Consider the following 72,089-nt stretch of genomic DNA (forward strand, 5'->3'; position numbering starts at 1 on the left):
AGAAAATAATGCTCAATTTTTTCTTGTATTGATTGAGGTTACTCCTGGAATAAGATGTCGGTGAACACATCCTCGATTGTTGGATGCTAGATGCTGGTGGAATCTCTTGGAATAGGACGTTGTAGAGAATAGAAAAAGAAGGTTAACCAATGGAGTACAGAGAGAATAAGATGCCGATGAACACATCGCCTGTTGCCTATGAAGTTTCTTGGAATAGTACGCTGCAAAGAATGAATGGAGAGAACGTAACACTATTGGGGTTGTTGGGAAAGGGAAAGTAATTTTTTAGGTAAAAATATTAGTTGGGTTAATGGGTGAAATCTGAGTTCTGACGGCATCCTCTTTACTTCACATGCAATTCTGCACATGTGAAGAAGAGGCACATATTGGATATGTGTCCAAAATTGGTGACATGGGCAGAGATGTGGATAGGAAGCTGTGGACAGAAGATCCGGACTCCCAACAATATACCCACCGCAGAGAAGAAATGGGACCAGATCTTCCAGGAAAGATCGCAATGAAGGCATAGGTGGTTCATGGATTCCTCGACCAGACCACAGTTTCCACAACTTAGGTCCTCTAAATCGAATCCCCTCTTAGCCAAATTACTTCTTGTTAGGCATTTCCCAAGTGCAAAGGTCCAGACCAGGAAGTTAATTTTGGAAGGGGAAGAGAGGGAATCCACACTTGCTTACAAGGGAAGTCTGCAATCCTTCCCCCAATCAGACCATCAGCAAAGGTCCAGACCAGGAAGTTATCAACTTGTTATGTTACTTTGACTGCCATATTACTTCAATAATATATGGACTGTTACCAACTTATTATGTTATTTTGACTACATATAATTTTTTCAATATGGGTTCCTTTGCTTCATAGTCAGAATCGGAATCGAAATCCTTCAAAATCGGAATCAGAATGGTCCATTCCCATAGTCTGTTTGGTTCAGAAAGGAATGGGAATATGAATTAAAATCAGCAAGAATGGGATTTCATTCCCAAAGGAGGGGCAGGGAATGACCATTCCCTCAAATGAGGAAATGCCATTCCAGCAAGAATGAGACTGAGATTCCGATTCTACCCAACCAAACAATAGGAATCGGAATAGCCCATTCTAATTCCAATTCCAGAGCTCTAATCCTGCAAACCAAATGGGGCCTAATACATGGATTGCAATTCAACATTTTGTTCTTCATATAGCCAAGCCTACGTAAATGCAAGGCCCAACCAGTCTTTTATTGGTTTAGATTTTTTTTTTCTGATAATTGAAATATCATTAACTGCTCAAAAAGATCATGAACGAATTATTTGAATCCGGATTTCCTCCTCACATCATCACACCTCAGCAGCACTTGCAGTCTTGTTTTGATATTTGAGAACATTTCCCATGTCCCCATGATAAAAATGTACAAATACAGGAGATGTTCTTAATGTACGGCTGCAATGTGCAATAAGGTGCGCATGAGGAGGATTTTGTGAGGAAATCTCAGCCAAACAGGTGGATGGTCCCACCAATAACACATGTCATCTATGATCTATCCATTTAGCTTTCTGGGCCAACATATGAGCGCCTTTAGTGTTCACATTGTTAAGGTTTTAACTACTGACATAATTTTACTGTTACCTAACCAACTGCAGAAAGACCAAGAAATTGCAGATGGTCTTTACTGGTTGAAGCAGCCAGCAAATTAGGAGCCTACCGACCACAAAGACCAAGGCTGTCAACTTAAGGGCTCTATGTAGATGTAGGGGTACAACTGGCGTTGGCCTGGCCCAAATTAGCATTTGACACTACTTGACCCTTCAGGCTAGGTCCATCCAAATTTTAACAAAAACCCAACACGAACCTGCCCAGTGCCCATTGCATCCCTAGTTCTATGAGTTCAGCTTATATAACTTTGATCTGAGCCTCTTGTCTGTTGGGCCAGACTTATCTGCGTCCGTTGCCTGTAAAGGTGAACTTTGACAAGTAAAACTAAAATGAAACAATTCCATTTGGTTTGGCTACCAAACAGGTTATTACTGAAGTATCTGTTGGAGCAACGGAACTGTGGTGGTAAAAATCAAAGAAAGAACAAAAAAAAGAAAAAATCTGAAGAAGAGAAGAGGAATATGAAATGAAGAGAAAAGAAGATGAAAAGAAAGCTCACGTAGAGTCCTGGGTTTACTTGTTCTTAGCTTTTTGAGCTGTCTTACAAAATATTTTAGATTACAAGAAATATAAGTAGTTTTACTTTTACACTCAGCTACCAACTCCCAAGACAACTACCAACTCCTAAGACAACCCACTTGATACAAAAGACAAAACATAAAAAAAAAATTATAAATTACCACTCTAACTTTTCAACAGCATCCTTCTTCAGTTTTCCAAGCTCAGGGTCTCTGGCCTCTGATTATAGGTGTTTTTATTGCGTCTTCTAAAGTGCAGAAACTTTTAAACCGTTAAACGTGCATGTTATTACCCCTTTATATATAGTATCCCACATAAGCTCCTTCATGATCATCCGATTGTTGAAGTACTTAATTCATTTGTCAAATGAAAGGTGAAACAAGATCAGTTTAAAATCAGTATTCCAAATGAGCACTTTCATGTCAAGGAAAGTGTAGGAAAGATTGCGTATATACTCTGGAATGTTTGGAAATGTCGACATAGTTGGATACTTGGATCTTTGAGGGAGAATAAATCCAACACCGCCGAGATGTGAAGGATTTCCTTGAAACTTTTGACCCAGAAATCATCACTCCTAAGAGGAAGGGCATCCCTTCTCATTCACCGGAAGCCTCGCTCCCCATCTTCATCAATTAAAAATACATTTTGATGCTTGAGTAACGATTGAAGGAAAAGATTCCATTGCATATATGGGTTAGCAGGGTAGCTTTGGTAGTATCATCAATATTTTTCTATACTCATAGGTCGAAACTCCATCACAGTAGCATAAGCTTGGGCAGCAAAAGAAGCAATTTGTTGGGTGGTGGGGTCTCAGTACAATGAAATATATCATCGTCGAGGGAGACTCTTCTGACGATTTGATGCATAAACAGCCTTGAAGAATCCCCTTGGACGTCAATGAATACCATCAGGACAACACAAATATTCATGGCCTGATGAGAGGCAGCGGTAAAAGGGTCATCTTCTTTCATGTTTACAGAGAGGCAAAAATGCTTGCGGACCTAGTAGTCAAACTTGGGCAAGCTCAGTCTGATCCTGTTGGTGTAAGAATGATTCAGATTGTGGCCCTCAATAGTGGCCATAATCTAGGTCATTACCATTTAAGGATCCCAACATTAGCTTGTTGGGAATGAGATGGAAACTTTCAATCATCCCATAATTGTAGGGGTGTGTTTAAATTTGATTTTTAATTGCAAATTTAATTGAATGGTGGAGAAAATTTAGGAGAGGTGATGGGATTTGGAGAGATTTTTTCTCAACTAAATTGGAAAGCTCATTTATAGGATGAACTAATTAAGAGGTGGGAAAAAAATGGAAGGAAAGTTTTCTCCTTGAGTCTATCTATTGAGCTTATTCATAAAGGAACGTTTAAGAAGGCCCCCTATCATTTTTCTTGAACGTGAAAGCTCTAGAGGGGTTAGACTTGAGAGGAGAAAGACAAAAGAAAAAACTCCATACTAGTGCATGTACCAGAGATCTGTTCTTTGTTGATCAAGAACGTGGATACAGGATCACTGATTTGGTTGGATCTCTCATCAAACAAGAAATCAATTTCATGGTTATGGCTACTGATTCATGGCTTTAATTCAAATGCCGTATTTTGAGGCACCATTGATGTAACATGCCATGAGTATGGGCCAGTTAAATCCACCATTAACATAGTTATATTTCAGTTGAATTCCTTCTGTAAATTGTTGCCTTGTGACTGTGAATCCATTCTTTTAGCCTTGACTGGTTACCATATTTGAACATGTGTAGAGTGCCGTAGTGTTTTTCCATAGTGATTTCAACACAATCAGCCAACAGCCCATGTGGGCTGATAGTGAATGGCCGAACCTGGAATGTCATATTAGGGCTCATGGAAGTTCCAATAGATCTTCGATTTGGTCTGAATTGACCAACCAGATCTGTTACTCATTATCTTACCGAATACATCTCTGGTTTGTGCATTCAAAAGCACTAGACTGAAAAGATAATAATATTAATATGGTTATTAAGGAATCTTTCAGATCAAACTGAATCAGTTATTGCAATTTTTCTTGTGCTGAAATTAGTATTGGGGAAAAACACTATAAACTTTTACTTGTGATGTGGGTGCAGCCATGATGTGACCTTTTAAATTAGTTTTATTACTTTATTTAATTTGTTTGGTCCTGTTGAAACTGCTATCTTGATTGAATATGTATCAATCCAACTAATTAGTTAGTGTTATGGTTTTGAGCCCTTGTGGTTGTTGGATTTGATGCATAGAAACCTGGTGGGCCTTGATTAAAATTGGGCACTTATGACTAATGTTGTAATATGCACTGGTTTACACCAGTAGTGGGTCCGGTTCAGTAATGGACCGCACTAGTCATTCAAGGACAACCTTGACCTCATGAGAATGTTAAAGGGGCCGGATTCTAATCACCCTATCATGGTACAAGATATGCAGATTTCTTCTAACCTAGGTGTAGCCAAAGCAACCTAGGTGATTCACTACTATGACAAGCATGCCAATTAAAGGTGTTTAATAATTAGACATTGTTTGTGTGGGCCCAAAGGCAAACAAACTTAATCTAATTGTGGAATGCCTCATTGTGTCATAGCGAATTGTTTGGATATGAATAGTTCCAAATGCCTAAAGGTACGAGACAATTCACATCCAAACAACATTTCTTTTCTTTAGCAATTGGTTGAATGCCCAAAGGTAAAAATCTAATTACGTTTTGTTGGTAACATATGTAATCCTGATTGTGACTTCTAATATGTTACAGCTCCTATTGATATGCTTGATTTGAACTCCATTCCCCTTTTAGAGGGAGACGATTTCCCATAATGGAAGTTGACTTTTCTCATAAATCTAGGTTGGAGAGACCTAGATCTCGCATTGCGGGTAAAAGATAAGCCCGTTGTCACTGATGAGTCATCTCCAGCTGAGTGACTCTCCTAACAAACTGGGAAAAGTCCAACCGTATCTGCAAGATGATCATGAAAGCCCGCATAAGTAGAAATATAAGAGGTGCTGTTCCTGACAAAGAAACAGTTTTCCAATACCTTGTGGCTATAGAAGAACAGTTTGTGGCATCCGAGAAAATATTATCACAAACTCTCTTGAATAAGTTGGTGAACATGAAGTTCAACCAGTCCAAATCAATCAGGGAACACATCCTTGAGATGAAAGACGTGAGCGACAAATTAAACAACCTAGGAGTAACCGTCACTGACTCTTTTCTTATCACTTTCATCATGAACTCTCTTCCAATCGAGTATGGGCCATTCAAAGTGTCTTATAACACACAAAAGGAAACATGGAGTTTTAACCAACTCCTCATGTGTACAAGAAGAAGAGAGGCTGAAACAGGAAAGGCGGGAAACCGTCAATCTTGTAACAAAAGGTGATAAGAATAAGAAGGGTCCTGCAACAAAAGGAAAGGGCCATAAATTGACTAAAGGCAAGGGTAAAACTGAGCCCACTTGTTTCTTTTGTAAGAAGAAGGGCCACTTCAGAAGTGACTACTCGATTCAAAGGTTGGTTAGAAAAGAAGAAAGCTCAGAAAGGGAAAGATGACACAGGTACTAATTTTTCCCTTGTGTGTGAATCAAATTTTGTTAAAACTCTCTTTGACTCTTGGTGGATTGACTCGGGTGCATCAACCCATATTGTGAACACCTTGCAAGGTCTTCAAAGGGCAAGGAAACCTAGTCTGAATGAGCGGTTCATCTATCTTGGAAATGGAAATAAATTGTTGTTCAGGCTGTAGGAGACATAGAGTTATCTCTTTCTACTAGTTTAAATTTACTTTTGAATAATGTTGTGTTTGTTCCTGGTTTCTCCAAAAACTTGATTTCTGTTTCCAGACTTGCACTTAGTGGTTTTAAATTGGTTTTTAATGGTTTTAAATTTGAAATTCACAAATCAAAGAAGTTAATTGGTTTTGGTTGCTTACAAGATTATCTATATAGACTAGACTGCTCATCAGACCTAGAAAATCTAGTTTCTTATACGGTAGGTGTTAATAGAAATTCCATTGAAGAGAGCTCATTGTTTCTATGGCATAGGAGATTGGGTCATATTTCAATTGACCGCCTCAAAAGGTTGGTAAGTGCTGGGATTTTACAGGCCATGAACTTTGAGGACTTCCCCACTTGTATAGATTGCATAAAGGGAAATCAAACTATTAAGAGGGGAAAGAATGCCACTAGAAGCAACACAAAGATAGAGTTGATTCACACAAATATATGTGGACCATTACCTACCCCTTGTATGAGTGGTCAAAGGTATTTTATTACCTTTACTAATGATCATTCAAGGTATATGTACCTAAATCTACTTCATGAAAAATATGAAGCCTTACAAGCATTTAAGATTTTTAAGAATGAAGTAGAAAAATAGACCGGATATCAAATTAATGTTGTACGGTTTGACCGAGGGGGTGAGTACTATGGAAAGTACACAGAGGTGGGTTAAAACCCTAGACCCTTTGCATTGTTCCTAAGAGAGCAAGGCATCACCGCTCAATACACCATGCCCGATTCTCCAAACCAAAATGGAGTTGCAGAAAGGAGAAACCAAACACTCATGGAAATGGTGAGAAGTATGATGAGCAACTCCATCTTGCCCACAAGTCTATGGGGAGAAGCACTAAAAACCGTCGTGTACATTTTAAATAGGGTGTGCACTAAGGCAGTCTCTAAGACTCCTTTTGAGTTATGGGTTGGAAAGAAGCCCAGTTTAAACCATGTACATGTATGGGGTTGTAATGCAAAGGTGAGGGTGTATAATTCTCATTTAGGAAAATTGGACCCTAGAACTCTAAGTGACCACTTTGTGGGGTACACTGAGAGATCAAAAGGATACAAGTTCTATTGTCCAAACAATACCCCAAGGATTGTGGAGGCAAGAAATGCAAGGTTCTTAGAGGATAACTTGGCAAGTGGGAGTGGAACTCCAAGAAACCTTGAGTTCAAAGAAATCAATACAATGGTTAGGAACTCTTGTACTGTTTTTCCTACAAACTCTACTGAAATACAAGAAGAACAACAACCTATAATAGAACAACCTATTGTGGTTGAATCGCCTATCATTGCCCCTAAACAGCCTGATCTTGAAAATCAGGATGAAGTGCAGGAGGTCCCATTTGTGCCAAGGTGATCCACTAGGATTAGACAAAGCACCACATCCTCAGACTGTTTACCTCTAGGAATCAAATTTTGGTGTAGATCTCTTAGAAGATCCACTAATGTTCAAAGATGCCATGGATAGCCCTAACTCCGCCTTTTGGTTAGATGCCATGAAGAGTGAGATTGACTCTATGGCTACTAATGGTGTTTGGGATCTTGTGCCGCAACCAGTGGATGTTAAAATTGTTCCATGCAAATGGATATTCAAAACAAAGAGAACACTTAATGGTGAAGTTGAGAGGTATAAGGCCAAACTGGTAGCAAAAGGGTACGTACGATACTCAAAAGGGAGTAGACTATAATGAGACTTTCTCACCTGTCTCTAAGAAAGATTCATTTAGAATCATAATGGCATTGGTGGCTCATTATGATATGGAGTTGCACCAGATGGATGTTAAGACTGCATTCCTAAATGGGGAACTTGAGGAAGAAATCTACATGGCGCAACCAGAAGGATTCGCTGTAGAGGGTAGAGAACACTTGGTATGTAGGTTAAATAAGTCTATATATGGCTTGAAACAAGCATCCCACCAATGGTATTACAAGTTTCACAGTGAAATTACCTCATTTGGTTATAAGGAGAATGTTGTGGATCAATGTATATACCTCAAGGTTAGTGGGAGCAATTTTGTCCTACTAATTTTGTATGTTGATGACATTCTGATTTCCAACAGAGAAATGGGCTTACTATACCAAACTAAGGAATTTATTACATAGAAATTTGACATGAAGGACATGGGAGAAGCATTCTATGTTCTAGGAATTGAGACCCAATGAGATAGAGCCCATAAAGTGTTGGGTTTATCCCAAACGGCATATATTCAAAGGGTCTTGGAAAGGTTTGGTATGGGACACTTTGCACCAAGTGTAGTACCAATTAATAAAGGGAATAAGTTTAGCATCGAGAGTAGTCCTCAAACAGAATATGAAAAGGAGGACGTGAACAAAATTCCCTATGCATCAGCTATAGGAAGTTTGATGTATGCACAAGTTTGCATAAGACCAGGCATTGCATTTGCAGTGGGAGTATTAGGTAGGTTCCAAAGTAACCTAGGAAGGGAACACTAGAAGGCTGCTAAGAAGGTGTTTAGATATCTACAGGGAACAAAAGAATTTGTTCTCACATATAGAAGAGGGGACAATTTGGAACTGTTGGGATATACTGATTTCGACTATGGTGGATGCCCCCGGCACTAGAAAGTCAATGTCAGAAAATGTATTTCTGATAGCAGGGGAGCTATGTCTTGGAGAAGATCAAAACAGAAACTAAGAGCATCCTCCACTATGGAAGCATAATTTATAGGGTGCTTTGGTGCTTTGGTGCTGAAGAACTTCATTACTGGTTTGGGAGCTTTGGTGCTCGATTGCGTTAATAGACCAATACGACTATTTTGTGACAATGCTGCAACTGTGTTCTTCTCAAAGAACAATAAAAGTAGTAGTCAAAGCAAGTACGACTATTGAACATATTGGAACTGGTAGAATGATTGTTGACCCCATGACTAAGGGGTTGTCCCCAAAAGAATTTTTGAACCATGTAAAAGACATGGGAGTAGTCAGTTCAATTCTTAATGTAATCTGATATAATGACATGTGTCTTTGTTCAATTTAATTTGCTCTATCTCCTTGTATCTTGAATCTATCAATTGTGCACAATTTTGTTGTGGACAGATGTATAAGAGAGGACACACTATGAATATTTAACACTGAGGGTTGTGATGTATGATGCCATGATACATGGAAGGAAGCCTTACCTGTAAGGGGACCACCATGATCTATGTCATACTTAACAATTACCTAAGTGATGTAACCATAATCCAAATCTGTACCTCTGATCAAGCTTGCATCTCGTTCCATGTCCACTATTCAGGCCAAGTGGGAGATTGTAAGAATGACTCAGATTGTGGCCCTCAATAGTGGCCATAATCTAGGTCATTACCATTTTAAGGATCCTAACGTTAGCTTGTTGGGAATGAATTGGAAACCTTCCACAATCATCCATAATTGTAGGGGTGTGTTTAAATTTGATTTTTAATTTCAAATTTAATTGAATGGTGGAGAAAATTTAGGAGAGGTGATGGGATTTGGAGAGATTTTTTCTCAACTAAATTGAAAGCTCATTGATAGATGAACTAATTAAGAGGTGGGAAAAAAATGAAAGGAAAGTTTTCTCCTTGAGTCTATCTATTGAGCTTATTCATAAAGGAATGTTTAAGAAGGCCCCCTATCATTTTTCTTGAACGTGAAATCTCTAGAGGGGTTAGACTTGAGAGGAGAAAGACAAAAGAAAAAACTCCATACTTGTGCATAGAGGTTGTACCAGAGATCTGTTCTTTGTTGATCAAGAACGTGGATGCAGGATCACTGATTTGGTTGGATCTCTCATCAAACAAGAAATCAATTTCGTGGTTATGTCTACTGGAGGAGGTAAGATAATTTTCTGTATTTGTATGCTTATTCTGAACAATAGAAACAGAGTTATATGTATGGCACTGGTTCTCATTTGAACCATATCCGATCATCCTTCGTACTTTTGAGATCTGGACAATTAGGTTCAGATCCTTTTATTACTATTGGTTTTCAGTTGGTACTTCTCAAAAATGGAACTTTGGCTGAGAAAGAGTAGTTGTGGTGATTTGTAGGGCCGCTCTATCCCAAGATGTTGCTGATAGTGCTCTCCTTTGTATACCAAAATAAAAATTTATCAGTTTAAAAATCTAAAAAATAGTATTAGATATACCATTTCACTGTAAAACAGAAATTACAACAATCACAAGCAGAAAAACTGCTTAGAATACAATCTTTCTTGGCCAGAGTAGTCTCAAACAAACAAACAAAGAAATAAATAAATAAACAAAAAAAAACAAAAGACCTCTCCCTCTCTTTTTTTTTTCTTTTAAATCTACAACCCACCAATAATCTTCCTTCATCAAAAACATCCTTCAACAGCACCCCAATCACAGAACCATTGGAAACAATTAAAAGTTTGAAGAAAGGCTTTTAATTTATCACCGCTGTGCAACACATGCAGTTGCCGAAAAGAGAGGACTTGGGCTTCCGCTTCTCTTTGGCTCTAGTTGAAGTGATTATTACTTTACTAGGCTTTGAGTTCCATGCATCTTCCTCTGATGTCTTTGCAACAGGAACAGGGACCTCTGTTTTTTGGGCTGATACCTTCACATGACTTTCTCCTTCCTTCAGGAAGTTTTGAAGTGGGGCTCTCAACTTCTCTGAGCCAGTTTTTTCCAATGTAGGATCTTGCTTGTCTATTAACACATTCTGACACTGTACTGGGTCATGATCAGATTCTTCCTTGCAATCTTTAGGTGATGGCAGTTCAGTTTCTGGAACTGGGTTTTCAATGCTAACATCAACCTTTTCTACAGATGTTTCAGATAGATGCTTATTAAGTTCAATCTCAAATACATCTCCTACTTCAGACCTTTGACGCAGTAATGGAGTTCTATCAGATTCAGTCCTCTCTTCAAGGGGAAACTCAAAATCAAAGATAGCAGGTTTACTTACCTCACGGAAGTTAATGTTTTCTGGATTCGATTCAGTACTGAATCTCTGCATGGTTTCTTTAGCTTCAATATCACAACTTGTAGATGCAGAAAATTCACCTTTTGCACTTCTTGTCCGGTTAAGTATTTGGCTCTGCTCAGAACTTTGTTCATGTGACTTCCTGGCTGGAACTTCTACAACTGGACAGGACATATCGATCTTGGTCTTGTGATTCTCTTGATCCAACTCATCAGCAGAGTTCCCACTTTCTACTGGCGTTACAGGACCATATTTGGAATCATGGTCAGATGCATCACATACTGATTCTTGTCTTGGAGAGCAGTTTGAAGCATCAGATGGTCCAGCTACCATTGCAGTCATCTCTGGGCACTTCACATGGTCTTGCACTGATTTTTCCTTTTCCAATTCAGGTGTTGAGACCAATGCTTCCATATTTATGCTTCTTGAATCGTGATGGGAAACTTGATTCATAACAACCTTCTTGCAATTCTGTTGATTTAGTTCTTCACTTGGTCTGGTTCCGTTTTCTGTACCCTTGATTTCCATTGGGTTGTCCTGTTTTGAATCTTCGGAATGAGGTGGAGAAACAGGGCATGTTGGGAGCAGAACCTCCACTGCTTCAATAGGATGAAATTGAGATAAAACTGGCGTCTTTGATTGTTCCTCAACTGTATTCTTTTCCATTAAATCTGAATTTTCTGTTTTCTCCACCATTTCTTTGGCATCTTCATTTTCTATTTTATCCCTCAAAGATGAGGTGAGTGTAGGAAATTCCTCCGCATGCTTGCTATCCATGATAGTAACCATCTCCGTTGGAACTCTGCCATCTGCATCCACTTCCGATTCCTCAGAATCTTTGCATTGTTCCTGAGAAATTGAAGTCAAATTGTGGTCAGGAAAATCAACTTGGTAATCATTCTCACTCAACTCTATATCGTCCATTTGGAAATCTTTCTCAATCTCCAACTTACGCGGTGCACCAAAGTTGCTTCCAATTCTGTTTTCGTCATACTTAGCGCCCATCATTCCGCACTCAAATTTAGAAGTATCCATTTCCTCCACCTTTGATTCTTCTACTAACCCCTCCAAGAGAAGAGATGAGTCAGGAATATATGCTGCGCCCATCACTCCACACTCAGATTTAAAAGTATCCATCTCCTCTACCTTCGATTCTTGTACTAACCCCCCCAAGAGAGGAGACGAGTCAGGATCATATGCTGGGCCCATCACTCCACACTCAGATTTAAAAGTATCCATCTCCTCTACCTTTGATTCTTGTACTAAGCCCCCCAAGAGAGGAGACGAGTCAGGATCATATGCTGGGCCCATCACTCCACACTCAGATTTAAAAGTATCCATCTCCTCTGCCTTTGATTCTTCTACTAACCCCTCCAAGAGAGGAGACGAGTCAGGATCATATGCTGCGCCCATCACTCCACACTCAGATTTAAAAGTATCCATCTCCTCTACCTTTGATTCTTCTACTAACCCCTCCAAGAGAGGAGATGAGTTAGGATCATATGCTGCATCCATCACTCCGCAATCAGATTTAAAAGTTTCCATCTCCTCCACCTTTGATTCTTCTACTAACCCCCCCAAGAGAAGAGATGAGTCAGGATCATATGCTTTGAGTTCAAATCCTGACCCATTCTCCATCTTTCTTGTATCATCAGTTAGAACTATATATTTGTCTTCGGGCTCAGCATCTTCTAGCTGGAATGGTTCTGGTGGTTTTGTAACCAGAACAGCTTCCGATTGTAAATTCATGGCATCATTTCTAACTAAATCCATTTCAACAGGTAATTGTTCTTCATTTCCCTTATTATCAACATCACTCGACAGAACTTGTGGATTTATATGACACACCTTGCTCTGAACTTCCATAGTTTCAAGCTTCTTTCCATTGGTATTGTTCATATGTGGAGCTTTCTCTTCTTGGGATTCCATGCTTTCCATTTTTATGCCATCCCCGTCTTCTGCTGCTTCTGAGTTTCTGTTGGGGGAAATGCTTCCATCGAGATATTGCACTGCTTCATTCTCTAGTGGTCCTTCCTCACCAGTTTCACGGGATTCGTTCAGTCTGAGAACGTCTGCAGTACTAGCCTGCATTTTAGAACCATCTTCTGAATATAGTTCTCCTTCAGCATGAGCTATGGTAAATTCCTGATGGTCATACTTCAGATCTTCAGATATCTTTGGTTCAGGACTGTGTGGTGTAACTTTTGTATCTAAAGATGAATTCCCTTCCAGTTCTCCCTCTGTTGAAAATCTACTAATCATTACATAGAAACTAAGGTACATAGCTACATATTTATGTAAATACATATACCCAATTGCAACCCACCAATAATGCAACATTATACAGCATTGGTTTTGTAAACATACATGGTGCAACATCATAGAGCTCATGTTCAATACTTACAGATTTCATGGTATGAAATACATGTTTCTACCCTATAGAATTTCCATTTTTATTTTGATAAAAACATACATATTTAGGATGGGATGAAAATGGTAGAGATTGTTAGAGAATAAATATTTGGAGACCTCACCTAACAGCTTAAGCTTTTGGTTTGAAAAGGTTACTTAGATGGTATAAGAGCCTGTTTGATCAAGTGATCTAGTGATCTAGTCTCTGAATAGGTACATATTTATTCTCTTACAAAGATGGTTAAGAATATATTATCAAACAGTCTTTTTATTGCTACTCAAATCTTCCTAGCAAAATTAACAGAAAACAATTCTGGTAGTTACATCACCATAAGATTCTTGAACAGAAAAACCAATGAGATACTAACCTTTTGTTATTGATGTTTGATTTTGAGCTTGGTGGTCCTCTCTCTTTGACAGGTTCTCTTCAGTAGATAAACCTGTGTGACCATGAATGTTGCCATTTTCTGATGGTGTTCCACTGGCTATGCCATTTTCATCATTTGAAGCCAATAAAAGAGATACTTTGGGAGCTTGAACTTCAGTTTTCTCTTGTTCTAAATTAACAGAAATCCAAATTTAGACAAATAAATAATCTAGATAAATGGATATAGATAGATAGATAGATAGATAGATAGATAGATAGATAGATAGATAGATAATTTAAAATATGCGAAGTCTTTGTGGAAATGCAATCCTATATTCCATTAATTGATATAAAGCGGATGCTGGAAATCCTAATACACGTTACAAACCTTTTCCACCAGATGTTTCCTTCTCTTCTTGTGGATCACTTATTCCTGATGGATTCTCAGAAGCTAAGCCTGCATGTTTTCGATCAGAGTCCTCTTCCTTTGGTGAACTAATCTGTTCACTTTTACTTTTTACATCTTCTGCACTAACTGAGGCCACTGATGCTTCTAAAGGTTTGTTGGAAGCATCAAAATCAGGGTTTTCTTGCCCTGTATTAATCCAATTACCAAGTTAGAAAAGATGAGTGTTCCTATTTTTTCATGGAAGTAGATCATTGGAGATATCTAGTAACATACCTTCTAGCCCAGACGCATTTACGTTGCCCATCTCATTGCCCATGTCAACTATCCAAAACCTGCAACCTCAGTGAGATAGAAAGACAACTATATCAATCAGTTGTGACAAATATAGTCTGCCTACCAGAATATAAGAAGCTTAGTGTCTCAGAATTCAAATATGGGAGGCCGTGAACTCCATACCATGATGATTGCGTTTCACATTCCAAGAACTATAAGCATTAGTAGACAGCTTCATTTTTAGAGATTGCCAGAGTGTTAGTACTTGATTGAAGCAGCTTGTTCATTTATTGCTTAAAGCAAAAGCCTGAATTGGGTCATTAGTTAGAAATAGTAATGAATCGGAAAAAGAGAAAAGAAAAGTAAGAAAGAAGGATATAGATTACTGGCAGGCTCCTTTTCTTTTGACATGGATGTTCTCTTAGTAGAAACTTTCGAGTATTAGTAAGAAGGCCGCCGACTAGATGCCATTTTTACTCACCAACCACCTGAGGTAATTGATCTTCCTTTACAACCAAGTCTATTTAATTGGAAAAAAAAACGACTTTAGCTAATGACCAATGGAAATGAATGTTTAATTTGATATACTCATTTTTCAGTAAGAAGATGAAAATTTGTGTTCTCATAGAAGGTGTTGTTTATTGTGATTAATACTGTAAATAAATGTTAAAACTATTAAATACAAGGAGAACCAGTGAACAGAAATAATCTGAGATATGCTAAATTCATCCTGCCTGATGTGCCTGACGATATGATTCTGTCTCAACAAATTATTATATATAATTTGGAAAGTGATCAACAATTATGAAATTGCCCCGCTGTCCCATTAGTTGGATTGAGTAAATTGGTCCTTGAGCACAATATCTGCACATCTGTTCCATGGACCCCCCACCACCTAACTGAAAGGATCAACCAAAATCATTGCTGGATCTCAGCATTCCCCCTTTTTTTTTCCTTTAACCGGCTTTTGTTTCAGCACAAAATGGATTGTAACCTTTTCAGGCTGAAACATTTGTGTTACAATTTCACTCGTTTTGTTTTACAATGACAAACTTTGTTTTCCTTTGCTATTTAATAATTTTTTTCTGTAAAAGGGATGAGAATAATGGCTGAAATATTTCAGTCTGAACAAGTTTTACAGACAAATGCAGCCTGAATGTTGAGTTCAAAAGAAAAGCATTCATAATGAAGATGTAGATCTTCAGGTATGAGCCATAATTAAAACCTGGAACCCATATATCCTGTGGATTGGATCTTCATGTTTCTGCATAAAAAGTAAAAAAGAAAAGAAGTGTTTGGACGGATCAGAAGGTTACGGTCCTTATTTGGAAGGGTCGGTTATTAATTTGGTTGCTAAATAGAAAGGGTTGGTTATTGGATCTTCATGTTTCTGCGCAAGATGTGTTGGAAATAATTAGAAAGGGCCGGGTTTGAGGAGCATGATACTGACCTAACTCTTATTATTATTATTATTATTATTATTATTATTATTATTTTCTGTGTAATGGGTTTGGGACTAAGATCGTAAAGTGAGGTGGGTCTGTTGTTGAAGATATCTTGTTGTAAAAGCAATTCTAGATGAATTGAAGTTGCATAAGACAGTATTTATTAATGCTAATCTCATCATCACTCTGCTTTATCTTTAGAATTCTCTACTATTCTATACGCTTGAAAGTAAACCAATTGGTCCCTCTCATGACGTCGGAGGGAGAGAGAGAGAGAAAAAGGGGTGATAATCCATTGTGCCCACCTTGTAGAAAAAATTAGCTGTTTGGAATGATTATATCAACTTGCATTTTCTATCTTCACGTTTTCTCATTTTTATAATCAGAATATACAACCGTTAAGGATGGAAATGAGACGATGAGAATTACTAACTGACTTGCCTTTGTAAAGTAGTACTCATGGCGTTCACCTATAGTTAAAATTTTGGAAGGTTGGGCTTTGTGTTGAGTAGGCCATGCTTTGATAAACTTTACAGCTGAAACCTTCTATATACGGAGCCTACCTGAATGAGAATGATGAGTTGAACAATTTTGGGGGTGTCAGAAGATGAGCTGCACCTGCACGGGATTGCCTTAACATTCAGAAGTTTGTTGGTTATGGATGGTTTAACGTTTAAGCACCCAGGCAAGCTTGATCTTAATTAATTGGGTGCATCCGTGCATGTAACCAACTCACTCGGACTCCTCGTCTACTGATCCACAACCACTAGGCACTGGCCAGAAGACCTTATAACCGCACATCGTGAACAATTCCTCAAACTTTATGTTTAACTTATGTTGTAAATTGTAAGCAGGAGATATTCCCGATGTGCAGCTGTAAATAAAGCCTTCCTGTGCAAAGTGCAGGCCGTCCTGGGCTCTGCCGCCCTCCCCAAAGATAATTTGGGGGTCAGCCCGGCATGGCTCATGGCCCAAGCCCGTGTGGGCTCATGCCGTGCCACCAGTCTGGGTCGGGCGAGCTGCAAGCTGTGTTGGCACAGTTGGGCCATAGACTAGGCCTTAGGAGTGGGCCAAACTAAAATATTTAACTTTTCTTTGCTAAGCAAAACTAAAATATTTAACTTTTCTTTAGGAATTATTTGAAAAAAAAAAGAAATCTAACAAATAAATGAAAAAAATAGTTAACTAAATAACAAATCAAAGAAGCAAAGACTCAAAGTGAATAACAAATTGGAAGAAAATTAGGAATTTTATTTCATTTAAATTTGAACTATACAAAGCATATAATGGTTGGATGAATGAAATATAATAATTGGAAAATGGAATAAATTAATAAAATATAAAAATACAATATAGCTACAAATTGAATTTAAAAAATTATGTTATTAAAAAGTATCAAATAAATTAAATAAAATTAAAACAAAATTTACAATAATTTGGAAAAATGCTATTCAACTATTGAATATACAAAAAATATTGACTTCATATTTTCTCCTATCGTTCTTAACTTTGATTATCTGCTTCAGGTAAAACATCAGGTGTAGTGTCATGCCCTCCTTTGTCTTGTAATCTATCTTCAGCATCCAACCAATTTAAAGCAGATGCACATATCTAGACTTTCATCATTCATAAGCTCCTCTTGTCGTCCAACACCCTAGTACCTAGGGGTGTCAATTGTATTCGAAAATCCGATTTCGAATTCAATATTTGACATAATCGAATTGAATTCGGATAATTCGAATATGTAATGAGTCGAATTCAGTTGTCCTATTCGTACCGAATAGTTAATCGGATTCAAAATTTGAATATGACCTGATTCGATTCGATAAATATCCGAATTTAACTAATTATTTAATTCTTATATATAATATATAAAATGTTTAAATGTTTTATATAATTTATATTTATAATAATTAAATTATAAAATTAATTTATATTTATATACTTATATAAATAAAATATTTATCTTAAATATTTAATTATTTATTAATTACCTAAAGTAATTATTTAATCGAATTCAAATCTAATCAAATATTCAAATATTTAATCGGATTCAAATTCGGATTTTGCCTGATCTGATCTGTTTACACCCCTACTAGTACCTGCACTAAAACAAGACTTCAATGGAATTGTAGATACTAGAGGGGTTAGTAGATAACGTGCCATGGCGGCGAGAACTGGATAGTTTTTTGCATGTTCACTCTACTAGGCTAAAATATCAAAATTATTTGTTTCCTCCGAAGCAAAGGAAGAATCACTTAAAGTAGAAAAATTTGCTTGTAAATAAAAATTAAGTTCAACAAAAGAACTTGTTGTCGAGGTAGTGGATTTCTGCCTCTTATAAAATAAAAAAGTTTTTTTCTTCCACTACTGGACTCAAGTTCATAAGTGGAAGATGTAGTTATACAAGTTTGTAGAATTTTTATTATTCCCTGTTACTTCAGATTCATATAAACTATACATTTCAAACAATAAATAATTAATTTCTTCTTTTTTATTTCCAATTTCAATATCCATATTTTCACAATATGTTTAAAGTAAAATATCTAAACCATCTTTCCTAATCCTAGGATCTAATATTGTAACTAAGCAATAAAGAGGAGAAATGTCCTCCCAATATTTTTAAATTTATTTTCTATTATTTCAAAAACACTTTTAAATTGTGGATTCTTTATATATTTTACAAAATAACCACTAATCACCATTAATTGATAAGCTAAATTACAATTAGTTCGATAATAAATACCTAATAATTCATTAGTTACATCATAAAAGTGTCTTAAAAAATATCTTATACAAATTTCCATTTCCCAGTTTCCCTCAAATGTAATATCAGTAAGCATTTATGCATTATAAAAATCACTAAGAATTTGTTTATGAGAAATAAACTTTCTAACGTAGCATAGGTAGAATTTCATATATGTTTAACATCTAATATAAAATGTTTGTATTTTAAACCATAATTTTGACATAAATATTTAAATTCTTGTTTTCTTGCTCTAGAACTTTTAATATATATAATACAATTTTTAATTTTAGAAATATGAGTAAAAATAATATTTCAAGCATCTTGAATACATAAATTTAAGATGTGACATGCACATCTGAAATGAAATAATTTACCATTTAAGCATAGTTTTAATTGAGATTTTAAAATACTTATTGTTGCAATCATTATTACTAGCATTATCAAACTAATAGAAAATAATTTATTATCAATTCCATAAGCATGTAAAGTATTTAAAATACTTGCAGCAATAGCTGGGCCAGTATGTGGCCATTCAAGCCTAGTAAAACTTAAAACAATTTTATTTAAAAGCCAATTTTTATTAATAAAATGACTGGTAACACAAATATAACTTATGCTAAATTTAGAAATCCAAATATCAGAAGTAATTGCAACTTTAGAATTAAGATTTGATAACATATAAATTAAATTTGGTTTATATGAATAAAAAATTTTTAAAGCATCTGATCTAATATTATACCTAGAAACTTTTTTAAATTGTGGGTTTACAGAATTACATAACCATTTTTCAAGTTTAGTATTTTTAGTTAACAAAAATGGAGTTCAACATGTACAATGTATTTTCCTAATTATTGCCTCATTTTTTCTTAAGAATATTTAAAAGTACCAACCCCCCCCCCCCCCCGCCCAATTTGTGTTTGTGTTGTTTCTCTCCATTCTTCTTCTTCTTTTTCTTCTTCTTTCTCATGGGTGAGCAAAATGTCTATCCAAATGGCTAGTACCACCATTGCTACAATGGTTAAAGTTTTCCTACATTTTTTGCGAGATCATATCAGCCCCCCACAACATCGCACAACACATCTTTGTTGTGTATTGGGAAAATTTCCCGATGATGAAATCATCATTTCTGGTATTATCATCAGGAGATGTTCCCAAGACACAGTGAGGATGTGTTGTGGGACGTTGTGGAGGGATGATTTGAACTCATTTTTGGCAAACAACTCTTTTTCCCTTCCCCTAAACCTCCTCTATTTTAAATATTTTCCAAACCAGGCTAATCAACTTAGTGGCATTCTTTCTCTTTCCCCTAAAATCAGTACTAGGGGTGGAAGTTCTATCAATATCAATAGCATCTATATCGGTGCTAATACTACCATGTTGTGATTGAATATCATCGATATTGAAAATTTGGGGAATTGGTTTCAGGAGGAGCCAACCATTTTTTTAAATTCTAAGAATATAAAAATTAATTTAATTTCAACAATTGAAGCCTTTCAACTCCAAGAGTCCAAACCTCTCAAATTGCCAACTTGAGAGTTGAGATACTTGAGCTGTTGAGCATGCCTTTTTCTTGTTGAAACATCAATAAAGTTGAGAATTGGAGAATTAAAGAATGTATGAGAGATTGAGACAGAAGAGAGTATGAGAACTAAAGAAGAGATTAAGAGAATTGTTGAATTGGTATGTTGAGAATGGTGGAGGATAGGGCTATTTATAGGAATTGAAAATAATTCAATTGCCAAAATACCCTAAAAACTAGCCATTTTTTAGTTGTTGGGAGGGGTATTTTGGCCATTGTAAAGTTATTTATCACTTTAACCAAAATGTCCCCCAAACTAATTGTTATATAGTTGTTGGGGGTCATTTGTGTCATTCTTTCTCCCCCCAAAACCAAAATACATAAATACCCCCTATATAGTTGTTAGGGGTATTTTTGTAAAAAACCCCCAAAAAGCTAAAGCAAGCCATTAGGGCCCCCAACGGCTAGTTCATCAGGTGGGTCAACCACGACCCACTACGGGCTAGGTCGTGCTAGCCTGTGGACCTGGAACCCTAGGCCCAATACAACTCAAACCGTCGTGTCGGGCCTAGCACGAGTCGCGTGTCGTCGCCCCATGCTATGTCGGGCCGTGAGTGGCACAACCTGATCTACACCTCTACTCAGTCTTTATTTTTTGGTAAAACATTCAAAGCCTGGATATGGTTAAGGAGTAATTTGAGTTCAATCTGCCTCAAAATTCCTAATGCCACTGAATGGTCCTGGTCAGTTTAACGGGGAAAGGATTTGCAATTCATGGGCAAATGTTGTTTATAGGGGGTGGCGTTGGGCATAAATAGGGGTGCAACTTGGGTGGGCCCAGCTCGAGCCCGAATCAGCCTAACCCGAAATTTTATATGAGCTGGGCTTGGATTTTTGATCCTTGGGCTGGGCTCGGGCCTAAGAAGTCAGTTTTTTTTATTTTTTGGGCCGGTCTCGAGCCTAGCCCTTAGGTAGCCCGAACCTGACCCAATTATATACATTTATACATATATATGTGTATATATGTAAATGATGCATACATTTTTACACATATATACATACATATTTGTATAGGTATTTTACATACATACATAAATATATGTATATATATTTGCATAAATACATGTATATGTATATATGTATAATTTTAGAATGGGTTCATTGACTAACCCGAGCTCGGCCCCGGCCTGAGCCCAACCCGAGTGCATCAAATTACAGGGCGGGCTGGGCTCGGGTTGGAAAAATTGGGCTTGACCTCGGGCTTGGGCCTTAAGCCCAAAATTTAGGTCCGAGCCTGGATTGACCATAAACCCAGCCCAACCCGCCCGACTTGCACCCCTGGGCATAAATACATATGGGAAACTAATAAAAAATTTTGAGATAGACTGAAATCTAAAAAGGCTTCCGGTATCATGTCTTCCCGGCATCATAGGTTTACCCTTGCCAATAGGAAAACCATTTTTTTTTGTTTTTACTTTAATAATAAAATTAAAGATCTATTCTAACCATTGGTTTTACATGTTTCCAATGTTAAGGGTGTTTTGATGTTAAGATGGCCACCTTATAAATATAATAATCAGCCAAGTATATTATTATTATTATTATTTTGCACAAATGCTTCAATTACTATGTAACAGGTCAGGTGACATTCTCTCACCCCGGGCCTTGCAATACAAGGACTCTCTCTCTCTCTCTCTTTATATATAATTAGACGTGTGATATCAGCACATCTCTCCTTTCAGCAAACCTATTTATATTTATCTTTTTTTTTTCCAATGCTCTTCGCCATTAATATGATTACCCCATACGTCTCTACCAATTTCCATCCGTATGTGTTCAGTTTTTATTAGGAAAATTTTCCGATTAGTAACCTGTACTTTGGGCCTAATGTCACTTTGGTCCCCGAATTTTAAAATGTGACAATTCAGTATCCAAACTTTTAAAACGTGACAATCCAATACTTGTCGTTAAATAACTGTTAACCACCTATTAAGTGGCATTTGAAAAGGATATAAATGCCCTTCAAGTGTTATTTAATTTTCTTTATCAATCATCTAAATGTTGATAAAAAATTAACAATACCAAATCTGTCTTTTCCATTCAAGAAAGTTGGGGTCACTTTTGAGTGGGCATTCTAGTGACCCCAACTTTCTTGAATAAAAGAGGCAAGGATTTGAGACTCATAATTTTTTGTCAATGTTTGGATGATTGATAAAGAAAATTAGATAACACTCAAAGGACATTTGTGTCTTTTTCAAATACCACTTAACGGTTAACAACAGGTATTGGATTATCATGTTTTGAAAGTTCGGGTGCTGAATTGATGCATTTTAAAATTGGGGACCAAAGTGACACTAAGCCCAAAGTACAGGGTACTAATCGAGAATTTTCCCTTTTTATTATTGTTTTCTTCTTTTAAAGCATCTAAGAAGCGCCAAAGAGATGGTTCATAGGTATTCACTTGCTGACCTTTTGTATTTTTAAAGTGTTTGAAACTATTGTAACACACGTCTCAATGGTTCCGGATCTTCTACCAATGCTTTAAAAATCGATCCAGAACTGGAATCGTTCTTGCCATTGATTTCCGAGTTAATGGTTCAACCATCTGGTTTGAATGGATGGCTGGTTCTGACAAAAAAATTAAAATAAAAAATGGTCAAAAACCATTGAACGGGTCGACAATTTGACTGCCCAGGTCAACGGGTCGTTGACCAATTCAATAGTTTTTTACTATGGACGAGGTTTGGAGTAAAACAGAACTGGTTGCCTAGACGGTTTCCTAGCCAAACAGTTTGACCATCTGAGTCAATGACAATTCAAAAACATTGGTGAGTACAATGGGAAGGACATTAACTCATTAAGTCCATCCCATTAATCAGTTAAAAAATATTTTCTCATCTCCATTTGAACATTCAAACAGCGGGAGACCAAAAAACTAATCCACTTCATCCTGTTTTTCCCTTGCCCCAGTCGTTGACTCTCTCCTGGAGTTGTAATCAGATTGGATTTAACAAAATCCGATTGTAATCCGACTATGGAAAGCTTGCATCCAAATTCAATCCAATTTAAAGACTTTAGATTTAAATTCAAATCTTAATGGACCATGCATCAGATTCGGATTTAATTCGATTCCACTTTAATTTTTTTAAAATACAAAAAAATTAAAATCTAATTACTTTTCAACTTTTGAATAATACATTAATGTAAATATACATATGGAATTTATTATATATATATATATATATATTCATAATAATATAATATATAAAAATATACTTTTATAAATTTAAATATAATTATATAAATCTTATGTATTAAAATCAATAAATATTATAACATAATCAAAATCGGATTGGATGTCGGATTAGGCCTCAGATTTTTAGGTATCATTGACAGGCTTGCTCTCTCCCTAGCTCATTTCACTCAATGGAGATATATATTGTGTACTAAAAAGATATTCCCCTCGAGGGTGAATGCCTCATTTTCACATTTCACCAGCAGTGCGCTTCTAGAAAGGGAGAAAGGGAGAGGAACATGACATTGTGGTCTGAGGAAAGGGCACCATCTCACACTGGAGAAAAGCTAGAGAACAATGATCTTTGAACACTTCTATTAGATAGGAGAGGAACAGGTGAAGGAAGAAGAAGATAGGTTGGAGTTCAAGTTAGCATTTTTAGATCTAACAGAGAGAAGAAGAACAAGAACAAGTCTCTTTGGAGTAGTTGCAAGTTTGATTAGTGGTGAAACATGCAAAATGGGCTTATGCTCGCACATGGAAGAGCAGGATGATGTTAAGGGACAGATGCCACTATCCTGTGAAGTGGGGCCAATGTTGGGAGCCCCGAGTGGATGGAAGTCCTGAGCCACTTTCAATTGGGTACTTTTCCATTGTTTTTATTCTTACTATTTTCACTAGCAAAGGGGGCCCTGCATTGCAGGGGCTTGCTCATAAACTATCAGGCTCGAGCTCGATTCGAATTAGAGACTTGAGCTCGAGCTCAAGTCAAAAGCTCAAAAGTTCAAGCTCGGCTACCTTTGGTTGCAGGTCTCTCAAGCAACCGAGTTTCCGAGTCGAGGTTTCCCTCAATTGTCGAGGCCTCCCTTAGTTGCTGAAGTGTTGAGCTGAGGTTTCCCTAGCAAGCGAGGTGTCGAGCTAAGGTCTCCCTTAGTTGACAAGGTGCCAAGCTGAGGCCTCCCTCAGTTGTCGAGATCTCCCTCAGTGACTGAGGTGCCAATCCGAGGTCTCCCTTAGTGGTTGAGGTGTCGCATAGATCAAGCTGGATTCAAATTAGAGACTTAAGCTTGGGCTTAGAAGTTCGAGCTCAACTCAGCTCGAACTCGACTACCTTTGGTTGCAGGTCCCCTATCAGTCGAGATGCCGAGCTGAGGTCTCCCTTAGTCGGAGAGAGAGTGGCATTCTTGTAATTTATAAGGAGAGAGAGATGGCATTCTTGTAATTTATAAGAGAGAGAGAGAGTTGGTATGAGAGAGTGGCATTATTGTAACTTCTATGAAAAAAAGGGAAGGTCTCTTAAGTATCAGGCTCAAGCTCGATTTGAATTAAAGACTTAAGCTCGAGCTTGAACTTGGCTCGAGTCAAAAGCTCGGAAGTTCGAGCTCAGCTACCTTTGATTGCAGGTCTCTTAAGTAGCCGAGGTGCCAAATTGAGGTCTCCCTTAGCTGCTGAAGTGTTGAGCTGAGGTTTCCCTAGCAGGCAAGGTGTCGAGCTAAGGTCTCCCTTAGTTGACAAGGTGCCGAGCTGAGGTCTCTCTTAGTTGTCGAGGTGTTGAGTTGAGATCTCCTACAGTGACCGAGGTGCTGAGCAGAGGTCTCCTTCAGTGGTCGAGGTGTCATGTAGCTCAAACTCGATTTGAATAAGAGACTTAAGCTTTAGCTCAGAAGTTCGAGCTCGGCTCGAACTCGACTACCTTTGATTGTAATTTGAAAGAAAAAAAAGCAAAAGAGAGAGTTGGTAGAGAGTGGCATTCTTGTAAGTTCTATGAAAAAAAGGCAAAAAATACTGTTAGATTCCATTTCCCTCATCCTCAAGCCTTCTTACGTACACATTTTAGCTTAATATATTTATATTGATTCTTCAATTCTCAACCCTTGCAGAGAAGAATTATTGACGTTAAGTTTCAGTTGAGAAGCCAAAGTGATAAGCCTCTACCATTTGGAGAAGGCGCCATGGATTAAGAGAGGAGGTGTGGTGAACCATATAAAGATGTTTTATTGGTTGAAAACAGCCTATGACCATGTACCGATTCAAACAGCTGTTGTTAGAGGTGTTTCACATACATAGTCGGGTTTCAAGAAACTTGTTTTCACATACATAACTGGCTTTTATGTTGTGTTCTATAGAATAGAAAGGGAAGAAGAAAACAGTTGGAGTGGTGGTGATTAAGGGTGGCAATTTTTAACCCAACCCACTGAACCCACCCAACCTACCTAGTATCTAACCCACCCAATCCGCCCATTTAGTTGGCGGGTTGTGTGATCAACCCATCACCCAACCCACCCATTTAATTGGGTTGGGTTGTGGATAACCATTGGGTTAACCATTATAGATATAAGTGTTAATTCCTTAGCCTTCTTTTTAATATTCTTCATTGGAATTAAATAATTTATAATTAATGCATTAATTTTCCATTAATAATTGACTAAATTTAGTTTTGTCTTGAATCATTACACTTCACCTAACATAAATCTAAATCAATTTGACCCGAGTCCGGACTAGTTCAACACGGTCTGACCCGATCCAACATATACTGATACGGGTCGACCTGAATCTGAAATAGACCCCAAGCGGGATGGATCAGTGCCGCTTGCTCTGTCCAATTTGGGTCATCCGGTCCAACCAATATTCACACACTTCGACCCGACCCGGTACAAGTCTATATGGGTCGACCCGAATCCGAAACGTTTTTGGTGGGATGATTCGGCCTCCACGTTCTTTGCCTGATCTGGACCGTCCATCCAACCAAACATGAACTGACCCGAACATGGACTTACCCGATTTAGCTACATTGACCCGGTTCGGGTCAGCCAGTCCGGTCCCAAACCCGTGTACAAACCTGATATGGTGCGGTCCAAGTCAATCCACCATTGACTAAAATCGGTCCGATCCGGTCCGATCGGATTGATCTAGATCTAAATGGTTCAACCACCCTTGAACCTAAGTGGTTTAAGTTGGTCTGACCGGTTTGAACCTAAGTGGTTCAATCAAACCCGGAATCCGAATATAGTCAAATGGCTTCACCGTTTGTGTAAAAATAACATGCATGTAATGTGATTTGAACCTTCACAACTTATGTAAATAATAACTACACTAACCACCAAGCTACAACCAACTTATTTGTTACAAGAGAGAGAGTGTTTTTTAAGTCCATAAATATGAGGTTAATGGGTTTGGGCGGGTTGGATTGGGTTAAAGCGGGTTTGGGTTGAACCCAGCCCATTTAATTTTATATAACTGGGCCATTAATGGATTAGCATATTAGATGAATTAGGTTAAAACTCAACCCAAGCCAAACCCAACCCAACCCGCCCAATTGCCACCCCTAGTGGTGATGCTTGAGAAGCTTTCCAAGAAGAAAAGGCCTTTTGAGAAGATAAATGTGTCGTACTTTTGTAATAGATGAGAGACCATTTCTATTATTTCTTAGCAATTGAAGAGATAGCTGCAACGGTTCATTTTCCAACAACTGGAGGTTTATCTTATTTTATTATTTCATTGCAGTTGTCTGATGAAAGAGGGTGCTTGACCAGTGTAGTTGGTTTGGCCGGTCGAACTCAATTTTGCACTTCCTCTCTATTGCATTCTGCTTTCTTTTTTTATTTATTTGAATGATGTGAATATCTTGGCCTAGAAAGCTATGGAAAGAAAAATAAGTGATAATAGATGTTTTGCTCAATCAAGGGTTTTTTTTTTTTTTTGTAAATGCCCAAAAGAACGAAAAAGGAATAATATTAAGTTGTATTTTTATTTTTAAAGTTTCATTTTTTAGCTTACTAGTGAATGACCCCGTACTAAGTATGGGGAATTGGTAATGTTAAATTTACACTATGAAATCAATACTGTTAAATCTATATTTATTAATATTTTAAATAATTATTAAAATTTAAGAAATATTTATTTCAAAAAATAGTTTTTCAATAATTATTAGAATATGAATAGTTTTCTTTTGTTATGATAAGTAGAGGGTTAATGATTAACTGAGATTGATAGTTTTCTTTTGTTATGATATGTAGACAGAAGTGGTTGTGGATAACCACTTTTGCATTTTCTGCATTATTTTAGGAATGGTTGAAAATGGTGGTAGTGGGTTGTGGGCTTTAGCAGCAACTTCTTAAAAAATGCCACATATCTAGCTTTTTAGAAAAATGAGAAGGCCATGTGTCTGAATGGTGTGGAGCTGTAGCCTGTAGTGGGTTTGTTCTTCATTAGATTTATTAGAAAAATGCCTAGGATATATAATTCATGTGTTGTTTAATGTTGAAATCATATTGATGTTGCGCGATCCGGGCACTCCTAGTTGGCGGTTGACTGGCTCCTAGCTGGCGACGGACCGTACCTGAGAAGAAGACGGTGAAGGATTCCCGTGGGACTTGCCCGGTGGGAATACTCCGATGCTTAAGTTAGAACGCTTCTGAGAGCAGTAAAGAGTGCAAAGAAGACTAAGAGTGCAGATAGCGCTAGATCAATGAGAGTTCAAGGTTTACTCAAGATTAGATCAAGGTATGTTCAAGATACCTTTTCCCCTTCGACCATAAGGCTCTTAAATATGGGTGTTCTTGTCAAATCGAGCGTAACTGCCACTGAACCTCTGTCGTAGCCGTTATTTTCCAGGGCTGCGCAGGTAACCGTTGCAGAGTACTCCCCAATCGGATGATTGACATGTCCCGGAAGGACAGACACGCCACCATCTGTCGAGGGAGACGTGGGAGCAGTCTGTCGGGTTGGCAGGGACTGTGTCGTCAGTCAGGAGACGTGGTGCAGCTTGACAGGTACGGTCTTGTCAGATAGAAGCTTCCTGAAAATGTCGCGTCGCTTAATGGCGAGCTATCCTGTTACGAGCTCTTAGGGGTACTTCAAGGTGATTCCTCTTGAGGTTGCCTTTGGGGTAGTTTTCCTGCCTAAGTATCGGAGTGAGCTGGTTATCCTAGCTCGCGAGCTGGGATAGACTTGTCTTGGAGTATTCCCTTTCAGTACATCGGGGGTCCTCGAGCTCGTGCTGTAGCGAGCTCATCCTGTGGCGAACTGTAACGTAGCGAGCTGTCCTGCGAGCTCATTACTTAGTCGCAGCCAGGCCGTTGTACTGAGCTGTCACTTGTGTTGAGTCATGTTCACATGTCACCTTCTCAAGGGGTCGGGTCAAATCGCCCTCCATCACATATCAACAAAAAATTTTAAATTAATTGGAAAAGGTCCATCCAAGATACATTAAAAAAAATCAAAATAATAAATAATAAAACTTAGCTTTCGTTGATTTGAATTTAAAATATATAAAAATTAATAAATGATAATAAAATTGACAAAAAAAATTAATAAGGAATTGGCAACTCCCACTATGAGGGCCTTACGAGTGACCATTTCCACCCGGCTAGGCCATGACATGCTTGGCTAAGAAAATCTGAGTTTTGGCCCAAGTTTTGTGTTTAGGTTGGGATCGGGCCAACATCAAACCTACAAATTTTAAGGCTGAGTTACTACAACCTAATTTTAAATATTCACTAATATTTAAAAATTTAATATATTTAATCAGTAATAAAATAAAATATTAACAAATAATATAAAAAATAATTATTTTATTAAGTAATTAATGATAATTAATTATTTTCGTTAAAAAATTACTAAAACAACATTGTCTTCTTTCCTCATAATGCCCTAGCTAAAATTTGCACCAAGCCCACACATAATGCACATAGTTGGACTCGAATTTTAGTTGGATCAATTGGGGTTAAATTAAATCCACATATAATTCAATTATTAATTGGATGCAACTTCTAACATCCAAATCTAGTATAATTAGATTAAGAGTTGAATTGGGTATCAGGCTTTTGAAATTCATTGACAATCCTAGTGGGAAAAGCCCAAGCTAACCCCTAAGTTACACACACACAACACTTGTAGTGTGGACCGGTCGGCTTGGACTAGGCAACCTTAAAAGTTGTCAATACACTATCAAAATCAAGTGCAAGATCTTTTATTTCTTTTAATTCATTGGACTACACAATAGGGGTAGCCCATCCCATATAGCTCATTTGACTTGAATATTAATAATTATTATCTAAAAATAGTTAAAACCCCATAAATAATGCATGCATGGGTTGTACTCAATTTGGTCCAGTCTAATTATAAATGTCACATTGCTCTTAGGGATGCAACTTGGGGGGTTGGATAACTCAAAACCTTAAACCTTGAGCTTAGGCTTAAATTAATTTAATTATGACTAAAAAAGTCAATCTATAATTTAATTAATTATGACTACAATCAAATTTATATATTTACTAATATTAAAGTAATATTTACAAAAATTATAACATTTATCCATTAATAATGTAAATACTTTTGGGGTTATGCATTAGATACTACGATATACATTCTAAAGTGGGTTCCAACCAAATCCGTTCCGAAGACTCCCTATGAGTTTTGGACCAGTAAGAAACCAAGTGTGAGACACTTGAAGATTTGGGGTTGTCCGACACATGTTAAAATAACAAGTGTTGACAAATTGGAATATAAAACCAGTCGTTGCTTATTCGTAGATTACCCAAAAGGCTTTGTAGAGTATTTATTCTATGACCCAGGAGAACAGAAGGTGTTCTATAGTCGAAATGCCCATTTCTTGGACGAAGTTTACATCGTGAACAATCATCGTCAGGAAATTGTTATTAATGAAGAGAGCTCAGGGGTAGTGGGAGATGTCCCACAAGCTCTAGTTAATAACCAACCTAGGAGATCTACCCGGGCATCCAAGCCTCTAGTTCGTTATGGCTATGACCAAGAAAGTTACTTGGTGGAAGCCACAACTAGTGAGGAGGATCCCATGACTTATACGGAAGCTATGTTGGACATAGATTTCCTAAAGTGAGTAGATGCCATGAGAGCTGAGATGGACTCAATGAAGACCAATGGAGTCTAGACTCTAGTAGATCCGCCCCCTGGGGTAAAAGCAATTGGTTGCAAATAGATCTATAAGAGGAAGAAGGGCCCCGATGGTAAGGTTGAGACCTACAAGACTCGTCTTGTGGAGAAAGGGTACACTCAGAAAAAAGGAATCGATTATGAGAAAACATTTTCGCCTGTAGCTATGCTTAAATCCATTAGGATCCTGCTAGCTGTAGCAGCATACCATGACTACGAGATTTAGTAAATGGATTCAAAACCGGATTCCTGAATGGACCCATTGACTAAGCCACTAACACAGAAAGTGTTTGAGAAACATGTGGAAAGTATGGAACTCTAGCTTATACCTGATTGGACCTAAGTGCAAGTGGGAGCTGTTAGACAGTGTATGCCCTTAGCTCCAATCAGCATGATGTACATTATGACATTTATTGTAAATGAATAAAGTACATATTTGATTCATGTTATTATAGTGTGTTTTTATGTAATACCCTTAAATTGGACACATATAAGACTCGTGTTAGTTTAGAATCTTCACAGTCATTGGATAGATCTGGGGAGATTTATCCTGCCAAGGCTGAGACTAGACCTGTTCATGGCCCGGCCCGACCCCTGGACGGTTTTGTACATAGTTATTAGCTCGCGGGCTTGACCTCGGGCCTAAAATCCTGAGCCCGACTATTTTATGGGCCGGGCTCGGGATTTGTCACAAAAGCCTGGCCCGAGCCCGGCCCGACCCAACTTTTATATATATATATATAATATATATAGCTTTTAAACCCAAAATTCCTAAACTGAACCCTTCTCATATTTCATTCTTTCTCACTCCCAACTTTAATCGATGCTACCAATGACCAATGATGAAGATGGGTTGTAGTTCCAGTGAATAAAGGAACTCAAAATGGGAAGATCATTGCAAGAACGGAAGACTCTTAGAAAGTGTAACTTGTCCATGATGGCAAAGCAGAGGATGAAAGGAACAGAGAAAGGATAAGTAAGAGAAACAACATCGGTCCTAGTGTAACATTCATCCTTCTGAACCTGTGTAATAGCTAAAGCCGGAAGAATTCAAAGTGTAGGAATTGGGTAAGAGAAAAAGCTAGAAGAATTCAAAGTGTATCCTTAAGCATTAGAGATCGATGAAGCTAAACAACACAAGCACAAGCGGTTGCATTTAATTCAGTCGAGTGTTCTTCCTAAGATCTAACAATATTTGACGTAGCAAATCATTAAACCCTAGTTGCTTCACAGATTAGAGGGATCAAACAATTATAGATCTGATATCTAACCTAGCAATAGATTGCAACGATTAATAAACTAGTAGGCCTCCTAGCAATTAGACAAAACAATCATAAACATGAACATAAAGAACATTCGATATTCAAAGCATAAATCAAACAATAAAAATCAAATTAGATCTCATAGTTTTATTGATTCTGAGGCTTCTGTTTCTTTCGATCAAGTATTAGAATTTAGCCATGCATGGTCATGGTGAAAACTCAAGAAAGAATTGGAGAGGAAGAAGAGAGGGGCGGCAGCCTAGGTCTGATTGTCTCTTTCTTGTTTTTCCTCTTCTTTTCTTTCTTTTCTCTCTACTTTCCATTCCCCAAAAGAAGTCTACAAAATCTCCTAACATTTCTCTCTAGATAACAGTCTCCAAGTCTGTAGCTCAAAATCTCCTAAAATTTCTCCACCACTGGGATCACATGCATAACATGAATCAAAAGGACTTTTCAAAGGTTGTAATGGGGCTTAGGATCAAGGTGGGAAATATTTGGGAATGTAGCTCAAAAGCCATCGAAACTAGTGAAGCAAAATTGAATCATCTAAAGCTCGAATGTACAAGACATGTCAAACCAATAACTCCATTCAGCAACTTCTTCAATTTTTCTTTAATGCATTTAAAGCATGTAAAACTCCTGCATTGGAAAAGAGATCATTCAAATGAACACTTTTTGTTTGCAGCAGGGAACAATCCTTAACAACAGCTTCCACCTTTGTATGTATAAGCAGCCCCTTTTTCTTGGAATTTAAGGAGGGGCATGGATAGTTTGTAACATCAAAAGCAATTTCCTCCATCACTTCCTTTCTTCTTTACTTTTTTTTTCTTTCTTTTTTTTTCTTTTTTTTTAAACATGAACATATCGATCACTGGAACTCACGAACTGAGAATGAAAACATGTTCCATTTCACCATTCATAACCATACCACGAATCCAAACACCCCCACACTTGAAACTTGCACATCCATACATATTATAATGATGAATAATGCTCCACTAGTTTTACGGCTTGCGTATGGGTATTATTTTTTTCTCGGGTTTAAAGTTTGTAACATGGGTTCACAATGAACGATAAAGGTCAATAAAGCTCAAAGGGGTTCAACAAAGGGGATAATTTATCAAAGGGTAGGCTATTTGGATTATGTAGCTTATAACAAAAAGGCCTTAATCATGTTCATGCATGCTTGTGTCAATGTGATTTTGAAGAGAACCAAGGAAAGTTATAGAGAAACAAATCCATGGAAGAATATCTCACATGAAAGAAAATAGTGGGACTGATGTGGATGTGTCACTCCAAAGGCTCAAAATCTCACCAACTTTTGTCTACTAGATTTAGTCACTACCATTCTCAACGAAAATAACTAGACTAATTAATTCTAAGTTGGAAGATTATTTATCTAGTCATGCTACGAACTTTTCAAACTTAATTGAATCTTGCTTATGACATACACAACCTAAAAAAAATCGTTGAAAACCACAAAAAAAAAACACAAAAACAAAGAGCAAAACTATATTTTATTTTTTTTCAAAAACGCAAAATTAAAACACAACCTAAATCAAATTTTAAAACCCAACCTAAATTCCCTCCCCTACACTTAAAACTTACATTGTCCCCAATGTAAGGTGAAATGCAAAGAAAAGGCAAAAAAAACTAAAACATAAATGCGAAAATAAGAAGAAAAAGAAAAAACAAACTTCCCTTTTTTTAATCAGCATAAACCAGATTCTCAAGGTCCAATTGTTCCACATTCTCTACTTGGAAGCCTTCATATAAATGTTTGAGTCTATGGCCATTCACCTTGAACGCTTTGGAAGTTGCTAGACTTTGAATTTCAACTGCAACATGAGGAAAAACATTAGTAACAACAAAGGGTCCAATCCAACGAGAATGCAACTTACCCGGAAATAGATGAAGCCGTGAATGGTAAAGAATGACTTTTTGACCAACTTTAAACTCCTTCCTAAAGATCATTTTGTCATGAAAAGCCTTCGTCTTTTCCTTGTAAATCCTTGTACTCTCATAAGCATCATTGTGAATTTCCTCTAGCTCTTGTAGTAGCAACTTCTTGTGTTCTCCCCTTTCATCCATCATGGGTGGGTTCAAATCTGGAATAGGGGCCTGCAAAACAGAGGGTAGAGGTCTCCCATTTGAAATTAGTAACGTAATATAAGGAACGATACCTGACTGTTGTAACTCCGAAGAATCATTCAATGCTGCAAAAGTTTCCTGCAAATCAGCACTCAACGTTGACCCCTCTTTCTCAAGATGCTTACTAATGGAAATTTCCAATCCATCATTCCCATCAAGTTCAAAGATTTCTTGTGCCAAAGAATCAATAACATCTATAGAATAAACAGGATTATCATCACTAGGATATTTCATAGCATCATAAATATTAAACTTCACAATTTTACCATCAACTTCCATGGTAAGTATGCGACTATGAACATCTATCTTAGTCTTGGATGTTTTTAATAATGGTCTTCCTAACAAAATAGGAGTGGTTTGATCACCATTATCCATATCAAGCACGTAGAAATCAGTAGGGAAAACCAAATCATTTACTTTCACAAGAACATCCTCGACTTCACCCTTAGGATAGGCATTAGATCTATCAGCCAATTGAATCACAACACCAGTTTTGTTCAAAGGTCCAAGTTTCAAAGAAGCATATATAGAATATGGCATGACATTGATAGAAGCTCCTAAGTCTAACATGGCCTTCTCAATTCTAATGTTACCTATCATGCAAGGGATAGTAAACATACCTGGATCTTTGCACTTTGCAGGGAGTTTTCTTTGAATGACTGCGGAAACATTCTCTCATACTCTCACCTTCTCACATCCTTTCAATTTTTGTTTCCTCTTATGTGTACATAATTCTTTTAGGAATTTAGCATAACGAGGTACTCGTTTAATAGCATAAAAAAGGGGAATGTTTGTCTCGCATCCACGAAAAGTCTCATAAAAATCCTTAAATTGCTCATCTTTTCTAGATTCTGCTAAAGCCTGAGGAAAAAGAGGTACTGGTTTATAATTAGAAAGAGGTGGAAACTTATGCTTGGGTATGTCATCGTCTTGGGAATGTTCCCGTTTGCAACGATGTTTTTCTCCTTTTCTTGCTTCGACAATGTAGGGGCTGCCTTTGCCGGAATCTCAACCTCTTTACCACTTCTCAAAACGATTGCACTTACATTTTCTCTAGGATTCACAACTATTTGAGAGGGTAATTTCCCCGAACCTTGCACCTCTAACCGACTATTTGTGGTTGCCATCTGGCCCATCTAATTGTCCAAACGTTGGATACTGGCCCTCATCTCTTGTTGAAATTGTTTCATCTCCTATTGAAATAACAAAGTATTAATGGCAAGAGATTTAACAATATCTTCTAAAGACATACCAGAATTAGAAGTTTGGCCCGACTGTTGTCTAGGGGGGTATGGCTGATATTGCAAGAAACTTGGGTGGTTTTGTGGATTCCCATAGCTGAGATTGGGGTGATCCCTCCATCCTGGATTATATGTGCTCGAATAGGGATCATACTTCCTTTGCGGTTGCCCCAGAAAACCACCTACCACATTCACCTACTCAATGGGAACCTCTTGAAGAGTTGGGCACATATTGGTTGGATGCCCTACTACCGAACAAATCCCACAAGCCTTTACTGTTTGCATATTACCTACAGCCATTTGACAAACAAGAAAAGTTAGACTCGCAATTTGTTATTCAAGGGAAGAGATATTTACCTCATTAACATGCTTTGATGGAGGGTTAAGCCTAGAGCCGAATTGTTAAGAATCGGTCGTCATATTTGCAATCAAGTTTCTCACGGCCTCGGGAGTTTTGTCCACTAAAGCTCCTCCACTAGCAGCATCAATCATGCTCCTATCAATGGGTTGAAGACCCTCATAGAAATACTAGATAAGTAGCTGCTCACTGATTTGATGATGGGGGCAGCTTGCACATAATTTTTTAAAACATTCCTAGTATTCATGTAGGGACTCCCCGTTGTACTGCCTTACACCACAAATTTCTTTTCTAATATTGGCTGCCCTTGAAGCTGGGAAGTACTCCAAAAATAACCTCTTCATCACGTTCCATGTGGTAATACTCTCGGAGGGTAGATAATAGAGCCAATCCTTAGCCGAATCCTTCAAAAAAAATGGAAAGGCTCTTAATTTAATTTGTTCTTCAGTCACCCCCGTGGGTTTCATACTCGTGCATACCACATGAAGCTCCTTCAAATGCTTGTGAGGATCCTCACCTGCAAGACCATGAAAAGTGGGCAAGAGATGTATCAGTCCAGATTTTAATTCAAAAGTAGCATCAGCATCTAAAGCAGGAAATGTTATGCATAAGGGTTGTTGATTCAAATCAGGGGCAGCAAGCACTTTTAGAGTTCGATTTCCAGCCATGATTTCCTCCTCTCTCAAATCAGAACCGCTAACAGATAGGGAATCAAAAGTTGGATTGTTCTCTTCAGAATGACTCCGAGCTTCCCTCCTTAACCTGTGCAAAGTTCCCTCTATTTCTGGATCGTACTGCAAATCACCTTGCCTAGAAAATCAAGTTACAGGCATAAATCAAGGCAACCCTAATAAACCATGAACGACATATCATAAAAAAAATCTAGAGTGATGAAAATAAATAAATAAGACAGAAAATATTCTATGCTAAAACACAAACAATCAAAGTGATCTCTCTCTATATATATTTTTTTTTTCAAAAGTTTCAAGAACGAAACAATGATCACAATAAGCACAAAAACCGACTAGAAAAACTCCCTGGCAACGGCGCCAAAATTTGGCGTGCTGTTGTAGGCACCCAAAAATAAAACGTATACTCCTAAAAATAAATGCAGGAGTGCGAGTAAGGATCATTTCCATAGAGAGTATCTACCCTAGTTTGTGTGTTGCGTGAACAAGGATGGAGGGGGGGTTTGTATGTAATGAAAACCAAAATTAAAAAGAAAGAAAACCAAATGAGAAGCAACGCAAATCGAGGTATTGAAACTAATCAAAAGAACGAGTCTTGGTCTAAGTCAACATCCACCATCAGAATTTCACTATTGCTCATCGATTCAAAGATATATCAATTCAGACTTTGAATATTCATCATAGGAATTATTTCCCTGTATCTCTCTAATCACAGTTAATTAGAAAACAAGCAATCCTCTTAACCCTTACTACTAAACAATCCCTAAACACGCGTTAAAGATTTAATCCAACAATAACCTTAAGCATTAGAGATCGATGAAGCTAAACAACACAAGCACAAGCGGTTGCATTTAATTCAGTCGAGTGTTCTTCCTAAGATCTAACAATTTCTGACGCAACAAATCATTAAACCCTAGTTTCTTCACAGATTAGAGGGATCAAACAATTACGGATCTGATATCTAACCTAGCAATAGATTGCAACGAATAATAAACTACTAGGCCTCCTAGAAATCAAACGAAACTGATGTAGGGTGATTTGGCCCGACCTAATAATAGAGGGACACGTGGACACGACCTAGCTAACAAAATGATAGCTCATCACAATGTCCCCAAGTCTGCGATGGACCAAGCTCGTATAATCGAACAACCTTGGGGCAGGCCCATCTCGGAAGTGAATCCACCTCGGGACAAGTTCACTTCGAGCACGATTGCATTAAGATCACTTCGCTTACCAGGCACCTCGGCGTCCATAGCAGATCGGACCCAGGTGGCATTAGTTCGGATAATATTGACCGACCCCCACATGATTACCCCAAAGATCTCATCACCGGATTCCATGTTTTATGGGATCACGCCTCGTAACAGTTGGCCTCATCTCCTCCGACCGATTCGGACGGCAGTGATATGCCTTATCGGCTGGCGACGTTATCTCCTATTAATTCGGTAAGGGGCCTCATCACGGAAAGAATCCCGGAACCACTCCGAAAAACCCGCGAGGACTCTAGTATAAAGACCCCAACCCTTTGGGGGCAAAGGTACGTGTAATCACTGCTCACTAGCTCTCTATCTTTCTAAATTTCCTCCAGCTCGCAAGTTACTAACATAAGCATCGGAGCGACCTCACCAGGTAAGCACCCCCTGGTTCTCTGGTTCTCTCTCTGCAGATCCATCTAGTCCATCATCTACTAGAAGCCGAGTCATCTCTAGCTAGGATCAGCCAGATTGCGCAACATCAGAAACAACTATAAACATGAGCATAAAGAACATTCGACATTCAAAGCATAAATCAAACAATAAAAATCAAATTAGATCTCACAGATTTGTTGATTCTGAGGCTTCTATTTCCTTCAACCAAGTATTAGAATTTAGCCACGCATGGTCATGGTGAAAACTCGAGAAAGAATTGGAGAGGAAGAAGAGAGGGGCGGCAGCCTAGGTCTGATTGTCTCTATCTTGTTTTTCCTCTTCTTTTCTTTCTTTTCTCTCTACTTCCCATTCCCCAAGAAAAGCCTACAAAATCTCCTAAAATTTCTCTCTAGATAACAGTCTCCAAGTCTGACTTATCAAGAAAGATATTAAAAATAAGATAAAACAAAGTTCTAATGTAAGTGGGAGAGGGTAATTTTCGCATATGAAAACTTGAAGGATAAGGAACGTTCTCAGCACGTTAGCAATGCAGTTGCAGCTACTTCGGACCTGATTTCGACCTTGATTTAGTCGGTATCTATCAAAACTCAAAACATGAAAGTTGTAGAGTTTTTCCTTATCATTCTAATAAATCTTGAATCATCTTAATCAGATTTCGGTTAAGAGAGTTATGACCAAATTACGATGCGGTGACCAAACTATCCAAAATTGCCCGATTAGCTTTGTTTTTCACTTAACACCTCTATTTGTGCCTTAAATCAAAATATAAGAATAATGAGTCCATTTAGGCACTAAATAAGTATAAAATACTAAATATTAAGGGAGAAAAATATGATATTTTTCATTCTCATCAATCTCCCATACCTTCAATTGATTGAACCACTAGTTTAAGAAAACTTAGTTCAACCCATAGGTTGTGTGATTGAATTGCTTGCATTTGAAAAAAAAATGTTAAAACAAAATAAAATAAAATGAATTCAATGACCGGAGTTTAGGGAATGAGAAACTACTTTCAACCTAAGCCACAAATAAATTGGAACCATGTGTCTCAACAACTGGATAAGATTAATGGGATGGCCCAAAGACTTGACCAAGTCCTTGCATTTCGTCAACAATTTAGCCCATTCCCAACCTTGTCATCCTGCCCAACATGTTCCGTCTATGCAAGCCTGGCCCATCATGTTAGCTAGTGCCCTACGGTGGGCCCATGTCAACCAGTCATTTTAGAGCAAGTATATGCATTTAATGAATTTTTCCAACCCAATGCTAACCCATCCTTTAGTCCATATAACCCTGGGTGAAAAAACATCCCAATTTCGCTTATTAGGCCCAAGCCCAAGAAACCACACTACTAGATGAGCACTCTCAATGGCCTGAAGACCAGATTCACTGTGAGTATATTGACTACCCGAGGACTCAACCGGCTCAGCCATGTCAAACCTCCCCTCAGCCTTATCAGACCGATTTACATGATGATATGTTTCTGTGACTCCAACAACTGATCTTAGCTCAGCAACAGTCAATCCTAAGATAAGAGAGCCAAGTAATTCAGCTCATGGAAGCTAACCTGCAGTGGGAGAATGATTCAATGCTTAGTCAACCAGTTTTCGACCCCATAAACGAATCCCTAGGTCTTCCCCAATACCAAGATCATACAACCTCTAATGTCCCATACTTAGAAAATGTTGAACAAATCTTAACTCTTCAAAGGGAAGGAAAGTTTGAAGACTTGTGTGAGTCCCAGAATCCTTCTACATACCCAGAACAAAATAGGAATTGTTGTTTGATAGATGTAAAGGGAAACCCCAGAGAAAACAATCTGGAAATAGTAGATGATCCAACGGAATAAGCTAATGCCTTAATAAAGTTTCCTCACCCATTTCAATCTTGGCCTACTATTGAACCTCTACTAGAATTAAAGAATGAACCACCTGTACCTAATCTTGAATCTAAAGGGATGGGAGATCCATCATATGGATGGCCGAACCCTATAGGAAGGTTGGATGAAATTTCAAAAATTTCTTTACTTCCATCCAAAAATCCTATTCCCTATTTAGATAACTGCATTTTCAAGGTTCATTCTTGTAATCAAACCGGACCAAATCTGAAACCAAGATTAGGGAAGGATATACCTGATATAGAATCCATGCAAAAAGCTCCTCCCAGCGTAGGTCTTCACGCCCAAAGAGTGTACCAAATCCTCCCTCCACTGAAGATGACACAGCTTAGGATGAGGCAGGATCAGCAGGTAGTTCTTCACCAAGAACTTGTGATTCTTCAGCAAGAATCGAATGAGGTAGTGAGCACAGCTTCAAAATTGTTCCTTCCAACAAGAAACAATATCAAGATCAAATCTTGATCAGATCCAAGAACTGGAGATCGAATGGGGTAGGGTGGCAAGAGCAGGAAGAAAAATAACTAAAGGCAAGATCAGTCTAACTGAGTTGTCTTCTCTCTGTTTTGTGTGAGTGTCTTTTTCAGGTCCTCCCTGCTCTTTTATTTATAGCCTTAAAGAGACAACATCCTAATCTCGTTAGGAGTTTCCTGATCCAAATCTTTATTTGGATCTGGACTCTTTAAGTGACAAGGATAACCCTTTATCTTATCTGCAGTTCAAAATCAGCTTATTCCTAATCAGATTAGGAATTTCTTAATCCAAATATTTATTTGGATCTAAGTGGATAAGAGTTATCCTCTTATCCTTATCTACTGATCCAAACCCAGATCTGCCCCTATTTAATTAATTCAATTAACCCAGTTTGAAATGGGCTTTTAGGCCCATTAAGCTTTCAAACTCACTTCCTTTTAATGCTGGCTAGCTTGCCTCTCTTTGTATGGCATGGGACCTTAACATTGATCTATACATCAACCACATGGGTTCAGCATAGCCTCTATTACAAGGCCTTGCTGAATACAGTGAACCCCTGAGTCCATCACTTTGGGCTCTTAATGGGCCCAATATTTACACTAAATGGTCCTTGGGTCCAGCCATCTTATGAAGGCCCAAGGAATGTGGGTAGATTTAAGATTAGCCCATCAGGTATAACCCTCAATGGTCTTACACTTAACCTCCCAGCCCTTAATGATCAAACACTGTCCAACAAGAGAGGACCTCTCCCTCGGCTGCAAGGTATAGTGTGTTGCACTCTCTACTCACATGGATCTTGGGAATTAAAACATTTTGCAAACATTTTGAAACCATAATATATATTAGTATACCTCTACATAAATATATTTTGCAAAACCAAATTTCAAACACATTTGAAATCCATTGCCGGCAGTTTAGGTTTCCATTAGAGGGAGTGCATTTTTCCAATCATTCACTTTGTCCAACAAAGGGGCTGATCCTGTCACTATAATCACCCACTCAGATGAATTCTCAGACTGTCCCAACATACCCAAGTTTTGAACCCCTCTAAGGATCTCACTGATTGGCACATCAAAGACAGCTCAATCCGACACCTAGTGTAGTATCATGATCGAGTCTAGGGGTCAAGTGTAACATTCAAGTTTGGTTCGATTCAGGGTTTCAAGAAAACCCACACTGCATGTACCTCTGGTCTCATCCTGGCGGCTGAGACAAGCCACCCCAACCAACTTGGCAACACATCAGTGTCAGCTTTGGCAGGATAAATCTCCCCAGGTCTATCCAACTGCTGTGAAAATTCTAAACTAACACGAGTCTCATATATGTCCAGTTTAAGGGTATTACACAGAAACATACCACAATACATGAATCAAATATGTACTTTATTCATTTACAATAAATGTAATAATGTACATCATGTTGATTGGAACTAAGGGCATATACTGTCTAATAGCTCCCACTTGCACTTAGGTCCATTCGGGTACAAGCTAGAGTCCTAGACTTTCTACGTGTTTCTCAAACACTTTCTGTGTCAGTGGCTTAGTCAATGGGTTTTCCACATTCTCCGTTGATGCTACCTTTTAATATCAATCTCCCAAAGATCCAATGTTGTCATACAATAGTGGAATGGGTGATGTGTTGAACTCCAATTTCCATAATGAACACCTTCATTCATTAGGCAGCCTCACTTACGACAATGTGCTTGAATTGGGTTGTGGACTATTCTTTTTACTACACAGGACCCCATCATAAAGATGTAACCAAATGTAAACATTCTACCATTTGGATCTGATTGGCAGATGGTATCAGTATACCCGACGATTTGTGGTGAACTACCACCAAATACCAGACAAAACTATTTTGTCCTTCGAAGGTATTTTAGTATGTTTTTCACAACGGTCCAATGCTATTATCCTGCATTAGACTGGTATCTGCTTACCACACTTATAGCCTGAGCAATTTCTGGCCGAGTGCACAGCATGGCATACATGATGCTCCCTACGGCAGAGGCATAGGGAACTTCATTCATGCCCTCAATCTCCTCAGGTGTTTTGGGAGTCATATCGTTGGAGAGAGTGACTCCATGCCTGAAATGATGATGAGAATGCAAAATATCATATTTTTCTCCCTTAATGTTTAGTATTTTATACTTATTTAGTGCTTAAATGGACTCATTATTCTTATATTTTGATTTAGGGCACAAATGGAGGTGTTAAGTGAAAAACAAAGCTAATCGGGTAATTTTGGACAGTTTTGGCACCGTGTAGTAATTTGGGCATAACTCAATTATCCAAACTCCGATTGAAATGATTTAAGATGTGTTGGAACGATAAGGAAATGCTCTACAACTTTCATGTTTTAAGTTTTAATACATACTGATTTCATTGAGATCGAAATTGGGCCCGAAGTAGTTTCAACCGCATTACTGACGTGCTGGAAACGTTCCTTAGCCTTCAAGTTTTCATATGCGAAATCACCACTCTCCCACTTACATGAGAACTTTGTTTTATCTTATTTTTGAATTATTTTTCTTGATAAGTCAGACTTAGAGACTGTTATCTAGAGAAATTTTGGGAGATTTTGTAGGCTTCTCTTGGGGAAGTATAGAGAAAGAAAAGAAGAGGAAAAACAAGAAAGAAAACAATGAGACCTAGGCTGCCTCCCCTCTCTTCTTCCTCTCCAATTCTTTCTTGAGTTTTCACCATGACCATGTGTGGCTAAATTCTGATACTTGGTCGAAGGAAACAGAAGCCTCAGAATCAACAAAACTGTGAGATCTAATTTGATTTTTATTGTTTGATTTATGCTTTGAATATCGGATGTTCTCCTATGTTCATGTTTATGATTGTTTTGTTTGATTGCTAGGAGGCCTACTAGTTTATTATTCATTGCAATCTACTGCTAGGTTAGATATCAGATCCATAATTGTTTGATCCCTCTAATCTGTGAAGCAACTAGGGTTTAATAATTTGCTGCGTCAGAAATTGTTAGATCTTAGGAAGAACATTCAACTGAATTAAATGCAACCGGTTGTTCTTGTGTTGTTTAGCTTCATCGATCTCTAATGCTTAAGGCTATTGCTGGATTAAATTTTTAACGCTTGTTTAGGGATTGTTCAGTAGTAAGGGTTAAGAGGATCATTTGTTTTCTGATTAACTGTGATTAGGGAGATACAAGAAAATAATTTCTACGATGAATATTCAAAGTCTGAATTGATATATCTTTGCATCGATGAGCAGTAGTGAAATTCTGATGGTGGATGCTGACTTAGACCAAGACTCGTTCTTTTGATTAATTTTAGTACCTTGATTTGCATTGCTTCTCATTTGGTTTTCTTTCTTTTTAATTCTGGTTTTCATTACATATAACCCCCCCCCCCTCCATCTTTGTTCACGTAGCACAAAAACTAGGCTATATAGTCTCTGTGGGAATGATCCTCACTCGCACTACTGCATTTGTTTTAGGAGTATAGGTTTTATTTTTGGGTGCCTACGACAGCATGCCAAAGGAACATTTCATTTCTTGGAGTTCTCCATACTATATATTTTGACTATCTTGTCAATGTAAGTAGGCTACAATAATCCTATTATCCTCTTCGATCTATCTCTATAGAGTTGAAGTCCCAAGATATAAGAGACTTCTCTAATATCTTTCATGAAGAATTGCTGTGAAAGCCATACTTTCACCGTAATCAACATTCCTACATCATTCTCAATGAGTAGAATGTCATCTACATATAGAACCAAGAATGTAACCTTATCTCCCCTGGTCTTCCTTTAAACACAGGGCTCATCCAGATTCTACTTAAAGTCAAACCGTTTGACAGTAGAGCCAAACCAGATGTTCCAACTCCTAGAAGCTTGCTTAAGTCTATATATGGATTGATTAAGTTTATATACCATGTGTTCCTGACCTACAGCTATAAAACTTTGCGGTTGTTGCATATAGATATCTTCAATAAGATCTCCATTCAGAAACGCAATTTTGACATCCATTTGCCAAATCTCGTAGTCATGGTATGCTACTATAGCTAGCAGGAGCTTAATGGATTTAAGTATGGCCACGAGCAAAAATGATTCCTTATAATTGATTCTGATAGCTATAATTATATAACCCTAGCAATTGCACTAGTTATCAAGTAGTATAAAGATATCGTTCCCACAAGGATTTAACAAAATAAGTATTAGAACTATAGCTTCCCTCAATTATTTGGACAACCGAATTTTGGATCTAACAATAGGAACTACTAAAAATTAAAGATAGAAAAAGAAAAGAGATAAAAACAAAGGCAATCAATGACTGAACTTGCAACGATTTAACTGAAAGTGCCAGGACTATTGGTCCACCTAACCTTTCCAATGAATATCAATTTATTAAATTAACCAAGATAATTTATTATTTTCATAAACTGAAGTTTTTCCTAATTTATTTAATATTCCCTTCCAGGATATATCAAACCTACTTCTATCAAGTAACCCTTCAATTTCTCGATTAGAGTTCTCGAGATAGAAAGTGCGTTAAGTTCTATGAAAAACATGTATCATCAAATGAATCATGTATATATATTCCTATATACCATTCAATTCACACTATGACTTATTTATTCTATTATATGAATTCCCCTTCCGGTTCATTCACATAAACCAAATCAACTAAGAGGTGACCAAGCTCCTAATTGCATTACGCATAATAACTCATAGACAATATGAAAATAAAAATAGCTTGGTTGAATTAAATAAAAATCAATCCATGGTCGTGGTTAGGCTTTCCATAGCCCCAACTATAAATAAACTAGTTCATGATAAAGAAAATTAAACAAACAAGGTATAAGAAAAAACTCATGATGTCGCCCTTGAAGTTGAGATCGATGAGCTTGTCTTCACCTTGCCGCTGCCTTCTTCTCCTCCTAGGTTGCTGACTGCTTCCTTGAAAGTTGAAGCTCTCTTGGAGGACTTTTGATTGCTCCCCAAATTGATTGATGCCTAGTGCTAGTCCTCCCCCCCCCCCCTTTATATAGCTTTAGGAGGAGGGGCTGTTTCCAACTCCTTTTTGGAGTTCTTTCTCAAAAATAGAAAGTCCTAATTCCTAATTGATGCTACGCAATCCGGGCACTCATAGCTGGCAGCTGGAGAAAACAGTAAAGAGTGCAAAGAAGGCTAAGAGTGTAGGTCGCGCTAGATCACTGAGTTAGCTCGAGAGAAAGTTCGAGTAAGTTGAAGATAAAATATCAGATATTCCAGAGAGAGCCCTTCCCTTCAACTAGGGGGCTCTTATATACGAGCGTTCTTGTCAAATCGGGTGTAACCGCCACTGGACCTCTGTCGTAGCTGTTATCTACTAGGGCTGCGCAGGTAACCATTGCAGAGTACTACCCAATCGGATGAGTAACACGTCCTGGAAGGACAGGCACGCCACCATCTGTCGAGAGACGTGGGCGCAATCTTGTCAGGCTGGCAGGGACTGTGCCGTCGGTCAAGGGACGTGGTGTAGTCTGGCTGGTACGGTCTTGTCAGATGGAAGCTTCCTAAAAACATCACGTCGCTTAGTGGCGAGCTTCCTTGTAGCGAGCTATCTTGCCACGAGCTACCTTGTTGCGAGCTCCTAAGGGTATTGCGAGGTGATTCCTCTTGAAGTGGCTCTTAAGGCAGTTTTTCTACCTAAGTATTGGAGCGAGTTGGTTGTCCTAGCTCGTGAACTGGGATAGACTTGTCTTGGAATATTCTCTTTCAGTACATTGGGGGTCCTTGAACTCGCGCCGTAGCGGGCTCCCCCTCCAGCGAGCTATGACGTAGCGAGCTGTCTTGCGGGCCCGTTACTTAGTCGTAGTTAGGTTGTGATGCTGAGTTGTTACTTATGTTGTGTCATGTCCACGTGTCATTGCCCCAAGGGGTCGGGTCAAATCACCCTCCATCAATTGCCCCCCACTCCTCGGGCTAAGAGTGTTACCTTAGCATGAGGAGTTCATGAAGTGTGACGGGTGGATTTGACGGAAGTTAAAACTCGATTGACCGCTCGCATTGAATGCGCGTAGAAGTTAGAGGATTTCTGACTTTTTGAATGCCAAGAAATGCGCCAAAGCGGCTCTTATCTCCAGATGTCATGCAGCCGTCATTACCTCAATCATTGGAGACGTGCAGCCAGTCACATTTTGGTTTCAGAAGACATGCGGTCAGCTTGACCGCGAACGGTTAGATCTGTCTTAGTCCGAGCCGTCGATTTTAAGGCATAGTAGCTATAAATAGGAAGGCCCCAGACCCCACTTTCTTTTACGCTAACTTGCCTTGTCTTCAGATTCTGAGGTCGCTTCTCCATCTAGCTGCCCGAGCGCTTTTCCCGTTCACACCGTTTCTTCTTTTCTGGTGAGTCTTATCATCTTGTCAATATGTCTGGATATTCGTACCACGTCTATTCCCAGGACGGTAACCAGGATGACGCCCCCTCGAGCTCAAGGAAAGCTTGGGGGCAGGCTCTAGAGACTCAGGAGGCCTCCGGCAAGACGGCTTCCACTTCTCGGGGCAGGGAGCCCGACAGCTTCGGTCCCTCCCCTATGTCGATGGAGAGACTTAGATCTTTAGTTCTTCATTTTAACCTTCCCGGAGACCTCATCTACAGTCTCCCTTCTGGTAACTTTCCCTAGGAGCATGGTCCCAACGAGATAGTGATCTTTTAGGAATAGCTTGAGGTTGGCCTGCATTTTCCTCTGCATCCTCTAATAGTGGAGGTCTTGAACCATTTCAATGTCACCATTGACCAGCTTCACCCCAACTCCATTCGAAATGTAGTTGGGACTATTTCTCTGTTTTGTGAGTACTGTCTTCTCCTCAATCTCGACATTCTTTCCACCATCCTCTGCATTAAAAATGCTTTTCCCGGAGCGCCTCCAGAAAGGCGTTCCTACTATTTTTCTCCCCATCGTGGCTTCAAGCGGGATTATATATCTGGGCCATCCCGCCCCTTTCCCTTCCCACAGTTCCCTACCAGGAACTAGGAGGGTGTCAATGACTACATCATGGCCGCGCAAAAGAGCCGAAGGGCGATCTACCACGAGGAGGTCGCTAGATGGGGAGAGATGGACCCCAAGGAGCTCGCCAAGTTTGCCTCTGCCCACTACATGGTGGTAAGTGTCCTTTCTTCCTTCTTTCTTCTTTCTTCTCCTTTTCTCTTTTCTAACCTTAGTCTCCTGCTGGCAAGTGAACTCTGCCATCCACACCATGGCCCTCCAGACCAACATCCACTTTGGCGATGCTCGTAATCAGAGGTCAACCATGCAGAAGCTCCAGGGCGAGCTCGACCGGGCCCAAGGTGAAGTCCTTCAAGCTCAAAAGGAGAGCGAGGCCCAGGAGGTGCTCATCCGGGACCAAGAGGCACAGATCGCCCAGCTATCTGAGGAGAGCGCTCGCTATAGGGAGGAATCGTCGAGGGTGGCGACGGAGAGGGAGCTTCTTTGCCAATAGGTTCGAGACTTGGAGTCCACGCTTCAAGACCAAACTCGGAACTTCGATGCCATGGTGGAGGCCGAGCGGGCTAAGGCGGTCTGGGACTTCAAGGACTCCCAGGAGTATCACGACCTCCAAGTGGAGTATGGCTCGAGCTCGTACTACTCTGGATTCAAGCTCTACCGCTGGTTGGTCCGAAAGAAGTTCTCTGGGCTCAACCTCGACGGCATAACGATGAAGGGCCTGGATCCTAAGACAGTGGACCAGGCGAAGGAGGAGGAGCCTGACTCCCCGGAGGACAATGACGAGGTGGAGGAAGTGAACCCTTGAGGATGGTGACTCTTCTGTTATTTTCTTCTGACTGAATTCTGGTGGTTCTCGGGTGTTAGAACCCGATTTTCAAAATCTCTTTCTTGGGCGGTTGTGCCCTATTTACTTTTTGTTGAACTCTCTCCGGGCTGTTAAGCTCGGTTTTTATTTATGAATTAGTAATGGAATTTTTATCTTTTTCCGCTAAATATGGTGTGCTCTTTATTTTCTGCTAAAGCAACTTTGTCACTCAAGCTGTTAGAGCTACATACCCGAAGTAGGATTTTTCGATAGCTGTTACCCCGAGCTATCTCTTAATGCTTGAGGTATTTTTATAGTATACCCTGAAATAATTACCATGTATGTCCGAACTGTATGTTCGTAGGTTGCTCCTTGTCAGGTTCAGCCAATATACTGAGATGAGCTATGCTTCATAGGGTTCAGACCTGAGCTACCTACGCCTTTAATACTTAATACTTTGCCTTTACCGGTGAAGCGGCTAAGTCTTTCATCGTGCCGAGGTCCTAGTTAGCTCGGTGTTTTATCCCTTAGGCTGAGGGAGTGACTTATAGTCCACTTTTGGAGTTCGCCCATGCCATGGAGGCGACTGGGTCCCATTGCACCGAGGTCGTGTTAGCTCGGCATTTTAGCCCTTAGGCTCTAAGAGTGACTCGTGGTCTACTCAGTAGTTTGCTCATACCATAGAGGCGACTGGGTCTTATCACGCCGAGGACTTTGTTAGCTCGGCATTTTGTCCCTTAGGCTCTAAGAGTGACTCGTGGTCTACTCAGTAGTTACAAGTAATACAGACTTAAGTTGACAATATTCCATGCCCGAGGTACTTGTTTCCCTTCAAGGGTTTCGAGCTCGTATGTTCCTTCCCCGAGCACCCGTTTCACTCAGTAAGGTCCTTCCCAATTCGGTCCGAGCTTGCCAACGCTGGGCTCAGGTACCATAACTTTATGAAGGACCAGGTCGCCGACGCGGAGGTTCTACTTCTTGACCCTGGCATTATAGTACTGAGCTACTCTTTGTTGGTAAGTTGCAGTCCTGATATATGTGAGGTTCCTTACTTCGTCGAGTAGGTCGAGGTTGGTACGTAGCTCGTCTTCATTTGCCTTATCATCATACGCTTCCAATCGTAGCGAGGGAACCTCGATCTCAACTGGGGTGACTGCTTTGGTGTCATAGGTGAGGTTGAAGGGGGTCTCTCCTGTGGCGGTCTTCTCTATGGTTCGGTAAGCCCATAGAACACTTGGTAGCTCGTCCGCCCATAGTTCTTTAGCTTGATCTAATCGTGCCTTCAGTCCACGAAGGATAGCTCTGTTCGTGACTTCTGCTTGACCGTTTGCTTGAGGGTGAGCAATTGAAGTGAAATTCTGTCAGATCCCCATGTCTTGGCACCAGTTTTGGAATTTAATGTCCTCGAACTGCTTTCCATTATTAGAAATCAGTACCTGAGGTAAACCAAAGTGGCATACTATCTTCTTCCAAAATAAGTTCTGGATGTTTCGAGTTGTGATCGTCACGAGAGGTTCAGCTTCTACCCACTTGGTGAAATAATCCACTGCTACCACTAGGAACTTCCTCTGGCCTGTCGCTGGTGGAAACGGTCTGAGTATATCAATGCCCCATTATGCGAAAGGCCACGGGCTGGTGAGATACTTGAGGTCAGCAACGGGCTGATGGTGGATATTGGCATGCTTCTGGCACTTGTCACATTTTCTGACGAGCTCAATAGCATCTGCTTTTATTGTTGGCAAATAGTACCCCTGTCGTAGCATTTTTTGGGCGAGGGCCCTGCCCCCCAAGTGTCTGCCACACAGGCCCTCATGAGTGTCACGGAGCATGAGCTCGGCTTCGAAGGGTCACAAGCAGTGCAGGTACAGGAGCGTGTAGGATCTTCGGTACAGCCGTTCGTCTATCATGACGTATTTGGCCGCCTGACGCTCTACCCTTCTGGCGACATTGTGGTCTGCAGCGAGGGTCCCGTGTAGCAGGAAGCTTGTGAGCAAATCGATCCAGTTCGGCTCTACTTGAACGACAGGAGCGACCTCCTCTACCCCCCGAGAATGCTGGGCCAAGACAAGTTTTCTTTGTATACGGTTCTCATGGTATTATCACTGGTGCTGGCTAAACGGGATAGGGCGTCGGCCTCAGCATTCTTCGACCTCGGGATTTGCCTAATGAAGTGTGACTGGAAGTTGAGCAGAGCCTCTCTTACTTTGGCTAAGTAGGCAATCATAGTTGGTTCGCGAGCTTCGTATTCGCCTGTGACTTGATTGACCACGAGCTGGGAGTCGTTGTAGATGATGATATGTTGGGCTTTCACTTATTTGGTTAGAGCCAGCCCGGCTATCAACACTTCATACTCCGCTTCATTGTTGGATGCCGCAAACTCGAAGCGTAGTGCGTACTCCAACTTTGTGCCACTTGGGCCGTGCAGAACGATTCTGGCTCCGCTGCCCTGCTAGTTCGAGGAGCCATCTACGTGAAGGATCTAGGGCTCCTCATCCCAATTCGTGCTTGGCCTTACTAGGAGAGATGCCGCACTGGCTGCCACCTCACGGAGCTCAGACTCAACCCGCCAAGGAGCTTCGAGCTCGCCCGAACTAGGGGCTTCGTGCTCAACCGGCCTGGGGACTTCGGAGCTGAAAGTGCATTCCGCAACAAAGTTTGCTAAGGATTGGGCTTTGATAGCAGTTTGCGGCTTGTATTGGAGGTCATACTCACTGAGCTCAACGGCCCACTTCGTCAGTCGACCAGAGACCTCGAGCTTGAGTAGAACTTGCCTCAGAGGTTTTTTGGTGAGGACGACAACACTATGAGCCTAAAAGTATGGACGGAGCTTTCGGGTTATGATAACCAGTGCATAGGCCAGCTTTTCTATCTTTGGCTATCAAGTCTCTGCTCCCTACAACACCTTACTAACATAGTAGATAGGTCGTTGGACCCATTCTACCTCTTTTATTAGTACCGAGCTGCCCACTTCGTCACTTGCCAAGAGGTACAACTCTAAAACATCGCCCTGCTCGGGCCGGGTTAAGACCGGTACGCTAGCAAGGTACTTTTTGAGCTCGTCAAACGCGAGCTGACAATCTTGGGTCCATTCAAACCCTTTGCTTTTAATTGCTTTAAAGAAAGGTAAGCAGCGGTCTGCCAACTTGGACATGAAGCGGCTCAGAGCAGCTATTCGGCCATTCAGCCTCTAAACCTCCTTCACTTTTCGGGGTGGTCTCATGTCTCAGATGGCCTTAACTTTGTTCGGGTTAGCCTCAATGGCGCGCTAGTTAACGATGTACCCCAGAAACTTACCCGAGGTGACACCAAAGGCACACTTATTCGGATTCAACTTCATGTTAAATCTACGCAGAATTTCAAAAACTGAATGCAAGTCTTGTATTAAATCATGCGAAAACTGGGTTTTGACGACCATGTCGTCTACATTACATTCTATTTTTCGGCCAATCAATGGCTCAAACAACTTATTTACAAGTCTTTGAAAGGTTGCCCTGGCATTTTTTAGCCCAAAGGGCATGACCTTGTAGCAGTACAGGCCAAGCTCGGTTATGAAGACAGTCCTTTCTTCCTTAGTCGGGTCCATCCTGACCTGGTTGTAGCTTGAATAGGCATCTACAAAGCTCAACAACTCATGCCCCGAGGTCGCGTCAACCAAATGATTGATCCTAGGAAGTGGAAAGCAGTCCTTTGGGCAAGCTCGGTTCAGGTCAGTGTAATCGACGCACATACGCCATTTACCGTTAGCCTTTTTCACCAGAACGGGGTTGGCCACCCAGCTCAGGTAATGGACTTCCCTGATAAAATTGGCTGCAAGGAGCTTCCCGACCTCCTCCTCGACTTCACTCCACCGCTCTAGGGTTAGGTTGCGTTTCTTCTGTCTAACGGGCCTAACTACAGGATCAGTATTAAGCTTATGAGTTATAATGCTGGGGTCTATGCCGGGCATTTCTTCCACGGACCATGCAAAAATATCTAAATTCTCGAGTAAGAAGCGTACTAGTTTAGATCGCAGAGGCTCCTCAATGGAAGCACCGATCTGGAGTGTTCGGGCTGGGTCCTCCGTTGAGGCTGTGATGGAGACGGTCTCTTCTGTGGGCGTAGCTCGCTCCTCGTTCTGCTCTGTAGGTCGCTCCAGCTCGAGGTCGTCGGCCACCTTGGCTTTCCCTTTAAGGGCGGTGACGTAGCATTTGTGAGACTCAAGTTGGTCATCTTGCGCTACCCCGATTCTGAAGTCTGTGGAGAACTTCATGGCCAAGTAGTAAGTAGACACCACAGCCCGTAAGGCATGGGTAATTGGCTGACTTACTATGGCATTATACGGGGAGGGGGTTGTGATCGCTAAGAAATTGTGGCTGAGCCTCACTATGCTAGGCCAAGTGCCAACTTCCACAGGTACTGTAATTCTTCCCAGGGGCCTGACTTCCTCTCCGCTGAAGCCTACCAAGGGAGTGTTCACGGGCTTTAGGTCGCTCTCTTGGAGCTGAAGTTGGTCGAAGGCTGCTTTGAAGAGGATGTCCTCTGAGGTGCCTGAGTTGATAAGGGCACGCCCAACTTCAAAGTCATTGATCTTCATCTTTATGACGAACGCGTCATCATGGGGGTAGTGGACCCCGCGTGCATCATCTTCTGTGAAGAAGATTGGGTCTTCCTTCCATGGCCGCTTCGGGGGGTTCTGTTACTCCTTGGAAGCCTCTCGAGCTGATGTCCGAGCTGCGGCTGAGGTGCAGCCTGCCACAATCGATCCTCCGACTATCACGTGGATGGTCCCCCGAACTGGTCTCTCTTCGGGGGGCTGCTTCTACGGTTGTTCTTCCTGCCTGCTGGACTCGGGAACATCTCTGCTTTGCTCCCCCTACCAACTTGCTTTATTATTATTATTACTATTTTGTATAAAATTTCTCAGATACCCGCGATGGATGAGCTCCTCTATCTCGTCGCAGAGGTTTTTACAATTTTCGGTGATGTGACCGTGATCTTTATGAAAACTACAATAACAAGTTTTTTATTTCTAACATTAGGGTCCACCTTCAGCCAAGGTGGCCACTTCACATACGGGGCATCCTTGATAGCCATGAGGATCTTGGCCCGCTTTGCATTGAGGGACGTGTAGTCCCTTTCTGCTGCTGAAGCTCGGAAAGGTAGATTCGGCTTTGCCCCCTGAGCTTGGTCCTTCTTCTTGTTGTCGCCCTGGGGAATCTGGTTCCCTTTTCCTTTTCTCGAGGGTCTGCTCACCCTTCTGGTTGATCTCTTCCTCTGTCCCTATAAACCGGTCTGCAAGCTTGAGGAATTCAGTCATGGTCTTGGGCTGATTGACAACCACGTGCCACTTGAACTCCTTGTGGGTAATACCTTGCTTGGCTGTAGTGAGGCGAACTGCAGGGTCCAGATCAGGGGTATCTGCAGACAAGCGTTATTAAACCGCTTGATGTAACTCCGAATGGACTCCCCTTCCTTTTTTACTATGCAGATGAGGCTTTCATGAGTTCTTGGGCACCTCTTGCTGGTGACAAAGTGGGAGGTAAAAACTTGCATGAACTGCGCCTAGCTTCTTATTGAACCGCGTGCGAGGTTTCGGTACCATGTGCGGGCCACCCCTTTGAAGGTGGTGGAGAAAGCCACACACATATAGGATTCACTGGCTCTTGCCAGGTGCATCTAGGACTGAAAAGCATCCACATGATCATTTGGATTGAAGGATCCATCGTACTTGTCCAGTGGAGGGAGCTTGAAGTCCCATGGCATGGGGACAGCAAGGAGTTCTAGATATAGTGGGGAAGGAACTGAGAAGAGAGAAGTAGCTTTTACTTCACTTGATCTCACCTCCTCTTTACCTTTGAGCTCGGGCGAAGCATGGGTAGCAGTTCGATGAGCTCACCGACGTCTTCGCTGCTGCTTTGTCGGCTTAGCGTTGGTGCTGCTCACTTCAGTGTTACCGAGCTCGATGGGCTCGGACTGCTGGTGGTAGCTTTGAACCGAAGGGCCCTGCTTGGTGTCTGTGGCTAGGACCTCAAACGGATTTTCTACAAGTGGGAGCTCGAACTGCGAGTACTGGGGCAACACGGGCTTGGCTAGCTGGGAGGACCCCGACCTCCCCAAAGGCTGCGAGGCGGGGGTGGTTGGCCTCTCCTTTCTGCCATGTGAAGAGACTTGGCCCTTGGAGAGATCCTAGGCCTAAGAGACTTCTCCCCGGCAAGGTCGTTCGCTCTGGTGGGAGGGTTTGGCTTGCTTCGAGGCTGGATGTCGAGGGGGAAGCGGCTACTGGGCCTGAGGCAAGGAAGGGAACTGCTGATGATACTGGTATTGAGAGACCTGGTGCAGCACTTGTTGCTGGTAGAGTTGGAGCTGCTGGAACTGCTGCATTTGGGCTTGCATGGCTTGCATGCATTGCACTAAGTCTTCCAACTGGTTCAGGTTGGTCACTAGGGGCACAACCGAAGGTTCAGCAAAGGCTGCTCCAACCGTGGAAGGGAGTGGAGCGCTCACGGGTGCCACTATTGGAGGCACGTTCAAGCTGGGAATCCCGTCCACAGAGAGGGGGATGGTGAACTGTCCGATATAGACAGTGGGGAGCTGGGGTCGCTCTCCAGAAGCGTTCCGGTTGGCACCATGCCTGGCGTTGCTAGAGGAGGCCATGAATGCTAAGTTCTCAGAGGGAAGATGTAGAAACTTAGAGGAAGGCTTTGCAATTAAGTACAAATGGCGCCAAATGATGTTGCGTAATCCGGGCACTCCTAGCTGGCAGCTGACTGGCTCCTCACTGGCGACGGACGGTACCTGAGAAGAGAGCGGTGAAGGATTCCCGGGGAACTTGCCCGGTGGGAATACTCCGATGCTTAAGTTAGAATGCTGGAGAAAACAGTAAAGAGTGCAAAGAAGGCTAAGAGTGTAGGTCACGCTAGATCACTGAGTTAGCTCGAGAGAAAGTTCAAGTAAATTCAAGATAAAATATCAAATATTCCGGAGAGAGACCTTCCCTTCGACTAGGGGGCTCTTATATAAGACCGTTCTTGTCAAATCGGGTGTAACCGCCACTAGACCTTTGTCATAGCCATTATCTATCAGGGCTACGCAAGTAACCGTTGCAGAGTACTATCCAATCAGATGAGTGACATGTCCCGGAAGGACAGGCACGCCACCATCTGTCGAGAGACATGGGCGCAGTCTTGTCGGTCTAGCAGGGACTGCGCCGTCGGTCAGGGGACGTGGTGCAGTCTGGCTGGTACGGTCTTGTCAGATGGAAGCTTCCTGAAAACATCGCGTCGCTTAGTGGCGAGCTTCCTTGTAGCGAGCTACCCTGCCGCGAGCTACCTTGTCCCGAGCTCCTGAGGGTATTGCAAGGTGATTCCTCTTGAAGTGGCTCTTAAGGCAGTTTTTCTGCCTAAGTATTGGAGCGAGCTGGTTGTCCTAGCTCACGAGCTAGGATAGACATGTCTTGGAGTATTCCCTTTCAGGTTGTGATGTCATGGGTGCCGAACCCAACCAAAGATAAATAGTCTTGCTCTGGGTTAATAATTTGCAGATAGTGATGAGCAAGGTCATTCTCCACAGGGATTGGGTGGATTTATTTTCAAGTAGATGGATTAAGGGGGGTTTGTAAAGCTAAGGAAAACAAGTAAATAGCGGAAAATAACAGAAAACAAATGATCAAATCGATGGGAGAAAGCTTACGGTTGAAGGGACAAGTTCAACTTTGATTCGTAGCATTGATCATTGATGCAAAGATATATTCATATGTTTTTGAATAAATTGGTTATAGCTATTAACAAGCTCTAATAGCCAGCCTCTACTCTTATTATTCGACAACCAAAACAAGCTCTTTGATTGCTTCCCTTATTAATAGGCACTCCTAAACAAGCTCTTAGGATTTAACCTATTAATAGCATTAAGAGGGGAGAGACCCAATTCTGGTCAGCGATCTCACAAGTTCGGACCGTTTAAACCAGATCATACATTTTCCTAACATAGATCGAAAACTTTTTTGCTATCAATTTATGTTAGTTGCCACCATGATCGAACCTACTAATCATATACGAAACTGGAGGTTCAATCGGCCATGGATTATTTCCATTGAATGAGCAAGGGGCCCTTCTTGCTTAATCAACAAAAATAATCCTCACAGTTAATTCGCAAAAAATATATGAATACCCATAAACAATGAACTGAAATAAAAATCAATTAGATCTCACAATGCTTACAGAATCAAGGCTTCCATAACTCTTCAACCAGAAATAAAAACTTACAGACACTTCATGATGAAATCGCAACTTCCAGAAGAGAAAGGGGGTGAACTCTTGCTTCTTCCTCCTTGGTTGTTGATTTCTCTCTCTGAAGACTGAAGCTCTCTTCAAGGAAATTGATGCCTTGGGTGCTGGTCTGCCCCCCCTTTATATAGATTTGGGGAGAGGGCTTCTCTCCAACTCCCTTAAGGAGATTATCCTCAAACTGGAAAGTCCTAATCTAATTTGAACTTATCCTACCTAACTCTTATCTCTTATCTTTTTAGGATTACAATTTGAGAATTTAAATATGATAAAACTCTTTTATTGAGATTACATTCAACTTCTATTCTAATGGGACCCTTGGATCTTGAATTCGAACTGGGCTTCTTTAACAATTCGAGCTTGTTTCAAGACTCTTCTGCGAAATGGGCCTCAGCTTGTGAAATGGGCCTTGCTGCGAAACTGCTCCGACTTTGGTCCCGAATTCGTCTTCGATGTGGACCGATTCTGCCAAAACCTAAAACATAAAAGTTGTGGGCCTTTTTCTTATCTTTTCAGTGCTTCTTGAATTGTCTAAATCGGAGTCTGGAATTGAGAGTTATGCCCAGATCACTAATCGGTGCCGAAACTATGCAAAATCATCCGATTAGCCTTGTTTTCTTCCAATCGCCTTCTTGCTTGCCCTGAATCGAAATACAAGAATAATGAGTCCAATTAGATACCAATTGCCTTGTTTTCATTCTCATCATGATGCTGAGCTATTACTTATGATGTGTCATGTCCACGTGTCACTGCCCCAAGGGGTCGGGTCAAATCACCCTCCATCACTAATGATTAGTTTAGATCTAATCCTATCCTATCACTTATCTGATAATCCCAATCTCCTTTATCTTTCTAGAATTACATCAGAAAATTAAATCTGATAGGACTCTTTGCAGTTTGCTTATTCTTGTATTCGTATTGGGCTTCTCTGTGAACTGGGCTTCTGCTGCAAATTGGGCTTCTGCTGCGAACTGGGCTTCTCTACGAATTTGCTCAAACTTTGGGCCCTATTTTGACTTTGATTCAGTCTGAATCTATTAAAACTCAAAACATTAAAGTTGTATAGTTTTTCCTTATCTTTCCAATGCATCTTGAATCATCTCAATCGAAGTCAGGATACAAGAGTTATGCCCTGATTACTATACGGCGCCAAAACTGTGCAAAATTACCTAATTAGCCTTGTTTTTCTCCTAACGCCTTCTTTCATGCCCTGAATCGAAATACAAGCATAATGAGTCCAATTAAATACTAATTAAGTATAAAAGACTGAATATTTAGGGATAAAAATATGATAATTTTTATTTTTATCAAATTCCCCTCTTTCTGAGTGTACCCTTTCACCACAAAACAAGTCTTGTAGGTCTCAACCTTACCATCGAGGCCCTTCTTGCTCTTATAGATACATTTGCAACCAATTAATTTTACCCCAGGGGGCGGATCTATCAAAATCCAGACTCCATTGGCATCCATTGAGTCAATCTCAACTCTCATGGCATCTACCCACTTCAAGGAATCTAATTCAACATAGTTTCTGTATAAGTCACGGGATCCTCCTCACTGGTCGTGGCTTCCACCAAATAACTTTCTTGGTCATAGCCGTAACGAACTAGAAGCCTGGATGCTCGGGTAGATCTCTTAGGTTGGTTATTAACTGGAGCTTGTGAGACATCTTCCACTACCCCTGAGCTCTTCTCATCAAGAACAACTTCCTGACGATGATTGTTCAAGATGTAATATTCTTCCAAGAAATGGGCATTTTGATTACAGAACACCTTCTGCTCTCCTGGGTTATAGAATAAATACCCTACAGAGTCTTTAGGGTAACCTACAAATAGGCAACGGCTGGTTTTAGATTCCAATTTTTCAGCACTTGTTCTTTTAACATGTGCCGGACAACCCCAAATCTTCAAGTGTCTTACACTTGGTTTCTTACCGGTCCAAAGCTCATAGGGAGTCTTCGCAACAGATTTGGTTGGAACCTGGTTCAGCATGTATATCGCAGTCTCTAATGCATAACCACAAAAGATGTAGATAATTCTGAATGTACAAGAAGTGATCGGATCATATCCAATAAGGTTCGGTTCCTCTTTTCTGCTACACCGTTTAACTGTGGTGTAGAAGGAGGGGCTAGTTGTGATACTATCCCATTTTCCTTTAAGTAGTCCCTTAATTCGTCAAAGAGATATTTGCCTTATCGTCCTCGATCAAAATATGAATAAAATCATACTTAAACTCATGAATTGATCATGCATTGCTTATCTTGATTTTCCAAAGTATATGCCTCAAAGATTGTATAAGGTATATAACTTAGAAAGCATTCAACATACCATCCAAGAATTATCATGAATCTTATGCTAACAAAATCCCATCATGAAAATTGAAGTGTGTGTGTTTTGCCAATTTTCGAGTGTCATGCATGCTTCTTAGCTCAAATTATGCAAACCAATGGATTTTTGAAATTTTTGGATATTCTATAGGCTTGCTCTTCATAGTCCTCCACTAATGTAGATAATCATATAACTTTAGATCAATAGGTCTTTATTAAGCTTGTAATGTGAGGCCTAGGTAGGAGCTAACAAAGAAAGGATAAGGAATTACAAAGCAAGAGAGCATAGAAGGATATGCACATATAAATGTACTCTCCAGATATCCCCATATTCTTTATTTTTCAGATGTGTTACAACCCCCAAAATTATTTCTTTTTATCTTCTTGGGTAGTGAGTAAACTTTTCAGCACATAATTTTAGGCTCATGATATATTTCTGAAGCCTCTTTTCTTTCTTTCTCAACACTTTTTTTTTCTTTTTCTTTCATCTTCTCTTCTTTCATTCAATAACATCATTGTGCAAAATTAAGCTCTCTTGAAGGGTAGATTATGGTTTTTTGGATTTGACAAGTTAAGTATAATTGAGTATTAAAGAAAAGAATTTGAATAGTGGCTAATCATATGCTTTGCATATGCCATTCTTTTGAAAAGGCTCAAAAGGGTAACTAAGGATTGAAATATATCAAGGTTGGCTTGAAAAGGTTTAAACGATCCAAAGATGGCCTAAATCATCTCCAAAGTAATATGTTGTCTAGGATTTCGCCTAAAAGGCCTATCAAATATGTTCTAAAATATCATATAACGATCATATTTTTCCATATAGCTCACATAATCATTCACCAAGTTGCACACAATTTACAAGATCATGGCATAATGTGCTCAAGAATTTCAACTTTCATGATACAATAGAGTTAACACGAGAATCAATTAATCCTCAGGATTAGCATTTATCTTCATTTTCTAAGTCATATTTGAATTCAATCAAGAATTTATCATAGGCTTTTAGTCATCAAGAAAAATTCAGCAGTCACAAACTTAAGATAAAGCATATTTCGGAAAAAAAAAAAGAATTGGTGCAATCATACCATGCTCATGCTCTCGAGTTCACAAAAGTTTTCACAAAAATTGCAATCTCCTCCCCCCCAAAGTTAAATTTAACATTGTCCTCAATGTTAAGTAAATTAAAGAGTAAAAAGAAGAGAAAGAAACTTCCTTTCGAGTTGGTCTTGGTTTCAGCTATACATGTTGAAATTTCCTGTCCATAGACTCCAAAATTGCAACCTACCTTTCATTAATCAAAAGAGAAGAAAAAACAACAATAACAAGAGAAAGCAAAAATTAAAACAAAACTTAAAAGGAAATAAAGAAACATGAAACAACTAGAAATCCTAAAGTGCATAAATGAAAAATATAGTTCTAAGTTATAGTCATTAGTTTGACTGTTTTCATTTTCTTTGATCCTTCAGGTGAATGGTGGACTTGAAGAAAGGATTATGTCCACCATCAATGTAAGGCTTCAATCTTTGCCCATTGACTTTGAAAGTCCCCTTAGTTTCATTAGATACTTCAATTGCACCATAAGGAAAAACTCTAGTTACTATGTACAGACCAATCCATCTTGACTTTAATTTGTTGGGAAAAAGCTTCAATCTAGAATTATGAAAAGAACATTGTCTCCAACTTTGAACCCTTTCCTTTTAACGTGTGCATCATGCCATGCCTTGGTTCTTTCTTTATAAATTCTAGAATTTTCATAAGCTTGGTGCCTCTATTCTTCAAGTTCATTCAATTGCATCTTTCTTTGTTCACCTACAACTTGCAAATCAAAGTTAAGCAGTTTCAATGCCCAATATGCTTTATGCTCTAATTCAACAGGGAGGTGACAAGCCTTACCAAACACCAACCTATAAGGAGACATTCCAATGAGTGTTTTGAAAGCTATCCTATAGGCCCAAAGTGCATCATCCAATTTAATTGACCAATCCTTCCTAGATAAATTCACAGTCTTTTCCAAAATATCTTTTAATTTGAAATTTGAAATTTCTACTTGTCCACTAGTTTGGGGATGATAAGGGGTAGCAATCTTATGGGTAACATCATATTTAATTAATAAATTATCAAACTATTTATTGCAAAAGTGTTTACCTCCATCACTAATGATAGCCCTCGGTGTGCCAAATCTAGTAAAAATATTTTTTTTCAACAATTTGATTACAACCTTAGCATCATTAATGGGACATGCAATTGTTTCCACCCATTTACTCACATAATCAACAGCAACAAGTATATACTCATTATTGAAGGATTTTGGAAAAGGACCCATGAAATCAATGCCCCAAACATGAAAAATATCACAAATAAGAATATTGTTTAGGAGCATCTCATTCTTCCTTGATATATTACCTATCCGTTGGCATCGATCACAAGAATTTACATAGGCATAAGCATCACTGAATAATGTAGGCCAATAAAATCCACTTTGTAAAACCTTCGCCGCCATCTTGGATGGTCCATAGTGTCCACCTGCTTCTTTGTCATGACAAAAACTAAGTATACTCCGCACCTCTTCCTTTGCTATGCATCTTCTCACCATGCCATCTGCACAAATCTTGTATAGATACGGTTCCTCCCAAAGATAGTGTCTTATATCAGATAAAAATTTATTCTTTTGATGAAAAGAGATGTTAGAGGGCAACTCATCACCTACAAGAAAATAAGCAAAATCAGCATACCATAGTTCATCATTATCATGCACAAAACGTAATTTCTCATCAGAAAATTCATCATGCAAAGGGTGTTCATCCATGCTCTCCACATACTCCCCGTCCAATTTAGACAAGTGATCAGCTACCATGTTTTCGATGCCTTTCTCTTGGTCTTCAGGAGCAATGAGAATTTGGTGATAACCAGAATAACCATCAAGAAAATAATAAAATTCCTAACCAGCAAGTTTTTCAATTGTTTGATCAATAAAGGGAAGGGGGAAATGATCTTTTCTAATAGCATCATTCAACTTCCTATAGTCGATACATACCCTCCAACCTGTTACTGTCCTTGTAGGGATTAATTCATTATTTTCATTTTCGACTACAGTGGTCCCACCCTTTTTTGGCACAAATTGCACAGGACTTACCCAAGAAAAATCAGAGGTAGGAAAGATAATACTTGAATCAAGCCATTTTATCACCTCTTTCTTTATTACCTCTTTCTTATTAGGATTTAACCACCTTTGGGGCTGCACCATAGGCTTGAATCCTTCTTCCATCATGATTTTGTGCATGCAAACTGATGGACTTATTCTTTGAATGTCGCCAATGCTTCATCCAATCGCCCTTTTGTGTTCCCTAAGCACCCTTATCAACTTTTCTTCTTCAAGAGCTGTCAAGTAAGAAGAATTGATCACAGGTAAAGTAGATGAATTCCTCAAATAAACATATTTTAAATGCAAAGGAAGAGGTTTAAGTTCAAGAGTAGGAGGCTTCTCGATTGATGGCTTAACTTTTGAAGAAGAAGGAGAAATATCCAAAGGCAAAAATTTTTTTCTTTTTGTCACGAATCCTTTTTGCTTTTCTCCCAAATAACCTACGACCTCCTTATGCTTCTCATCTAAAATTTGTTCATTCACATCAAAAGAGTTAGCAATGCAATTTTCTATAGGATCATCTAACATAAATGCATGAAAATTTCTTTTTGCCAAATCATTAATGCAATCTACCATTAAGACTTCTTTTTCATCATTGGAATGTTTCATAGCCTTAAACATATTAAAAATAACTTCCTCATCATTAATTCTAAGGCTAAGTTTTCCTTGTGGGACATCAATTAAAGCTCTTCCTATGGCAAGAAAATGTCTCCCTAAGATTAGGGGCATATCATAATTTTCTTTTATGTCCAAAACAATAAAGTCAATAGGAAAAATAAATTTATCTACTTTTATCAAACCATCTTCCACTACTCCCCTTGGATATTTGATACTTTTGTCAGCTAATTGAAGAGAAACAGTGATAGGTGTTGGCTCCTTCAACCCAAGCTTCCTAAAGACAGTAAAAGGCATCAAATTAATGCTTGCACCATGATCAAATAAAGCCTTATCAAAATTAACTTCGCCAATGGTGCACGGAATAGAGAAGCTCCCTGGATCTTTGAGTTTTAGAGGTAATTTAGTTTGTAGGATTGTCGAGCATTCCTCATTAAGCTTTACCATCTCAAACTCCTCCAACTTTCTTTTGTTTGAAATTATTTCCTTCAAGAATTTGGCATAACTTGGCATCTGATAAATAGCATCAAGAAGAGGAATGTTAATATGCAATTTTTGAAACACCTCTAGAAATTTAGCAAATTGCTTATCCAAGTTAGCCTTAAGAAATCTTTTAGGAAAAGGAAGAGGGGGTTTGTAGGATTTTAAATTAAGAGTAGAAGAACTTCCCTTTTTCTCCATTGATGACTCGTAGTCTCTTTCTTTGGCTTCAAGGTTTCGGCTTTCTTCCTCTTTTACATGCTCATCTTTTTCTTCTTTTCTAAGTTCTTTTCCACTTCACAGAGTAATGGCCTTTACTTGTTCCCTGGGATTCTTCTCGGTATTGGTAGGTAATCCTCTTTGTGGTCTTGCCGAAATTGCTTGAGCAAGTTGTCCAATATGAGTTTCTAACCCTTAAATTCTTGCCTCCATACTATTGATACATTTTGCCATCATATCCTCTAAATTTGGCTTATTCTCTTGTGGATTTTGTTGTTGTTGCTGCTAAAAGCCGGGAGATGCTCTTTGTTGGTTATTACTCCAAGAAAAATTTGGATGGCTTCTCCATCCTAGATTGTAAGTGTTGGAGTAGGGATTGAAATTGGACTTGTTGCCACCATAAGAAACAAAATTAGCTTGTTTGGAAGAAGAAGAAAATGGATTTCCTACTTGACAGTTTACACTAGCGTGTCCCCCTTGCCCACAAAGCTCACAAGAAGGAAAGGAAACAGAAGAAATACTCATAGCTAAAACCCCCAAATTTTCTAATTTCTTATTTAATGCAGTAAGTTGAGCCGATAAAGCAGTGATAGAATCAACATTATAAATTCCAACTCCCTTTTTATTTGCTCTCTCATTTCCCCATTGAGAGCTATTGGCTGCCATCTCCTCCAAAAATTCATATGCTTCTTCAGGAGTTTTTCTCATAAGGGTACCACATGCAGCTGCATCTAACATTGAACGATTAGATTGACTAATGCCACTATAAAAAGTTTGCACTTGCATCCAAATAGGTAGACCATGGTGGGGACATTTCCTAAGCAATTCCTTAAATCTCTCCCATGACTCATATAAGGTTTCATTATCAAATTGAGAAAAAGTTGTTATGGTGTTCCTTAATTTAGCCATTTTAGCAGGTGGAAAATACTTAGATAAAAACTTTTGTGCCAAGTCATCCCATGTAGTAATCGAACCTGCAAGAAGAGAGTTAAGCCAATCTTTTGCTTTATCCCTTAAGGAGAAAGGAAACAACCTAAGTCTAATGGCATAATCACTAACTTCATTATACTTAAAAGTATCACATATTTCAAAAAAAATAGCAATATGAGAGTTAGGGTCATCATTGGGGATAGAACTTGTACACTCATCTGGATCATCTGAATAATTGCAGGCTTGATCTCAAAATTGTTTGCTTGCACATTCGGCCTCCTAATGCTTGATGTAGTACCATCTAGAGTAGGTATAGCGTAGGAGATCAATGTCCTTGAATTATTTGACCTTGAGTCATCTTGTTCTTTTTCTCCCTTGTTCGCTTTTTCAAAGTCCTTTCGATTTCTTGATCAAGGGGTATTAATTCTCCACACCTAGTACATGTCATGCACTAGGAACCTTCAAAGAACTTGTACACTCATCTGGATCATCTGAATAATTGCAGGCTTGATCTCAAAATTGTTTGCTTGCACATTCGAACTCCTAATGCTTGATGTAGTACCATCTAGAGTAGGTATAGCGTAGGAGATCAATGTCCTTGAATTATTTTGGCCTTGAGTCATCTTGTTCTTTTTCTCCCTTGTTCGCTTTTTCAAAGTCCTTTCGATTTCTTGATCAAGGGGTATTAATTCTCCACACCTAGTACATGTCATGCACTAGGAACCTTCAAAGAAAAGAGAAAAAAATTAAAAATTTCCTAAAAAATTTTATAAAGTTGAACCCAACAGAAATTAAAATGAAAAATTTTAAATCCGAAAATAAAATAAATAGATGTTCATAATTCAGGTAGTTTTGATATGCAATAAACTAGTCCCCGACAACAGCGCCAAAAACTTATTGTGTGTTTTATGGACAGTTAATTTAGGCAAGTGTACCTTAGTCAAATGTGTGTATAATGATGAGAAAAGTGTCGATCTCACAGAGACTAGATCACAGTACAAAATCAATTTTAAACTAATCTAAGTTGAACTTGTGAATCAATTGAATGAATAAAAACTAAGAAGAATTAATGCAAATCTAAGAACTTAATAAAAACTGAATCGATGAATGAATGCAGCTAGGGTTTAGATTTCATTAAATCAAGGTTATATAATTACCTATTTAATCCAATTCAAGACCGAACTTATCCTAAGGTATATTAAAGTTATTTGCATGTGATGGTGGGTTTCCCTAAATTAATTAATAAGCTTTCTCAAGTCATATTAATCCTTTATTAATGCAATTCTACCATCAAATTTCTAAGTGGTTGTCAAAAGAAAAAATAAGCATTAATTTTTTTGGAAACCTCTAATCGTAGAAGGGGATTTGATTCACTAAGTTTTCTTGATTTCCACACATGAGCTAATCATCTTTCGATATCATAGTCTATCATGCGATTTTTATTGCTTAGGGATCTAATTCATAACAATCCTTTGGTCAGTCATGCGTGAATCATCATGTCATTAAAAGATTGGCCAATTCTTTTAAAGCATTAAGCATAGCAATAAAAATTCCCCATGCAAATAATAAAGGTCTTGAATTGAATTAAACAAATAACTATATAATCTTAAGATCAAAATCCATCTAAACCCTAGCTGAGAATTTAGCTAGACATCATTAAATTCAACATACTCAAGAAAATTAAAGGGGAAACACAGCAAGAACACATCAAAGAATGAATAGAATAGCAAGAAAACTTTAGCCTTTGAAGGTAGAAGACAAGTGCACCAACTAAGCCTTTCTCCCTCTTGAATTCGGATTCTTCTCTCCTTCTCTGGCGTGCTGAAATTGATTCATCTTCTCTTCTAATGTGCTGAGATTGCTTCATCTTCTCTTCTCTGCTGAATTCTATCTAAGCGCTCCCTTGCCTTGAGTTTATGGTCCTTTTTACAGTGCAGCCTCCCCTTAATTTTTTCTCAATGCAAACTCCTAATTCAACACAAATTAGGTTTCTTAGTTTTTATATTAGTTGAATTTCTCTCTTCTGCACTCCCAACTGCTAGACCCAAAACTTATAGTTCGAATTGCACTTGATTGGTGGCGGAATTAGGTTGAGTGATAAACATAGGAGTTGTATCCCTATCTCTTAGATTTAATTATCCATTTGAATCACCTCAATCCGAGTTGTAGGCAGAAAGTTATGCCCAAAATACGGAAACTATATCAAAACAAGAAATTTCCCGATTTTTGTACATACATATCAAATCCGAATTCAATGGATTCTCTCCTTTATGGCTACATCATGGAGCATCATTGCTGTATGGTCCTTCCTCTATGATTATCTTGATCAATTAAATCGAACTCTTCCTTAAAATTGCACAATTAAGCTCTAAATCATCTTACAAGACAATCTTATCATAATTAGTGCAATACCATGCTAATTCCAAAAACATTATTATCAAAATCATCAATTTAGAGGTATGAAAATATATACAAATATAGGCTTATCACCCTTCACGTCCAATAACCCCCCCCCCCCCCATTCATTTTCCGCACGTCCTTGTGTCCCTCCATATCAATTAAGTCAATAATCCCCCCCACCCCCCTAGATCCATGGTTTAAAAAGTATGAGACGGGCTTGAAAGTACAGCAGGAAGTCTCGATCGTGCAACAACATCCTTCACCATTGGGGGTCATACAACTCACATCTTTGTCCTCTAGCTAGTAATTAGAAATCCATTTCGTTGGCAAGAAAAACTTCAAAGTGTAGAGGAGATTTATGTTTTGTCCATTTATAACGGTCATTGAAGGGGAAGGTAAGCATGTAACAGTGGAGGACAAAGCAATTTCAATTGGTTGGAGTTTTCTTTGAGGCAAAGGTTCTTGTCCGAGCATTTAGTACCATACTTGCCATTAAATTTTCATTTTTTCAATTCAGTTTTCTTTCATCATAGACTATTTTGTTTCCCACGGATAGTTAGGCTTGTCCGTTTCGGATTGCATTTCCTTTTAGTTAGTATTATACAGTTAAATCATCATTTTCTATTTTGGCTTGTTCGGGTCAATACGATTATCTCATTGGCTTGCCATTTTTTTAGATTAACTATGTGCATTTCCCTTAATTGTTCTTGCATCATGTTTTACATTTAATAAATTAGTTTTATGAATTGAGTAGACATTCCGTAGGATTATTAATACACATAATTTCTCTTCCGCCTCTACTCATAAAGTTTTTCTTCTTTTTATCAACAAACAATTACCTTGCTAGTCTACAAAAGCATTTGCCTTTTCTTTCTTTAAATGTTGTGTTCTGTTTTAACATAGATCATTTTTTCTACTTAAAATTTTTCTATTACCTAAGTTAACTAAGGATTCGGTTTCATTAATAAATCAGTTTTCGTTAAGATAGGAAATTGCTATGCCTTCAAACTCCACCTTTTTCTTTTAGTCTTTTTACTTCTACATACTTAGGCATGCTAGAAACACCATCTTTAGTTAGTCCTTTCTTTTTTTTTTTCTAGCAGCAATCTAATCAATAGAAAATCTCTTTTCATCCCATGCATTAGTATTAGGTCAAATTAGAATTTGTTGCATATTGTTCATTTCTTTTTAGTTTTAAATTATTATTTATGGATTTCTATCTCAGAATTCGTACTTCAAATTTGTTGTTTGAATTTCCTAGCCAATTATTAAATTACTCTCACACCTCTTAGCGTTTATTGACTATTATTCTCCTCTTATTTGTTAGTGTGATATTTATTACTTTTACAAGCCCAAAGTTATTAAAATCTTCTTTGAAATATTGGCGAAGTAAAGGCCGGTTCAACCGGGCATGTGTGGGGTACCTAATACCTTCCCACACTGTACCTTGGTCCCCGGATCCTAAGAATCTCATCCCCATTGGGCAACGAGTCACTAAGAAAACAAAAAAAAATTTCTTGAAAAATCTCAAGTTTTTCTAAATTCCCATTTCCCAAAAATTTAGGTGGCGACTCCAAACTCCATATCCAATCCATCCCTCCCTCCGGGTCAGGTAGCCACACCATTACTTGTTTAAGAGTATAACTCAACCTCTCATCATAACGGACATCACTGTTTATGTGACATCATTATTTATGTTGCGATGAAAAATTTCTAAATGTTAGTGCTAACAGTCATATTACAGTAATTTTTTGTTACCCTTTAAACCCAATACTGATGTTTTCTATTTAGGTTGGGTTACTATTATTAGTGACTAAGTAAAGGATTTTAATCCAATCTCTTTGATTGTCATTCTTACCAATTCTTTGGGCAAACCTTTGGTAAGAGGATCAATCAAGTTTTTATTTGACCTCACATAAGTTATAGTGATGACTCCATCTTAAATCAGTTGCCTAAAAAATTCATGCCTCAGATTCATATATCTGGACTCACCATTGTAGTTACCACTATAAACTCTTGACAGAATTGCTTTACTACCATAGTAAATGAAAATTGGAGGCATAAAACTAGGCCAAAGTTTTATATCCAATAATAAATTCCTAATCCATTCAGTCTCTTTTCCAACAACCACCAAGACTATGAATTTAGATTCCATGCTTGAGTGAGATATACAAGTTTGTCTCTTGGATGCCCAAGAGATCGCACCCCCACCAAGGACAAAAATCCATCCAGATGTGGAGTTGTTATCTCCATTATCGGTAATCCAACTTGCATCAGTATACGCTTCTAGTACAGCTAGATAATCACAGTAAAATCAAAGTTCCAAGGTTCTTTTGAGGTACCCAAGAACTCTCTCAATTGCCTTCCAATGCTCTGCACCAGGATTACTTGTAAACCGACTAAGTTTACTTACTGTAAATGCAATATCAGGTCCAGTACAAAGCATAGCATACATCACACTTCATATTGCATTATAATACTTAAGTTATGTAGTTGTTCTACCAGAATTTTCTACTAGCTTTATACTATAGTCAAATGGTGTGTTATATTCTTTAAATCCTAAATGCTTAAATTTCTCAAGTATTCTTTCAATATAATGTGATTGGCTTAATGCATAATCCCCTACTATGCTTTTTAACTTTTATTCTCAATATGGTATCTACTTCTCCTAAATCTTTCATCTTGAAGACAGAGGATAAGTAGTTTTTAATTTCATTTATACCAACAATATTAGTACTCACAATAAGCATGTCATCAACATAAAGACATATTAATCACACCATAAATTTTAGTAAACTTTGAGTAAATGCATCTATCACCACTATTATGTTTAAAACCAAAAGCTAGAATTCAAGAATCAAATTTTTCATGCCATTATTTTGGTATTTGTTTTAAATCATATAGTGATTTAACCAGTTTACAGACTTTCTTTTCATTTCCAAGAAGAACAAATCCATTTAGTTGTTCCATATAGACTTCTTCATTTAAATCACCATTTAATAAATCAGTTTTAACATCCATTTGATTAACAGATAAGTGATAAATGGATGCTAATGCTATAAGTGTTCTAATAGAACTTGTTCTAGCCACTGGCGCATAAGTGTCAAAGTAGTCAATCCCTTCTTTTTGACTAAATCCTTTAGCTATCAACCTAGTCTTAAAAGTTTGTGTAGATCCATCAGAATTGTATTGTCTTCTAAACACCCATTTACATTTGATTGGTTTTGACCCCGGAGGCAATTCCACTAGTACCCATGTGCTATTTGACATTATTGAATCTATTTAATCATTTATAGTTTCTTTCCAAAAGGCAACATCTCTAGAAGTCACAACCTCATTGTAGGTCTTCGGATAATTTTCAATGTTTAGTACAATGGGTATCTTAATTAAATTTTTTTCTCTATTAGCCTCAAGCAAGAAAACAATTGACTTAATAAAGATAAAATCAGAATTTAAGTGTTTCTCTGTTCTTTGTCTTTGACTTCTTCGGATCATTACATTCGTGTCATTTCTTCTTTCAATCTCATTGTTACCAATAGGTATTGAGATCTGAATTTCTCTTCCTACTTCTCTATCATTTTCTGTGGATTCAGAACATAGTTTACTTTCAAAGAATTCAACATCTCTAGTTTTAATTATTATGTTGGACTCTAAATTTACAAGCCTATAGGCCTTTCTATGTTCTGCATATCCAACAAACATACTTATTTTTGCTCTAAGTCCTAACTTGGTTCTTTTAGGGTCTGAAACTCTGTAATATGCTAAGCACCCCAACACTTTTAGGTATGTTAAGTTAGGCTTTCTTCTTGTTCATAATTCATATAGACACTTATTATTAACTCTAGAAATAATTTTGTTATGTAAATGACAAGCTGTTAGGAGTGCTTCCCCTAACAGGTTTAAAGGTGCATTAGCTTTCATCGGCATATAGTTTATCATCATATCTGCAAGTGTTTTGTTTTTCCTTTCGGCCAGGCCATTTTTTTAGGGGTATAAGGAGCAGAACTTTGATGTACTATTCCAAATTCTTTATAGAAAGAATTAAACTCATTCTTAAAGTACTTAGCACCCCTATCACTTCTAAGGATTTCAATTTTCTTTTCCAATTGATTTTCAACTTCAGTTTTGTATAGTTTAAACATGTCAAAGACTTCATCCTTAGTTCTCATAAGGAATACTGATAACTCTGCATTTTGATGCCTTAAGGGCATCAATTTAGGGGTATTTTTGGCCTTAGAATAGTCAAGATGTGTCATTTTCCTAGTTAAATGCAATGTTGTGGCCTCTAAGGGTCTCTGTGCAAATTCTATGGAAAACTGAAAAGTTTTTATGGCTAAAATGTAGATTTTGGGAAGCTGGTGTGAAGTCCAACTGAGAGAGTGGGTGTTTTTGTGAAAAACTGAAAGCAAGAGGGTGCCTCCTAGCTACTAAACCCAGTTTGGTGCCCCTACTAATGTATTAGCATGCTCCCCACGCCTTAGCAAACCCTAGGGCACCTTTTAACCCATTCTTTTCACTCTTAACAAACACTAGCTGCCCCTAACTGCTAAATCCTCACCTTCCATCCTTTCTAATCTACACCATCCATTCTAGGGCACTCTCTTTTTAGCATTTTAGCCCTAGGAGCCACCTAACTTCTAATCTTCACCATTCAGCCTTTAGCCATTAAATCTCAACCTTACATAATATTGGGTGCTTTCTCCTTTTCTTCTCATCCTTAGGATCACCCTAGAACCATCCTAACTCTTCATTCTAAACCCTAGGGCACCCATATTTTTTCTAAAACTCAGTTGCCACCCCCCCTCTTTTTCTCTATTCCCAGTTGTGTCCATCATTCTCTACAAAAAGGACCCAGGGGCCCTGTAGAAGGGGTTGGTCAATTCACCTAGTTACAAGGCTAAGGTTTCTTAAGGAGTTCAAGGGTTGTAGAAGGAGAAGACACCCAGTTCTTGTTAGGAGAGGTTCCTGCAAGCTGTTCAACCAATCTGCAACTACTGCCACTGGATCTAATCAATCACTCTTTTATTTTCTTCATTTTCTTTTATGTTATTTTTATTTCTGCATTCTTTTAGATTTAATTCTTGTTCATTTCTCTATTTTGCAGATCTGGTTTTGTTTGGTTCAAGGCTAAGGTGTCTTGAGGGGTTCAAGGGTTGTAGAAGGGGAGGATGCCCGGTTCTTGTCAGGAGGGGTTCCCGCAAGTTTTCCAGCCGATCTACAGCTACCGCCACTAGATCCGAATTCTGGATCAACTTTGTTTATGTCTTTTATTTCTTTTGTTGATTTCCACACTTTGTTAAATTCTGAATTTTAGTTATTGTTTTGTTTAATTTCAAATCATTTAATTTCAGTAATAATAGATTTTATTTTCATATTTTTTGCCATTCCCGATTGCATTCTCTTGTCCAGATCTAAATATATATTAATTTTTCACTTGCTTCCCTGTGGATACGACACGTTCTCACCCATTTACTATGTTAGTAGTTGTTTGAGAAGTGGTAAAAATTAGAAATGTTTAAACTAGTGTTCTAGAGTGTTTAACAACACGCTTCGGACACATCATATACATAGGTGTATCTTGAACAAGGACTTGTCCTTGCAAACATGGATTGTTGCGCCTAAATCAAACCACCATCCAGAAGATGATTCTGCCATATTGACTTTAGTAATCATGGCCACTAGATTGTCTTTCACCATGTTTGCGGACTTGGTTCCACCTTTCTGATGTCAACAGACTTGGGCATAGTGCCTCTTCTATCCATATACATAGCAGGATCCTTTCTTATTGTTGTTCTTCTTGAATTCCTCGTCCTTCTTCTTTACTTGTAATGTAGGACTAGTCTTCTTCGATCCGTTTTCCATAAAATTAACCTTAGAGTTCAGCATAGCGGCCAGTGTCTTATCCCTATTGTCTCTAAGCCAAGACTTTTTCAATACAAAGGAGTTGCTGAATTTGCTCCAAGGTAAGTTCTTTTGCCTTGCGTAGAATCTTCTTCGTATAATCCTTCCAAAAAGGTAGAAGTTTGGCAATTATTACTC

The 72,089-nt window shown here is 39.0% G+C and overlaps 1 protein-coding gene and 2 non-coding genes across 3 annotated transcripts; 2 read left to right on the forward strand and 1 right to left on the reverse strand.

The window, feature by feature from the left end:
• Nucleotides 1-10,071: 10,071 nt before the first annotated feature.
• On the reverse strand, nucleotides 10,072-14,841 carry LOC104613251 (uncharacterized). The gene is made up of 6 exons (XM_088895108.1): nucleotides 14,720-14,841; nucleotides 14,517-14,640; nucleotides 14,334-14,392; nucleotides 14,040-14,246; nucleotides 13,653-13,841; nucleotides 10,072-13,112 (listed from the first exon to the last, which is right to left on the reverse strand). The coding sequence occupies exons 3-6, from the start codon at nucleotides 14,374-14,376 to the stop codon at nucleotides 10,330-10,332; spliced, it is 3,222 nt and encodes a 1,073-aa protein (XP_088751234.1). The 5' UTR covers nucleotides 14,377-14,392; nucleotides 14,517-14,640; nucleotides 14,720-14,841; the 3' UTR covers nucleotides 10,072-10,329.
• Nucleotides 14,842-35,397: 20,556 nt separating this feature from the next.
• On the forward strand, nucleotides 35,398-35,504 carry LOC148804114 (small nucleolar RNA R71). Its single transcript, XR_016081712.1, has one exon. It is a non-coding gene; the product is annotated as a small nucleolar RNA R71 (small nucleolar RNA).
• Nucleotides 35,505-63,516: 28,012 nt separating this feature from the next.
• LOC148804115 (small nucleolar RNA R71) lies at nucleotides 63,517-63,623 on the forward strand. Its single transcript, XR_016081540.1, has one exon. It is a non-coding gene; the product is annotated as a small nucleolar RNA R71 (small nucleolar RNA).
• The last annotated feature ends 8,466 nt before the right edge of the window (nucleotides 63,624-72,089 follow it).

Source organism: Nelumbo nucifera, chromosome 1 (assembly GCF_055504915.1).
Source record: "Nelumbo nucifera cultivar China Antique chromosome 1, China Antique-T2T, whole genome shotgun sequence".
NCBI classification, from domain to species: domain Eukaryota; kingdom Viridiplantae; phylum Streptophyta; class Magnoliopsida; order Proteales; family Nelumbonaceae; genus Nelumbo; species Nelumbo nucifera.

Coding starts and splice junctions, on each gene's coding strand:
- LOC104613251 (XM_088895108.1), bottom strand. CDS start 14,376: ATGGGCAATGAGATGGGCAACGTAAATGCGTCTGGGCTAGAAG. Junction 13,842..14,039: donor GGAAACATCTGGTGGAAAAG/GTTTGTAACGTG, acceptor CTGTTAATTTAG/AACAAGAGAAAACTGAAGTT. Junction 13,113..13,652: donor TCAAACATCAATAACAAAAG/GTTAGTATCTCA, acceptor GATTTTCAACAG/AGGGAGAACTGGAAGGGAAT.